The 72089-nt window shown below is 39.4% G+C and overlaps 1 long non-coding RNA gene across 5 annotated transcripts; it reads right to left on the reverse strand.

Moving 5' to 3' along the window:
* Positions 1 to 8495: 8495 nt before the first annotated feature.
* Positions 8496 to 43389, reverse strand: LOC116265132 (uncharacterized). 5 transcript variants are annotated; one of them, XR_004174993.2, is made up of 8 exons: positions 42950 to 43389; positions 13625 to 13720; positions 13425 to 13459; positions 13198 to 13262; positions 12973 to 13039; positions 12446 to 12882; positions 12222 to 12352; positions 8496 to 8983 (listed from the first exon to the last, which is right to left on the reverse strand). It is a non-coding gene; the product is annotated as an uncharacterized LOC116265132 (long non-coding RNA). The 5 variants fall into 5 exon arrangements; XR_007574829.1 differs by lacking the exon at positions 8496 to 8983 and having other exon boundaries at positions 12017 to 12352; positions 42950 to 43198; positions 43279 to 43389; XR_004174991.2 differs by lacking the exon at positions 8496 to 8983 and adding an exon at positions 24287 to 24495 and having other exon boundaries at positions 12017 to 12352.
* Between the last annotated feature and the right edge of the window lie 28700 nt (positions 43390 to 72089).

Below are 72089 nucleotides of genomic sequence, written 5' to 3' on the forward strand. Positions count from 1 at the left end.
GAGGTGATGTAGGGGCTGGTATAGGCATAGGTGGCACAGGAGAAGGCTCTTCGGTATTATGCATTTGGGCTAGACGTTGAGATTCAAGATGAGGCTGATTGGACGAATCTGAAAAAGAGACAAAGTCAGCATTAGAGGTTATGGGCCTAGAAGTTGGCATGGTGTTGTTGTACGGAAAATGGGTTTCCATCAAACACGGCATGATGGGATATATATACACGTCCAGTGGGAGGATATAGACATCTATACCCTTTATGATGGTTGCTATATCCAAGAAATAACATGGTAACGACTTGGGCTGAAACTTATGATTTGTATATCCTCTAAGGTAAGGATAGCATCTGATCCAAAAGTGCGAAGACAAGAATAATCAGGCTGTTTCTTGAAAAGCAACTGATACGGACTTAGCATGTGTAAAACTTGTGATGGAAGTCGGCTGATAAGCCAAACTGCAGTGGAAAAAGCCTCAACCCAATATTGAGCTGGAAGATGGCTATGAAATAACATAGTAAGACCTAATTCTGTAACCGATCTATGTTTTCTTTCCACCATAGCATTTTGTCTGGCGTCTTAGGACAGGATTTTTAATGTTTGATGCTGTTCTCCTTTAAATAATCTGTAAGAACCAAACTGTTAAACTCGCCCCCTTCATCACTCTGAAAAACTCTGAGCTTTGCATCAAATTGTCTTTGAATCACTTTGTGAAATTCAAGAAATTTGGCAGAAAAATAAGATTTCTATTTTAGAGGATAAATCCATGAATATTTAGAGAATTGATCCACAAACAAATCATAATATTTTAGATTCTGGCAAGATGCAATAGGAGCCAGTCCCCATAAGTCACAATGCACTTTAGTAAATAAAGAATCACAATCATCATCAATAGGAAGAAATGGAAGCCTGCATGTCTTTCCCATCTGACAACTGGCATATGTAAAAGATTTAGGAAAATTTTCTGTCATTGTAATAAACTTATTTGCACTCATAAACTCTAACACTTTATGATGTAGATGACCAAGTCATCCATGCCACACTTCAAAAGGAGCTGATTGCAACCGTGTTGAAAAGAACACATTCTTCGGTTTTTGCTTGAGAGCATACAGATCGACTTCTCTAGACCCCGTTTTAGTCACTTCGTTGGTCTCCTTGTCCTTAATAGCAAAGAAATTTGAAGAGAGTTCAAACACATAAGGCATAGTAGAAGTGAGTTGACTAACTGAAATAAGATTTTTCTTGATGTTGGGCACACCAAGAACGTTGTCGAGAGGAATTGTGCGATTTCCCACATGGATATCAGCAACTCCAATATGTGTAATATCAAGATGTTGGCCATTTCCTACCATGATTTTGTCTATTCCTTTATATGGAATGCAACTTTTGAGTTTACCTGGATCATTGGTCACATGAGAACTTACTCCGGTGTCAGGAAACCAGTCTTGATTAGTAGGATCAGTGATTTTCATAGCAGCAAATGCCCATGCAATATAACATGGTTGATAAGCATGATCAAACCTGTGATAACATTTGAAGGTATTATGATTATTTAGGCCACAAATCAGACATGGTACCTTGGATTTGTTCGTCTCTCCATTGGCCGATCCTTGCTGATTTCGAGTCTGAGTTGCTGGATTGAACCCACGTCCCTTGGAGTTGAACCGACTATTGTTGCTACTGGTATTGCGCCAACTATTGTTGTATCGTTTTCTATTGGTTTGATTGTTGGATTGTTGTGTGAAGAAGGCCATTTGGTTGTTCAACCTAGCCTCTCCCACATGTAAGTCCTTCATTGTTTCATGCCCTTGAAGTAGTGACACTGCATCAAGATATGAGGGAATCAGTGGCTTGAGGATAGAAGTCATGATCAACTCATATCCTGGTCCGAGACCGTCAACAAGCCAAAAGACTTTGTTGTCATCCTCAAGAGGCTTCCCAATCGTTACAAGTTCATCACAAATAGCCTTGAAACCAGTAACATATTCAGTCACAGGTTTATCTTGTTTGCAGTGGAGTTGTAGTTTTCTTGTCAGCATGATTTCTCTTCCTTTGATTCACGAGCGAATGCTCTTGTCAAGGTTTTCCATACTTGTTCAGAGGTTTCAAGTCCCACGACAAGTCCAAGGACTTCTTCTGTGAGAGACCCAGTAAGCCATCCTCTTAGAAGATAGTCTAATTTTTTCCAAGCAGAATAATCAGGGTTTGGTCGTCTCACGGTTTCACCATTTTCAAAGGATTCAATGGTAGAAGATGGCATGAGAATAGTACCATCAATAAACCCAAGCAAATCTTGGCTTTCTATGAGACCAAGAATTTGTGTTTTCCACAACAAGAAATTCTTGTGTGATAGTTTGATTAAAACAAAAATAGCCACATTTACAGTGGAAGGATAGGGGTACTTAGCTACCGAATTTGTTGCAGATGTCAACATGTTGAAGACCTGCGACACTTGAAAATTTTGTATCTCTTCACAAGATTGTCCAAAAAATCTGCAAATTTGTCCAAAAATACTACGCTTGCCCGAATCCAACTCCTCCAGTCAAAAATGCACCTCAAAGAAAGTCATGCCTGGAAACTCTCTGGTGAGTTTGCACGGGGTTACCTCCTTCGAAGTAGTTGCGCACTTGTAAATGCCGGCTTGTCGCAATTTCTGGTGAAAGCTTTTATAGTTCTAATACCATAAAAGAGAAAGAATGATGAAGATGATGAACAACAGAAATTAACGTGGTTCGGAAGAAAAATTCCTACTCCATGACTCAGTCATCAATTTCATGATGATCTGGTTCCCTTAGCACAGTATTTATACATTGCTATGTCTGATTCGAATTTGAATTAGTTTGTATGGGCGTACAATTAGTTTCCTTGAATTTCTCCTTTGGTTTTCAATAGGAGAAACTGACATTCTCTCAAAATCTTTCATCATTGTGAAGAGGCGTTTTTGTTGCTCGTCTGATTGGCTTTGCTTCCATATTTATTGCTCTTAATTTGCTGGAATTCTAATTTATTGCTGGAGCCTTATCAAGATGCATTTTAGTCTCTGGACTCTCGTGGCTGATTTGATTTCCTGCCATATCAGTTACACCTGATTTCCTGCGGTTATGATCCACGCCTGATGTCCTTGAGTTATGAACCGTTGAAGACACACCTGATTTTCTGGAGTGAGCTGGTGTGTTATCAGCCTGAAATGGCTAGAAATGAATTGCCAAGTGAGCTGTGCGAAATTTTGGAGAGAGAGAAACAGAAAGACGTAGATATTCACCATCAACCCTAGGAAGATTGTCAGACAAAATTGTCAAAGGAATAGATCACAAGAAATGACGTTATCAAGGATGAATGGTCTTTTATAGAACAAACATACTTGAGCAAGAGATTGATTGATCGATCGATCCAAAGAAGATGATACAAACAGTGCACAAAGTTATCAGGAAAACATACCCATCGCCCAAAACCAATGAATTCAAGAGCGATAATCTAAAGGGAAACTTGAAAATCCTATTGCATCAAATACAAACACACTAAACGATGTTTCCACAACTCTATCACCCAAACTAGCAATCCAATCAGAAATCCCAGAGTTCTACACCAAAACAGATGTTGGAAAGATTTTTCCATGTCCAAGAAAGGAGAACAAGAACGAATAGAGCACTCATGAATACATCTAATCCATGGGCATACTGAACCGCCTTCCATAAGTCCTGCCACTAGAAGCCCAACGGATCCAAAAATCCCAAACATTCTTAACCATAGTCTCTCTACAAAGATCAAACATTAAAGAATTCCAATAGGCTTATCATCTCAATCAATCGATCACGAATGAAGAAAGACACAGGAAAAGAAGAGCAAAACATAACTAAATTCAAATACATCAAATAACGCTTAAACGAGTTCGAGCTGCATCATTTGTTGAACAAGTCGAGCTCGAGTTCATGAGTCGACTCGTTCAAATAATTGAGCCAAGTTCGAGTTCACTGAACTTGAACTGTTAAAGTTCGACTCGGCTCGAAAATGTCACCGACTCGTTTTTTTAATTGAGAAAACAGTTTCCCAACTTGATTTTTTCTGACTCGCTTGTCTCAGGTGGGAAACTCTGCTTTCCACTTTTCAGTTTCCTTTGGTTCTCTCTCTCTCGTTTCAGAACTTTTTGCCTCCAAATGCAACCCTAACTCGTAAGTTTCTTGACTTCAACCTTCACCTTCAAGGTTCTTGTCACAGCCGGTAGCTCCGCTTCATCCTTCAAAGTTCCTGCGTACATGTATGTAGTTCTCTCTCTCTCTCTCTCTCTCTCTTGCTTTCTTTCTGTTTATTTCTTCTCAGTCAGTATGTGGTGGGAGGATGGAGGGGAGGAGAAACCAGTGTGTAGGTTGTGGGAGGGCGTCCAAGTTGGAGGTGGTGGGGGGTCATTGGAAATCCCAGCCAGCCAGCTGCTCGAGTCCTGACACCATCGACCAAGGGTAAGCTACAACTGGCAGGGTAAGAACATAGAAACCATTTCTCCATTTGGTGGGGAGGGGGTTAACTGTTCAGAGTTCTTGGCTGAAAATTTGTAGCCCTAGCTACAGTTTAGGTTTTCTTGTTTTTCGTTTCCCTTTTTTTAGCTTCTTTTTTTAAAGAATATGTTTCATTCTGTTTTTTTGGTGGGGTCTTCATGAAACTTTAGGTTTTTGTTTCTGGTATGTTTGGATGACGTAACAGGATCAGCTTGTACCGGTATTTCGATGTTTACAGAACTTTTTGAGTACTTAATTTTGGCAGTTTGGTGTTATTGTTTTAGATCACACCTTTTCTCCTCGGTGTTTTTATTTGGATTGTTTGGTATTTGTACTTGCCAGGTTCAAAGTTTTCTATTAAAAACATTGGTTGGTTCCATGTTTTTTAGTTGGAATTATTTTTTGTATGTGCTTTTGGAAGTTTTTTGTTTGTTGATTTGTGACTTGGAATCCCGGTCTTTATTGCATCAATTACCATGTCCACAAAGAATGATGCTCGGATAAAGACACATGTTGTTCATGTTTACAGTGTTACTAATCTTTTTTTTTTCCTTCTCTAATATTGATCTTCTTAGCATGATCATCCATTCTTTACAATTGTTTTTAAGCATTTTCTAAGTGAGTCTTTTGTTTTTCCCTTCTTGACTAGGTAAGCGATTTGGCGTTTGATGCCATTTGGAATTACTTTAAGTAAAGGTAGATAAAAATGTCCTTGTTTGTTATGAAGCTCGTTCTTCTATAATGGACTCTGCTCTTCATATGCCTGAATATGTCTCTCTGTATTTTCAGTCATGTATCACTGGCATCAAGGGCTTTGTTGTTCTTTTCTTCAAATAGAATGTGTTGGAAGGATTGCTGCCTTCAACTTTAATTCCTATGTTTTTGCAATGTTTTACATGTGGATGAATTCTTTGCACTGTTCTTGGTCCTTATTGTTTGCTATTACCATGTTTCATGGAATGGACTATGGAGTTCCCCATAATTGAACGTATTTTTTTTTCTGCACACTTGATACAAAATTTTTCTTTAATCTTTTTCTGCCTTTTTTGTTTTTTCTTTTTCTTTTTTTCTGTTGGGCCCACTGGTGTAAGGGTGTGATTGTATAAATCTATAAATCTTAAGTTACTTGATGCCAGTATTAGTATCATATATTTCAGAGTCCTTTTATTTGCAACAATTCTGATAAATGGCCCTGTCCCGTCAGAAGGTTCATGGCAATATGGATCTTGTGTTTTTAAATTAGAAAGAATGTGTTCTATCATACCATTAAGGGTTTTAAGTTAGAAGGTAATAGTTTTCTTTTTTGGCTCTTCTACAGATCAGTGCGGTAGAATTTTCTTGTCCTTCATAGTTTTCCTCTGAAGCAACTGCGCTAATAGAAAAAAATGGACCCAGATCCTGATACAGTGAGGCTTGGTAAACTGTTTTATTTGTTATTACCATGTTTTGATACAGTGGTACTTTAAATTCTTCTTCAAGTCCTTGAGAAAGGGACATACATTTGTTAAATTTTAGCCACAGAAGTTGACAAAATGTACTTCTTTCTGGTTTTATTAGTGCTCACCAATTTTTGATTCTTACATTCAGCCACTTTAATTGTGTACAGTTGAATCTACATCAGCACTTAATGTGTAGCAGGTGACATGAATTCTTGAAAGTATTGGCTCAAGTGCAGATCAGTTGCTCGAACTGGAGAAGCCTTGGCCCTAATAAACTTGTCTCTCAAATTCTTCTCTCCTCTAAAGGTCTGTTACATGGTGTAGTTATTTTAGCTTATCTTAAATCAGGAAAAAAAAATAGTTGTATTGTCTGTTTATTGGGCTTCCGGTTTTTGTTCGTGGTGAAACTATTATGTGCTTCTTCTTGACCATCATTTTTTCTTTCGGAGGAGGTGTACATAATTTTTTTTGTATTGGACCAAAATCTTTGAAATTTCCAGCTTCACTAAGTTTAGACTAGTTTTAATGCTTGTTCCTCTCTGCAAAAATCTTTGATAAGATTAAGTGTTGGTTGATAATGCAATTACAGCACCATCTCTAAAGTTGTCGTCAACCTTACTTTCACTCAAAAGTATCGTCACCATGAATCTCTCAAGTGTGCACACATGTTTGATATAATGAATATAATCAAATGATCGCAATTTGCATTTGAATATATTGGCCCATATTACAAACAAGTTGTGCTTGGCGGCCAAAAAACATTCGTTTTTGGAATTTTTGCAGCCAATAGCTGCCAATAGGTGACACAGGTAGGCAATGATTCTGGTTCCTCATTCATTAATCCGTTAACTACAAACTATTCCTAGTAGGTACGTCAATCCTGTAAAACAAGTCATTTTTCATTTAGTTTTCTTAATAGCATTAGTTCAATTTGTCGAGTTTGTCAAGCCTTAATCAAGTCGATATATTCAAACGAGTTTGTCGAGCCTTAATCAGTCGAGCTCCAACTCAACACGTAACTATCGGGTCAAGCTCGAGCTGCTGCCATCGAGCTACTCTCGAGCTCAAGCCGAGACAAGCTCGAGGCTTCATTTGTCGACCCGAGATCGAGCTAACTGAAGTCGGGCTCAACTCAGCTCGTGTTCACCTCTACCCATAAGTCCTCAAATATTTCATTCTTTTTTGTTACCATTGCATCCTAGTCAGTTTTGCACATAAGGCAGAACATGAATAGTGGATGCAGTCCACAATCCAGAGGTGAGTCTTCTCTTACTCATTGGGCCTCCTTTCCATTTTTTTTGAAAAAAAATCTCAGTCAGCTTCTTTTGCAGCTTGTTAATGCTGAGGTTTTGAACCAAATAGTTCTCTTTCATTGATGCTATTATCTATTGTTCTAATGGTGTCTCTTTTTGTTCTTCACTCACCATGTGTCCTCTTCAAGCAACTATAGATACTTGAAAAAAGTTATTTTTTTTAATTTTGTTGCAAAATAAGAACCAAGTTTTCAAGGTAACAAGTTTTATGCATAGTTTTGCTCAAATCATTTAATATTCACAACCATTTCTCATTGCAGATGTAATGACCATGTGTCTTCAAATCCTAGTTTTTGTATCTGATCATGTCAGGCATGATCACAACAGTTACTTTGCTCACAGTCTGTCCTCAAATCCTAGTTTTTGTATCTGAAAATGTGTTGGAAATCCTTGTTTCTTTATCTAACAATTCTCTTTTAGCTTTTCTATTGTTTGCTCATGAGAATTCAAGACAAATTGATCTAGACATTCTTTTCTTCATGATCATTGCCTACCCCATCATGATCAATTTTTGTGCTGTTAAGCTGCATCTTGCACAAAACATGCATGATACAGCAGCCATGGCCAGTACGCAAGCTAAAGCCAAGTTTTATGGCCTCCATGTCATTTCAGACTAGCTGCAAAATAAGGCTTGGAATGTTAGTAGATTGTCATCCTCTCTAACAAGCCAAAGCAGGTCAGGATCGGGTAGACAGAGAAGACCATTGGAAGACCACCATGGCCGACAGCTCACCAGGCTATCCTTCGACCACTCCATGAAGTTTGTGTTGCCTGGAGGTTAAAGAGGTCCACGGATGATGAGCATTAGGTGCATGTCTGTTAATTGGTTTTTATGTCAATTGTGTAACTCAATTTCCATTTTGTAGATAATATTATTGGGATAATACAAAATTTTGTTTGTATATATTAATGATGTTGTGTGTGTGTGTGTGTGTGTGTGTATGTATATATACAGTGTGTGTGTGTGTATATATATATATTATGAGGACACAGTGGCAGCATCGATATCCTGGGTGAGAAAACATGGATTTCATCAGTATAAGCTGGTGTCTAGTCATATGACTAGTACCAAGTTAAAAATACGAAGGCATTACTTGCATGAACTATTTTGCCTTGTCATACTGGGTCAACTGCGGTAGTAAAGACTTTGAAGCAGTTGGGAACTGTGGAGATAATCATCTACATTCCATTTTGATGAAAGAAAATGATTCCTCAAGAAGAAAGAAGAAATTCAAAAATTACTCTATTGTACTGCGCAAGCACCAAGCAAAAGAACCAATAGGAAAATAGAAGGGAAAGTTGCAACGAAACCATCTGTCTCTCTACTGTGAAACGTTTTTCTGTGTCATCTCCAAATACCATCAAGTCGTTCCTCTTTAGAGTATGGTGGCACTTTTCCTTAGTCACTTGCTCTGGCGACACCCAATTATCAATTTCCCCTTAATCTCTTGTTCTCCGCCTTCCGCCTCTTCACTGTCTTCAGATTTTTTGGATTCGTTAGAATCTGGTGTCCTCTGTTTCATCCACCTCTTCTTCCTCCTCTTCCAAGTCATTGCTGCATTCAGATTCATCGGAGTCGAGGGCCTTTTTCTGCTTCTTATTCCTCTTCGAAATGGTCGACACCATCAGATTCTCTAGAATCATCTATTCCCCTCTTGGGTCGCTTCTTCTAACTGCTTCTTCCTCCTTCTCACCCTTCTCACCCTCCTCATCCTGGTGGTGGAGGTTACGCACAATTCTTATGTAAGCTCTGCAATGGATGATTCACTGGTTCATATACATGTGTTAAAGCACATTTCTTACACATTTTGTGCCCAAGGAATCAGACCATGCCCAAAAATTGACAAAGCTACTTGAGAAAATTGAAAAAGAAAAATAGGAGACAGCTAAATTGAAGAAAAAATTAGGTAACTCAAGTTAACTTTTTGTTCCTTTGAGTATTGAACAAAGTGTTGGTATGTGGAAGAAAAGAAAAATGTGTTTGGAAGGTAACAAAACAATAGAAGAATCATTCAGAATTATGAGTGGAGATGAAATGGATAAAAAAATAGCTAGATTCTTTAATGCAAGTTCCCTTCCATTTAATTTAGCTAGAAGTCCTTATTAAAGATAAATATTTAAGATTTCTATTTTAAAATACAAAACGTTTAAGAGGCTGGTGTGGGCAGCTGGCCACACCAGCCACAATGTGGATACGCCACTGTTTTCGGGGATCGAGATTCGGCCAACTCATCCACATTCTCTATTTCCGCAAATCCACCCATGTTTGCCTTCATAGGTTTCAAAGAACTGTTTTCAGCGATTCCTAAAACCGTAAAAATCAGTTACCAAACAACTGAATAAGATAGATGATTCAATGGTTGATTTCCCCAATATAAAAAAGAATGTGGAGTGAACAAAAAAATAAATATGAGAGATTTCATCTCCTAACACAATTTCTCATGTTATTTTAGAAGGTGGCTGATGGTTTTTCAGTTAATTCTCTTTATATATGAACAGAAAAAGGAAATGTATTTAACCTATTCTTTCTTAGTCGATATGTGTCTTTTTAAATATGTCTAAAATATTTAAAGAAAATGCACTTTCTTATTTCATCACAAAATAAGTCATGAAGTTATCCAACGTGAGAAAGTCGACACATCGAATTCTGATTTTTTCTACTTTTACAGTTTTCAAGGTCCAAGCAAACACAAATTTAGCAGATATATATGCACCGTTTTGGCATCAATGCCAATGCATTTAAATAAAATTTGATAAAAAAGTGTCATATATATGTTTGTTTGATTATCACATAAGATCATCAAGTTTGACACATATTTTGTAAGCCAATAGACTTTGCTAAATAATGACACACATTACAGGCCATGGACAGATTCTTTTATATAATTCCAATTTCTCTATGTTACTGGCTTGTGCGCCCAGCTGCCAAATATTTTCATAAAAAAATTTGGATGGCAAAATTTTCTTGCATTTTGCTATTTTAGTTTAAGGATAAGGTGCTCGTTGGATGTGTACAGTTGAACAAATTAATGTGATTTACGTATCCAACCATAATCAAATGCATTTCTAAATTTTGAGAAATGGTAGACTAAACCTATGAGCTTAAAGAGTTGAAAGGAGGTGATGGCCATGATAAGAAAGGGAATGAGAAAAAGAAAAGAGGCAAAAATATTTGCAATCCACCCGTTTTGTTTATTTAGATCAACATAACGAAATTAATATAACAAATCCTTGACACACAATCGTCCTTGTGCAAGACTTTCCTACATGTTAAATAATTTATTTACAATAAACTCACATATATGTTAACAAAATATTGGGTATCTAATTAAAAGGTCTTAATCAGAGACAATTTTTTTTCTATTTGTCGCTACAAAGATTTTAACTATGAATATTCAACTACCAATGGGTTAGTCTACATCCCCAGGAGGCTGTTTTGGTTGGCCTTTTGACCAGATTCCATAGTGTTCACGCTCCAAACCATATTATGACAAGATGTCCAATGCCTTATGGTTTTGAAATGCAAATGTTTTAAAATATAATGAGAAAATCAAATCTTCTAAGATCACAAAAATCATCAGCATTAAGTAGGTTTATACCAGAAGTGTTTTCTTGTGGGATGTAAATTTCATTTATTGGACTTTAAGATGACAAATGTATTATAACTTGCGGCGGTGGTGGTGATGATAACTGTTACAGAACTATATCGGTGGTTCAGACACTTGCTATAGAGCTATACTGGGGATGATACAGAAAGATCTAAACCGGTGCGTTGTTTCGCCCCTAATGCTCGCATATAGCGGTAGACCTATAACGGTGCAGCTTGCATATAGAGGCAGGTAGGCATGCCATCGAAGGCCCTCTCCCTCCGGCAAGCTCGTCTCTCTCTCCCTCTTTGATTCCTTTGTATATTTTTCTTTTTTTATCACATATATTTTTGTTTCTATTTCTTCACATGGTTATACATATTTATTTCCTCAATTGACACCGATAGCAGCAATTGCTGCATCTTTGACTGAAATCAATGCCAAATTTGAAAATCAGGTGCCTAATGGAAACAAGCCTTTCATTTGAACATCCAACCATCCACTAATGAAAGCAAAGCTACCGTAACCTGAAATCGATGCCAAATTTGAAATTGGACATACAAACGACAAGCAGAGAGGTGGAGGCGGAACACAGCATCGAACTCGCACCTAATAATTCCCCAAAATATTCAGGTGAACCTGAATTTTTATGTGAGAAACAATAGAATCCAGCACCGCGCAACAACATTGCTTGGCAGTATCTTATCCTCCCCAATACTACCTCAAAATGAAGAAGATTGAAGCAGAAAACATGAAGCATACCAAACTTGAGTCCTAAATTATAAGAAACTAAATAAAGAACAATTTCATTCTGCATCTAGAAGACCTTCGAACTTCACCTACCATGAGTACATTGACTCCCGACAAAAAACAAAGAACAAAATAATCTAACATGAACCTTTAACACAATAGCGGCGCAAACCATAACTTCTGATTTGATTAAGCACTAGAATTGAGGAAAAAAAACTATTCAGAATTGTTGCTCAAAACAAAAAAAAATGGAAACCCAAAAGGCGAAGGAAAGTTAAAAATGAGTTAAAAAAAAGAAAAATAATAATAAATATACAAGTAGAAATGGATATTTGGAAAGCCAGAACGAACAAACGAAACACAATGAACCCAAAAAAGAAAGAAATTGAAAAATGAAACATACCTTCCAAGGATGCCTATATCCTTAATGCGCAAGCAATTCCAGACTCATGAAAATTTCACGAAAGTTTGCAGCAGAATCAAGATCAGGATAGTAACACTCTAGCGTCGTCCAATCGACGCAACTTAACAGGGAAAATTCTCCATGTGGACAAAGAAAATGTTGTCATGAACCTAAGCAATCGGTTCTTCAATCTAGAGAGAGATACCATGATCATAAATCACATGCAGAAGCTAACAGAAATGGGTTACCTTCTTGATACGTTCATGATGATCTGTATCGGAGACCACACCATTGGGATTGTCGAGATCTGCAAGAATCTCCTTCAACTCACCCTTCATTGTTCGTCAATGCCCTTTCAGTTCCCCTCTCGATTTCTCCCCTTCCGGTGATGACAATGGTCAAATGCCCATAATTGAAAATTTAAGAACTTCATGGAGGCCTGGTCAATCAAGATGATCAAGTAGGAGTTCACCTCATTAATTGAAAGGCAATAAGATCTACTGGCACTTGGGCACCCTTATACTTTCCTATACTTGGGACTTGAGGGTGAATGAGTCCACATCCGGTGTTTGCAAGCGCAGCAAAACTTTACTAGAACACAGCTCTCAACAAGGGTATTATCAAATCCTTCAAATCATATCCCATGCTCACTGAGCACAAATTCGTGCACCCAGAAGGCATTGGCCTCATTTGGTTAGGCTGCTGGCCACCAAGCAATGTGATGGCTTGAGCCTATGGCTCATGGCATGCCATCCATGGGGAAATGAACAAGCATCCCAGGCAAATCCATTCCCGACCTCTATAAAGAAAGTGCTCTTCATCGAGCTCGACAGTTTCTGAAGGAACAGGGTTGTAGATGTGAATGTTCGGGACAGGGTGAGGGCTGTGGTAGAGATGAGCCCGCTCTAACTGAAATGAACAGAAATGCAGAAATTAAGAAAAATTAAAACAAATTCACAGATTTCTTGCACTCATAATTTGAATTCTCTGCATACCAACCTACAGAGATTATCAATTGCTGCGCCAAGCCCAATAAATGCCCCTTGTAACAGTTCCAGCTCCAAACCTGCCCACAACCATTTAGATAAAAATAGCTAAATGAACAAAGAAAAGAAATTGAATCAACTTGAACCTCAAAAACACCTTAAAAGGTCAACCCTCTAAATTTTCAAGTATTGGAAAAGACTTTAGCAAGATACAACATGAATAGATGTAGATCCCTACCTTGAAGGTGGCTTGGCATAAGTTTGAGTGATCTAGAAATACATCGGCAATCATTTCTCTGCCACCTATGATTTAAAAAGCAAAAAGCAAGAAAATTACACAACCTTTCACTACAATAATTTTAAATTTTCAAAACCTTCATTAAATGTGTTTCTGGCTGCAAAATATAAAAGAGGGGGAAAACGTTGGTACCTAAAAAAGAAGCCATTTTAGCCATCTCATTTTACCTTACAAAAAATCCATTGCCGATGGGTCCACACATCTGCAACAGGTTTGATACTTAGTTATTTCAGCTAAACAACTTCTAGCTTGTATAATTCCTACAAAGGTTCTTGTCTACTAATGTCAAATAAAAAACAATGGTTGACAAAAATTCTACATTATGATGGACTAATTTTAAATTTCAATAGAATAACAGAATACTAACATTTTGGGAAGATGATACCAGGAGATCCGGATAAAGTTACTGCACATCAACCATCATATATGGAACACTTTGGCAGTCATCAACAGGCACTTTAACCTGAACATTGTGAGCCCAGCCCAAAATTTAATTGAAGGGAAGGATAGAAACTGATTGTGAATTCAATTTGACCAGATCAATCAATTTCTGCAGTGATGATAAATTGAAAAACTTAAGCAAACTTCTGCAGGTACAACAACAGTATCGCAACTGATCATTATGCATCCAATGCACTAACCTATTTATGATTGAATCATTCTGTTTGTGGTTGACTTTCTCAATTCTGGAACAGTTTGTTTGAAACTGATTTATCAATGCTTTCAGTCAATCTTTGACCTTGTAAAAATTGAGTCATTTTACCCATGCTCAAGCCAAATCAGATGTTATTCAAAGTTATTCCCCACAACTCATCTTGCTAATCTCATTAACTGAACTCGAAATATCCTGCAATTATCTGCTGATCTCTCTCTCTCTCTCTCTCTTACTATGTTACTTCCAGCATTTCAGGACCCACTCTTTGCTTTAAGAAATACTATAAAAAATGTTTTAACAAAATACTATAAAAAATTATGACTTGACCAAATAAGTGGTCAAGCCACCCTGGGAATCCAAGGTCAGACAATCCACATGTTTGCCAACTATGATATATAGACTAGGACCATGAAACTAACATGCTTAATTGGTGGTTATTATTTAAACAAGTTCAACATTGATGAATACAAAAACAAATAGTTCATGAGCATTACCCACTCTTTGTTTTAAGAAATACTATACAAAATTATGACTTGACCAAATAAGTGGTCAAGCCACCCTGGGAATCCAAGGCCAGACGATCCACATGTTTGCCAACTATGATATATAGACTAGGACCATGAAACTAACATGCTTAATTGGTGGTTATTATTTAAACAAGTTCAACATTGATGAATACAAAAACAAATAGTTCATTAGCATTACCTTATAAATAGATGTTGAAAGTCAGTTGCTCCTAGTGGTACTAAAAAAATGGGCTTAATGGTGGCACTAAACGAACAGACTTAAAGAATGTCTAATGGGAGGAGAACAGCTTTGCATCTGCATTTGTCTCCCCATGTTACTTATTGTCTTTCACTTTTGACAATGTAGATGCACTTTGCCATAGTGACATGTACTTTTGAGAGGACTAATGGTCCAAAAGCATAAAAGAATTGTGACTAGTGACTGGTTACACAAACATACATGCATACAAACACACAGACTCAAAATAGCAAATATCATTTTCCATGTCCTACACCCATGTTGAGCTGCATGATACATACACAGGTGTGGCACTTTTCCAGGCGAATCACTATGACATAGACCTATATAGTCCAAACTCATAGCCCAAGATTAACATCCCATTTACATCCCTACTCCTGAAGCAACATTCTTTCCCAACTAGAAACTGCCATGGACAACACTACCTAGACTTCCTAGATAGTTAAGTATTTACTTATGTCAATTTATTGATATTCCACTTCCAAGAGACTGGCGACTTCAAGTAGAGTATACAATGTATGGGGCTAACTGAATACTCCTTAAAATTGAGTTTCTTATAATTCTCTCTTTCTTGGTTTTTCTTTCCAACACAGGCTGATGCAAGAGCATGATAGTGAACACGAAAGAAATCATAAGATTGTCAAATACCTTATATGTAGTAGCCTAAAATAGCACATGTACATACATATTTGGGACTAGACTTGATCAGATTTTATTTATCAAAAGAATGGAGTAAAAACATTGAAAAATGAAAACCAAGCAAATAAGTCAACAAAGCTCCTAAACAACCCATGCTACAACAAAAGTGAGAACTAAAGATGACAAGCCTTGTCTAGAAAACTAGTAAAACATAAAATAAAAGAAAAAGATTGAACTATAAAATCAAACCAACAATTGCCCAACTCAACAAAACTAAAATCTAACCAACTCATAAGACAAGTACAACATGTAGATATTGGACTGGAGTAACCCTGAGAGTGTTGCGGTTCCAACGAACCCAAGCTCTACTGGAACCGTGGCCAAAGCCGCTAGACTCTCTAGATTTCTGGGCGCCTCCCCCCGCTGCGATTTCTTCTTCAGCGTGAGGAGCAGGCCGACCGACCACCGTCTCACACATTCAAAAAATCAGTGTTATCTCTTCAATCATCCATTCACCTCGGGATTGCACAGGAAGCATCGCCTGGGAGTCCTCTCTCCAACGCATCAGAGTTGGCCGGAATATGGCGACTCCCGCTCACCTGTTGGTGGCCACTACAGCTGCTCAATCTTGTGCATGAAACAACCCGACATTTACCACTTCCAACTTTGAAAAATCAGCATTGATTCCACAGACCCCTTTGTGGAAATCAGACGTGCAGCGTCGCCTGGGAGTCTGCTTCCAATGCACCGGTGCCCGACCAGAACTGATGCCAGAGCCAGTTGGAATTCAAGCTTTTTTGGTCCCCTATTTTTGAGACTGTAGACCCTGTTGCAGCAGAACGTGTATTTGTTCACAGGGCCATAAATTTGGATTCTCGTGTTGGAAGTCTGCAAGAGTGAGCTCATCGTCTTGCTTACTTCCTCACGGTTCCAACAAACCATAGCACGAGGAAATCCAAGCAGAAACCCAAAATTTGTAGAGGTGTGATGCTGCACCTGTTCCTATGCTACTGTCTCTGCGACTATAGAAACCACATCTTTGATCCATGGATCATATCTTTGGATTCCAGTGCAGATAGATGCAAGAGTGAGATCTTCATTTCACTGACAGCCACGCAATTCCAATGGGCCATAGAACAAGCCAATCGGAGCCGCAAGCGCGAACCTGTAGAATAGTGAAGTTGCCCCTATCCGTCGATAGAATTCTGCTACTATGACTACAGCTGCATTTTCTGCTACAGTCTCGCCTCGGCATCTCAGGTAAGGTCTCAGTCTGTGGCAACCTCACTGCCTCCACTGCTGTTGGTGAAGTTCGGACGATAGGGAGTCATGGCCGAAGTGTCGTGAGTAAGAGGTAGGACTGGGTCGAGAAACTCTGTAACCAATCGGGCGTTGTTGTAAGGCCAGGGTCATGTCTGGCCGGGCATTGCTCGTAACAAGGAGTTAACCTCTCTTAGTTCAGTTTTTGGTAGCCGTTTCCGAAGGTAATCCAAGGTGGTAGCATTTGCTTGGCAGCACCTCGGCCGGGTGGTCGTATCATTAGTGGTATCAGAGCATAGGCACACCCACGATGACTCCAAAACACACTAGAAGATTGGCCCCTGCAACGTGGGAGAGACCCTTGAAGATTCCTCATAATCTTTAATACAGGACTAAACATTCGAGGTGTTACAGATTCGACCTGTAGAAACATGATTTGCTTCAAATGTTTTGATTGTACAGGGTATAGTCAAGCAAAGAAATCCTCTCAGGCAGATGTTTTCAAGTGATGATTGGGCTGCATATCCACATGCCTATAAAAGAAAGGCCACGACAGTTGTGGATACCATATTCAATGCTGACTTTTGGGAAACATGTGTGAACTTATTAAGATTTGTGTACCTCTAGTGAAAGTCCTTAGATTAGTTGACAGTGAAGATAAACCTTCTATTGGATATTTATATGAGGCTATGGCCATAACAAAAGAGGCCATTAGGGATAATATGAAGGGATAAAAAAAGTTGTACGTGCCTATATGGAAGATTATAGATGAAAGGTGGTCTAGCCATCTTCATCACCCACTTCATGCAGCACCCTACTACCTAAATCCTGCTATTAGATATCTTCCCACTTTTAAGAAGAATAGAGAGGTCGAGTATGGCATGTTGGATTGTATTGAGATATTAGTAAGTGATTATAGAGAACAAGAAGCTATCCATGTGTCGATCAACAAATATGATACTGGTACTGGTACCATGGGGAGGGAGACAGCAATTCGATGCAGGTCATCTTTGTGTCCAGGTATTTCACAAAGGGACTTTATACTTTTTTTCCATCTGTTATTAGATTTGTGGTGGGATAGGTTTGGGCTTGATTTTCCAGAATTAACAAAGTTTGTAATGAGAATCCTCAACCAAACATGTAGTGCAACTGGATGTGAAGAAAATTGGAGTGTATTTCAGCACATCCACAGCAAGAAAAGGAATAGGCTGGAACATAAAAGGTTGAATGACCTTGTTTACGTTCGTTATAAAATGAAGTTGAGACAGTAAATTAAATACTTCTGTTATGCAAAAATAGCCAATTCTAATATATATTTTCATTTTTAACAATTTGTTAATTTTTTCTCTTGTTACACTTTAGGCAAATAGAAGAAACATCTACGAGGAAGCATCACACTCAATATGATCCTATCAGCCTTGATCATTTTGATGTATTAGATTCTTGGGTTAAGAAGAACCATCCTCAATCCTTGACGAGGACTATCTTGATTGTTGAACATTGAAGGAGCAACAGAGATTATTGAAGAAGAAGAGGATGGGGAGCAATTGAATGTTGGTGAGATTCCAACAGAGGGGGTAGAAGCAATTGATGAAGAAAATGAAGATGATGCTGCAGATGACGAGGATTATCGTTGAATCATGAAAGATGATAACAACATGTTTCGAACATATGAATTGTGATGTAATCTAATTCTCTTCGGCATGCTAAGAGGATAATCTGATTTCTTATTTTGGAATGTGTTGTTCATATACATGAATGTTCCTTTCAATACATTTTTCTTAATTTTTTCTGAATTTTTGCTTATTTTTTCTGATTTTTTATGTTCTTTTTCTCTTTTTATTTTTTCATATTTTTTAAAATTAGAAAATTAAATTTACGATACGTGTGATACGTTACGGTACAGCATATAGGTTGGCCCGATCGATACGTGATATGCTATGCCTTTTACAACATTGATTGGGACTGACTGCTTGATAGAGATTATTTCCACCTCCTTGACAGAACTAAGGAAATCCTTAAGGAGGGAGATGAAGACATGACCATCTATGCCTTACAGCCCTGCAGCCAAGCTGAGAATGTCGTGAGCTTAGTAATGGCCGATTCCGACCAAGGAGTAGCAGCCTCCAACAAAAAAAAAAATGGAGGAAAAGAACCGGTGTACAGGCTAAGGGAAGTGACCAGCCCACAGCTAAATGAGCAATGTCATCTCAGGCCGAGAGGAAGAAAATCCTCAACCAAGGAGGACAGCTTATGCCCGGGGACCCACAACTGCAGTCAACGAGGTTCGTTGGAGGACATCAAAGGTGGCATCACCAACCTCCAACACACATACCACTTATCGTAGCTTCTTCCAGAAATGTGTGCCTAGGAGGGGTGGCTGCACCGTTCCCAGTCACAACATATGGTGGTGGAACCTCAGGCGTAATCAGTCCTCTATCCTTGAGCAGGAAGACAAAGGTGCTGTCCCTCCATTGGCTTTAGGTTATGCGAGGACTCCACTGGTAGGGGCAGGTTTCAGATGACCAACATGGGGCACAAGTTAGAAGAAACTCAAGGCAGAAGCGTGCCATAGTGCAGTCTTCTTCCTACCGAAGAGCTATCATGGGAGAACTTCATTGGTAAGGACAATGCTCGCTTGGTTCAAACAGGGCTGGCGCAAACTAAACCGAAGAGCTTACATCCTCGGCAGCATAGGGTGAGGCAACATCATTACAGCTGGGGCAGTTCTATCAAAAACCACCCTACCATGGCTGAGAAGCAGAGACATTTTCTTTGGGACCCCGGCGAAAGGAAGCACCACTTAGGGAGTGCTTGCCGTCATGGTGACAGGCGAGACTCCAAGGAGCCTGAGAGCAGGGTCCATTTTAAGAGGGGTGGATCTAATTCGATCCTACCGTCGGCCAGCGACGAAAGTGCGGGCGGACGGAGGCATGGCTGCGAGACTCATCACTGCTGGGCCAGGCAAGGGCAGCCACTTGCTTCATTTCCCAAAGGGCCTCTCCGTTGCTAGGGACGTTGACAATGGGCCGGCATCAGACCGGGCGTCAGTTTAATGCAAGAATCCAGCTACAGGCCTTGAGCGACCTGCAACTTCAGCCAACGACAGCCAAAGTTGACCTAGCACTCAGCCAGGTGCAACCAAGGTGAACTCAACCTTATTCGGTTAATGGGTTGAGTGAAGCTCGTTCAGCATGAGTTCTGGGTGAGACACATTCCTCTTGTGATGCAGGACACAACCACATGAGGACACAGTTGCGTGACACAGCCAATACGTCTACAAGCGGGACACATACTTGTGCATGGGGGGACATAGCAGTGGGACACTGGGCAACACAAGCCTCATAGACATGGGTCTGGAACATGTACGTCGGGCCGAGTTTGGGTAGTCTATAAATCCAAAGCTCTGACCCGCACTCCTTTTTGAGTTGGATCGATGTAATGGGTCGGGGTTAGTCCCGGACCCAACTTATAATCTGTATCACCCGATTTTTGTATGCAACCCGGAATGAGATGCCGAGTCAAGTGATCAAACGGTGGACTGAACCGACTCAACCGTTCAGCTTCCAGTGCGAGGAGGAGGATGACGTATGGTAGCTTCCAACCTCCGGTGACCTGCTCCAAGCGACAGCACGGTTCCAGAGTGCAGCGGTGTGGGTTCCCGACGTGAGGGCATGGGCAACTGGCAGCTAGACAACATCATTCGGTCAGACGGTAGCTTTTCTTGGTCGGCAGAATGCAGGCAGTCCTCTCCTCTACAAAACCCTCTTCTCGTTGAGTTTTCAGGCAGCTTTTGACCATCTTGCATTCCTTCAGATTTCTGTAACAACAGAAGGGATCGTCAGCACTCAATGAGGTGTTAGTTTTTCTTCTTCCCCCAAATGCTCTAAAATTTCGACGTGTTTCCTGTTCGTTGTATTAATCGTTCGTGTAATCCGACAGCAATAGTTTCTGTGATTTCTAGCAGCGTGGATGTTCCGGTGACCCCAACAGCTCTGAACACCCACGCATCCCTTCGGGTAAGGTTAGCGGTGGCACGATGAGTTTGCTGGTGGTGATAAACACCACCTCGACCATAAGCCTCGACCTGCTGTTCTGGCAGGAGACAGTAATCTGCATAACAGTGGAAGAAAGGAGCTACATTTCCGGTGATTCTTCCCATCTCCGACCACTTCAGGCCCCTCCTGGCAGTTTTCTCTATGGAACTGAGAGCCTGCCAGCAGTGTTAATCAAGCCGATGAAACGAGGACTCCACCCTATCGACCCCTCACGGTGACATGCCTCTTCAACAGTAGGAAGCATTGTTTGGCGGCTCATCGGTGATAGCTCCAGGTGTCTTTTGTTCTCCCAGTGCTTTGGCCTAATCCTCTACATGCTACGGCTCCAACGAGCCCAAGCTCGACAGGAACCATCACTAGAGCTGGTCGGAATATCTAGATTCCCGGCCGCCTCCCCTAGCTGTGATTTCTTCTTCAGCGTAAGGAGCAGGCCGACCAACCACCGTCTCACACATTCAAAAATTCAGAGTTATCTCCTCGATCATTCCCTCACCTCGAGATTGCATAAGAAGCATCATCTTGGAGTCCTCTTTCCAATGCACCGATGCTCGACCTGATCCGACATCAGCGTTGGCCAGAATCCAGTGATTTCCGCTTGCCTGTTGGCAGCCTTGGATGCAGCTCAATCCTGCGCGTGAAACAGCCCGACAATTACTGCTTCCAACTTTGAAAGATCGGCATTGATTTCATAGACCCCCTTTCGTCGGGAAATCGAACGTGCAGCACTGCCTGAAAGTCCCACTTCCAACGCACCAGTGCTCGACCAGAACTAATGTCATAGCCAGCCGAAATTGAAGCTTGTCTGATCCCCTGTTTTTGAGACTGCAGACCCTATTGTGGCAGAACGTATCTCTTTTCATAGGGCCATAACTTTGGATTCGGTGCCGAAATCCAAAATCGTGGGTTCAACATCTTCCTTACTTCCTCACGGTTCCAACAAACCATAGCACGATGAAATCCGAGCAAAAATCCAAAATCTATAGAGGTGAAGCTAACCCTATCTTTTGGCAGAACACTGAAGCTCCTCGAGATAGGCAGGGCAACCAGACTTCCAACAGTTAATTTCAAAAATTCGGCATTGTCTCCACCAACGTCCTCTCATCATAAAATCAGACGTGTAGCATAGTTTGGGAGTTGCGCTTCGATCACACTGGAGCTCAACCGGAGAAGTGGCCGGAATCGGTCGGAACAACTGGTTTTACGACCACATGTTTCTAAGACTGTTGTTCCCGCAAAAGCAGAATACAGCCCTGCTCAACGGGCCAGGTGGGTCGCAGCAGTGGTGGTATCAGAGCCGAGGTAGCCCACCGTTTGCATTAGTTCTTGTAGTGCATTTTCAAGTAGTCCTCCTTGGAATGCTGGACTATGACCCCATATGCTTATTTTGCAGCCTTTGGCATTCATTTTCTTTCTATGTAGCCCACCATTTTCTTGACCTAAACATGCAACTTTTGCAGAACTTCACAAACTCGAACTCCAAACTGGCTCCTTCACTTTGAGACAAATTAAAGTAGCCACATTGAACTTCGATGTTGTTGACATGTGGAACTTTTCTTTATAAAATCTCTAGGGTAGTTAGTTTGTCATTAAAGTAGCCCACCGTTTGCATTAGTTCTTGTAGTGCATCTCATTGCAATGTAGCTTCTTTGCTAACTCTTCTTTCTTTTCCTCGCATATTGTGTAGTACCTGAACACTATAAGCTTGTTGCTGAGGCAAAGTTACCAGTAATTTTATATCTCAGTCCACGTTCAAATTCATTTGTTGATATGTACAGTATACTATAAAATATATACTACATACATGTATTGTATATATGTTAATATTTATCTATATATGTATATTAACATATCACATACTATATAAGTATACACATATCATATATATAATAGATATATGTATTATATTCCACATATATGTGTATACCGTTATATTATAGTATAATATAGTACATATGTACATACATATATAATTTCAAATGTTATACTTATGCATATACATACATATATATGTAATATGTTTATATATATATATATATATATATATATGTTTATATATGTATGTGTGTATATATATATATATGATGTAATACGTTAATATGATTACACTTATATATATATGCATAGCATGTAACTATGTTATATAGTATGCATCTATGTCACATGGGTGCGGGTGCGGCAAGAGCATATATATATATCTATATATATATATATATATATACACGTTATTTGTTATATATGTAATTTATTTGTGTATATTTTAAAATTTTTTATCAAGCTTATCTTAATCTGATGAAAATTGAAAGTTCTATTAACTAGACTAAAGGGGGGGAGGGGGAGAGAGAGAGAGGAAGGAAAAAAGGAGAGGAAAAGATAGGAGAGGGGCAAAAACAAAAAAAAACAAGAGAAAAGAATAACAGATGCCGTGAGCATCCCATTAGGTTTGATCGAGTCGAGTGACGTGCCAGGCTGCACCCGCATCGGTGCGGGTTCGCCACCATACTTCGTGCACCCATGTGACTTACTTTACAACATGTTATATTACATATGCAATACATAATTTATTATATATGTATATATATGTTATGTAACATATATAATACACACACACACACACACTCACACACAGATATGTATATATATATAGATATATATATATATATATATATATATGTATATGTATGTATATATATAAAATACATTTATGTATATATTACATATAAGTAGTACATGTAATATATTGTGTATATAAAGTGTACATATAGTTGTATGTATATAATATTATAGTATATGACGTAAATATGTATATGTATATATAACTATTATAGTTTTATATATGTATATTACGTAAATCTTATATGTAATGTATATATGACATCATAAATGTAGTATTTTACTATATAACGTATATGTAAATGTATAATATATATATATAATACATAAAATATATGACGTATATGATATATGTATATTTATGATATCCATATACATTAACATATAACATGTAGGTAACTATGTGATCTATACGTATTATGTATGACATATACTAAGTATTCATGCAGAACAAACATAAATGCTAAACATGAAAAGATTAGTAACTGAGCATTCTTGGTGTCCCTCAAGGCCAGCGCACTCACAGTGACAACACCTGAGTTTGGAAACTGGTCCCAAGCAGGAGTACCAGAATTACGAATGGAGCTTGGAAGCACATTGGAATGCAAAAAGTAAGGTGCTTTTGAAGTGTCTTCAGAGCACCATTTAAAGAAAGAAGCCAGCTTCCATTGTGACCAGAACTGTGCTTCCCATTCAGGCAACTGATGCAAACTTCTTTTTTCTCACTCATTTGAAAACTAAACAGGGTTCCGAGGAAAACAAAATGTGAGATATTTTTTTCATGTAGTTTACATTTTTTTTTCCATGTGGTCCTCACTAGCAAGCCGCGTGATTTTAAATAGCCATAAATATGAGCCAGCTGGAGCATCATTCTCTATCTACATACAAAGATGACTCTTTTGTCCCTCTCAATTAAAAATACATTAACAAAAGGGTTTTGAGAATTCCTTTTAAGAAATGACCGCAGGACGAAGGCTAGAATAGACCGCAGGAGCAACCACGAAGGAAACGTGAATTTGGCCTTTGACGGCCGGAGGCTCACCAATGTTTTCCGGTCTTCTGTTGTGTGTAGCATTTCCTTCCTGCTGCATGAACCACCAATTAGGGATATGTACCCAATCTGTGCAAGTTCTTGAAATTGTGTACATCCTGATCATCATCAATCATCAACCATCCCCATGAACGTCTCTCACATATGTATCGAAGAACGGAGTTCTCATCAGCTATCAGGCGGTTTCTTGCTTCTGGCCTCTGCGATGAAGTCAAACGGATAAGAAGAAGGCACGCGGCAGCCGTAAGAACTGCATCTTTTGTTTATAATGTGATTGACGCAAGAAGAGCAGTAAACACATTTGCTTCGACTATCCTCAAGAACTGAGGTTCCAAAGGCCTAAATCAATGCAATTTCTTCCTTTTCACTTTTAGCTTTCAGAAAGGGGAAGCTAGTAATCCCACTCTATGGGAGGAGTTGACTACAGTAGTTGCATAATCTCACTCTATTAAAAAACCTTGAACTGATTAATCTCACTCTATATAAATATTTGCCCAAGCTTGAAACTTAATTATGCAAAAAGTTTGGAGTTTGAAACTTGAATGTTTGATCTTTGTTTATAAGTTATATTTTTTGCTGGCTAGTTGTTTCTTAACTTGCTACTTAGCTCTCATTTGCTTCATGATCTACTTTTGGGTCACTTTTAGTTCATTCCTTGGTTCCTACTTCCAAAAATTTGTAGGGGTCTCTCTACTCGCTCCCGATTCCATACTAACCCTGGTCCCGAGAACAGAGGCAAATGTGAATAAGTGCTTGGTGTTTTAACTAACTGGAAATAATTATGCTTTAGATAACTTATTCCTTATCGTCTAGTTATGATGTTATCTGTTTTTGGGAAACAAGGAAGATTGATAGTGCTAGTCCATGACTAATTTTTGTCTTCCTTTGATAATTGCAGAATGTTGATGTGGATAACTTTGATGACTTTGGCACCAATTTGTTTACAGCGCCTGAGACTTCTTGCTTGGGCACAGGCTTTGATGAAAACGAGCTAAAATGCATAGATAATGAAGAGACAGACAATGCAGCTCAAAGGTTGATGATTTTAATTGTTAATATGTTCATCAATTAGTTTCTCATTTTGCATTCCTCTGGCACATGCTAATTTAGTGCTTCTATTAGAAATATATGCACATGAATAAGTGTTTTATGCTTAAGTCAGTCACAAAGAACTGTTTTTTCTTCTGGTGTTATGTTAATTTCTTTTTTTCCCAAACTAATTACTTTATTACTCTCTAGTCTCTGCTTTCAAATGAAATCATTCTGGGTGTATCTTGCAAGCAGGACATGTTCAGTGATTCATGTAAATTTGAAGTTCATTTCCTTCTTGTCAGCATTCTCCATTATGTTATTGTGTATTTCCCACATTAACTTACGACAGTCTTGTTCTTACTTGGTTTTTCTCTTTTCCAACTAGGCTGCCTATTAAGTACATGATGTGCATCCAGCATTCTAGCCGTATATTGGTGCTGTTTGTAATGTTAAATTAATCAGTGGTGATCACAATGCCTCTCTGACATAATAATACTGTGATTTGTTAGTGAGCTAAGAACAAGTTGGCTTTGTTTGAATTAAGTGGTTTTTTATTAATAGCTATCGCTACTATTATTGCTGTTATCACATTTATTCAGCAATTTGACATGATTTTGAGCCATTCAAGAATGACCCTGGCTGGAATTATACTTTATTTCATGGTACTGAAATCCATGGATCCAAATCAACCTCTTTGATCAATATAGATCCAATCCAGTAAGGGCACATGTCCTTTTTATTTTTAATTATTTTCAATATTCTAACTTTTTATTTTTTCTCTTTTACCTTTTATCATAAACAATACAATTTTTAACTTTCTCTGATTCGCAATGATTCCTGTTTGTTTCAGCTAATCATTTGAATCTTTTACTGACTGATTAGATTTAGAATAAATTTTAGCATCACTTCTTTTATTGACAACAGTTTTTGTTCCTCGTTGACTGTTTTTATTCTTCTGTCTTCTTTATGCTATTTTATTCAACTCTTTTCTTGTGTCCTGCTTCAAATCTTTTCGAAGCCTTTCTTAAGGTGCCAGGACCTTAAAGCAGGTGAGGTCATTGACTTTCTTCTGAATGAGTGTGACTTTATTGTTTAAATATCTCAGAGCATTTGACATACGTTTATTGTTGCTATTCCTTTTTCTCTTTTTATCATTAGACAAAATCATGTTCTGAAAGACTGTGCTATGGAAAGAAAAGTGTTGTGCAAGCAGATCTAGGTCTTGTGCCAAAAGATGCAAAGCTTGATAAGTATGCTATCAGCTGTATATTTATGTTTCTTCTTGTTTATCTAGTCACCTCTAGAAAGTCATTTTTCAGCTATCATCTCTGTTATCAAATTTGGGAATCAGATGCATCAGAGCAGCAGGTTTGTATTCCGAGTTCTACATGTGCCACTGGGGAGAACTGACACATGCTCAAAGCATGAAGGTGCCAGGACAAAGGAGGAGAACTAGACTCACAACTGGCAGGACATGGCCCTGACTTTCGAGCTGGAATGGGAAAGAGAACCTAGGTTGGTCTCTTCAAGCAAAAAATGCAGTTGATGTTGCCCACGCTAGCCAGGGCCAGCGACTACATACCAACCGAGGAGGGCATTCCGCCACCAGTGGACCCAAGGAATGCCCTCAACCAGTCATTACAACACTTGTCTCCTGAGGAAAGGTGAGTACGTTTCAAGCACGGCCAGTGCTTCACGTGCGGAGCCAAATGGGGGCGGCTACATGAGTGTAAGCAGCCGACGACCTGCTAGAAGAAGCCGAACCAGTGGCTCTTCCGGAGTTGCCAAAGAAAAAGGGCAGAGGTGTGATTGTTACATCTTCCATCGCACAACCAGCCTGTTAAAGGCAAACTGCGGGCAGCCCACACTCTCCATCTCCGCTTCCTGCCCGGCTGTGAGGACAACGCCTGCCAAGGAGACCCCAGCAATTGTAGTGAATGTAAAAGGATATGTCGGCACTGCTGGAGCAGTTTGGCTTCTTGAGAGTGGGTCTACTCAAGCCATCTTGAGTCAGCAGGGGGCTCACATGTGGGTCAACACAGGAGGGCCCTTTTGCGCTGCCTACAGACATTGGGAAAACAGGGTGCAGGGTCAACAGCTCCATGTAAGCCTGTTTATTCTCGTTGGATGGGGACCAGGCGTTGAACTTGACACTTAACAGCCCTCGGCTAAAGCAACTCAGCAAGGATTCTCCGACCTCCTTGAAAGAATCAGTAGGATCCTTGAGGAGGGTGGTGAAAGGGTGATCGTATATGACTTGGGAACCAACGGTCCCATCATGAATGCCTTGAGTTTTGAGAGAACCACCTCAGACCAAGGTAAGGGTCAAAGTGTGAGGCGAACAGATGGGCCAAGACTGCTGAGCTGGCGAAAGAGGATGACTACCCACAACTTAACAAACCATATCAATTTGGTTCAAGTAAGGGGAAGAGAAACAATTTCGATTTCAGCATATGCAGCCACCAAATTCTACCGGATCCATTGGAGTGCATCATGGGCTATGAAGCTGTTCAGGGTGGGATCAACCTCCTACACAAAGACCCTATAACGCTGCCCTCCCTTAGAAGCATGGAGCAGCAGCCTAAGGGGGGTTGCTGGTATGTTCCCACCCACAACCTAGGGTGGCCACACCTTTGGCAATACTGCCAAAAGAACATCTGCAGGGTGTCACCCGAGCCACAAGATTCTGTAAAGAAAATCACAACGCCAAACACTTTCCATCCGCGTGGCGATCTGCCACTAGAAGGCATCACAGTGAAGGGCATGCTCGAATAGGTTCAATTTCAATGGGCCAAACCTAGACTGATCTACTCTTGTCACAGTAGCGTAGAGAAGATCAACACCTCCATTCCCAAGGTGAAATAGCAAAGGGCCAGAACAGGCATGTGAGTCGCAAAGGGGACATCGGGAGCCTAACGACTGGGACCAGCAAGGACAACTGCGACCACGGGGGGACTACGTGAGCTGTGACAAAAATTTGGCTGAACTAGATTCCCTGCCCTCCACATGAGCAGCAAGGTACTCTTTCAGTTTCTCAGACCAGCACGCCGAGGAAAATAGCTGCACCATCCTTGGGTGTCATATCAGGTGGCCCAATCCCACCCAAGAAAATTGACTGAAGATGGCTAGCATGGGGCAAGAGCTGGAAAAAGACGGAGGCATGCCAATGTTTAGTCCTCCTACCAAAATTCTGTCAAAAGAGGACACAACCGGAGGGTGCAGGTTTCATGAAGAATGAATGAAGCTGCCCCAAACAGAATCCAACAATATTCATTTTTGGCATCATCCAGAGGAACAACGCAGCCGCAGCAAGGGCAAGATTGTAGGAAACCAAAACACAATGGCTGCGAAAGAGCTCCGTCTTCCTTGGGAAGTGCTCGCCATCACAATGACAGGTGAGACTCAAGGAGCCCAAGAGTAGGCTCCATTTTAAGAGGGGTGCATCTGATGTGACCCAACCCTTGGCCTGCCAGGATGGCGGGGCAGCGACGATAATGCTGGTGCACAGAGGCATGGCTGCGAGGCTCATCACTACCGGCCCAGGCAAGGGCAGCCTCTTGCTTCATTTGCAAAGGGCCTCTCGGTTGCTAAGGAGGTTAACATTGGGACGACATCAGGCCGGGCATCAGTTTGATGCAAGCATCCAACCACGGGCAAGCTACAGGCCTTGGGAATTCAAGAACTTCAACCAGGACGGCCGAAGTCGGCCCAGCACTCGGCTAGGTGCATCCAAGAAGAACTCAGCCTTGTTTGGTTGAGTGAAACTTGTTCAACACCAGTCCTGGTGGGACACCTTCCTATTGTGATGCGGGACACAGACAAACCATGTTGACATAGCCAAAATCTCTCCATGCGGGACACATCCTTGTGCATGGTAGGGCATGACAGTGGGACACTGCTTGACACAAGCTTCCTAGACACGGGTCTGAAACAAGTACCATGGGCGGGTTTTGGTAGTTTATAAATCCAAAGCCCGAACCAACACTTCCTTTTTGGGTTAGATCGTTGTAGTGGGTCGGGCCTACTCCTGCCGGTTTTTGGTAAGACTTGGGACGAGACGACCAAATCAGCTGCATTAATGTTCTACCGAACCGGTTCGACCAGAAGGGCGCTCGCAGGAAGGCATCAGCCTCCTGTCCCCCGACGCTTCAACTTCCGGTGGACTGCAGGAGTTTTCAGGCGATTGGACGGCAGCTGTGATGATTTCTACAGAAGAAGGTACGCCTCGGCACCCACGGTCTACCATCGCTGATCGGGTGAAATGTTCAACTGTACCAACAACACACAGCGGCTGGAAAACGGTGACTATAGGGCGTCGGACAAGCTGCGAAGGTCAGCAACAACCGGCGATCACGGAACAATGGCAATGTTCTCCGATGAATGGCAAAGAAGACCGGCAAGCTGCTGCCCTACCCTGCCCAACAGCATAAACCAACCGTCGCTGAACCGGCAGAGCTCTAATGCAGCAGAACCTACATTTGCCTCTCCTTAGGAGTCAATGCCATAATGACTGGCTGAGGGCATTCCTTGGGTCCACTGGTGGTGAAATGCCCTCCTCGGTTGGTATGCAGTCGCTGGCCGTGGCTAGTGTGGGCAACATCGACTGCATTTTCTGCTTGAAAAGACCAACATGGGTTCTCTATCCCTGCTCCAGCTCGAAACCTGGGCAGTGTCTTGCCGGGCATGAGTCTAGTTCTCCTCCTTTGTCCTGACAACTTCATGCTTTGAGCATGTCAGAGAATCCACTGCGTCACCACCCTCAAGTTATGCCCAAGGTTCAGTTCTCTCCAATCCTGGCCACATGGGAATTTTAGCCTCCTGGTCCGAGTACTCTCCCTAGGGGCATTGCATGGGCTTGACCCCCCACTGCACGTTGGCCACCATGGTCCGGTTCAACAAGGCCCGTAGTTGCTCCTCAAGGTGACTCATAGTGATATTACACTCCTTTGCCCAAGATATATATCTGGTTATCGAGGTCGAGTTGGAGCTGTCCCCTCGGCATGTGGCCAGAGTTTCCCTTTGGTCTCATTGTCCATCAACAGAGCACGTGTAGTGGAGCTCCCTGTTTCCGGCTGATCAGCCAAGAAAGGTCCGCAGACAAGGGATTGTCTAGATTGCCAAACCTCACCATGCTGCTCCCTGTCATGGCTTTCCACCGCAACAGAGCAACATCAAGTGGCAACAGAGCAAGATCAAATGGCACTAGCCAGGCTAGGTTAGTTCAGAATTGAGGCATGTTGTGGCCGTGATTTAGAGATCGCCCAGGCCTAACAGATCAAAACAGGAACTGGGTAAGTTTCTAAAGCATCAAGAGACTCAACATTCAGAACCCTGGATGATGCTTGGAGATTTACTGCTTTCCCGATAGTCAGGCTGAGGTCAGGCATATCCTTAGTATTTTGTACCTAGAGACACATCTAGAGTAATAAACTCTGACCCACTTTAATTTGAAGGTCTTAAGTATGATCCAGCCAGGTCCGCAAGGCTCCTGTTGAAGCAACATGTGCTATTTGACCCAAGTCCATAGCTGGCTGGACTACTAGGCTAGGTAAAAATGATCAGTCCGAGTTCCGACTGGTCCGAAAAAGACAAGTTTGACATGTTAAAGAGAAAAAATTGAATAAACATGTTTATTGACAATAGATGTTCCAACAAAGGCTGCATGAGATTAGATAAGAGGGGCAGTATCAGGCCAATTACAAGAAGGTTGGCAAATGGATAGATACACGAAGAAATATTGGATTCTTCCAATGTGCAGGCAATCGAAGTTGGATCTCACAAGAAAAGAGTAAAAAAAAAAGAGTAAAACAAAACCAAACAATGCCAATGAAGGCATGCAATAAAGATTTGTATCTGAAGGTGTAAGCTTTATAAATTACCAAATAATAAATGTAAAATAATATATATTTTCTCATAGCAGAGCTTGCTCTTGAGTATGATGCTTTACAAACTTAGTCTACCTTATTAATACTAAATGCAAACAACTATCTGCTTGCCCAAGATGAACGAAATTTTTCAAAAAACACACCAAAGAATGGCAGCATTTAGCAAAACATGTTGTTTTGACCATCTAAAATAAACACAACAAAGAACGTAATAAATTTGTTTTCAAATAAATTATCTTTTTTTGGCAAAAAAATTAGCATTGTTTTACTCTCAAAATGGGTTTCAGCCTGCCACCCTTTTCCATGGATTGAAGGTGAAGCTAGAAGTGCCGCAATATGGTAGTACTATGACCAAACCATGGATTGCTGCAGACAAATGGCTCATGTGAGGCCCATCCTTGAAGATATACAATACAACCTGATGCACGGGCTAACAGGTAGAAGAAAGTTAGTTGAGCTTCCCCTCCCTTAGTCAAGCAAGCTAATAATTGAGATCAAAATATGTCTCAAATCATTACACCCCATCCCTAATGCCATTAAGAGTTTCTTTTGTGAACCAGAATACAAGGGGTATGGGTACTTAAGAGAGAGAGAGAGTGTGTGTGTATATATATATATATATATAGACACAATATTTCTTGGCCTTCTCTCTCTCTCTCTCTCTCTCTCTCTCTCTTTGTACATAGTTGCAGCAGGTCTCCCCCTTTCTTTAATTTCTAGTTGCTGATTCTATAAGGATAGTTCCATCAATGGCAATAAGAAGTTTAACGTACCCACTGCTTAACTTGGACTGCAGTGAGCCCATTTTCTCTGGGGTGGCAAAATCCATTGCTTTGCAGACCGAGCTAGTATTTAAATCTGCAACCTCACCTCCAGAAACCATTACAGCACAGAAACAGTTCCTTCAGCATCACAGGTCTGTGCACCTTCAGCATCACTTCGCATCAACACACTCATTAATAAAGATGCAAAAGGATCGCATCAACTTTTAGAGATGTGACCTCTGATCAAGTGAACATCCAATTCTACATGTTTGCTGCCCCTCGTCATGACACTAAGGATTGTTTTGTCCTCAATAATATCATCCAAGATTTCATCAACAAAGATCTCAAAGTTGATGATGATAGCATTTCTGAGATATTGAGGAATCCATTCCTTGATTATGAAAAGGCAGCATTCGCCACAATTGCAGTGGCCAGTTTGCTCCCATATCAGCAGGAGTACATCCGACCTTGTGACGGAAACAAGTCACACCAAGTTATGGTGACTAATTGGGGTAAGCAACCTTTAGACTTCATTAGTATGATGAACAACAAGATAGAATGTTCATCCAAAACTTTACCGTAATTTCAAAAACTTTTTTCTTATGAGTTGGTGATAATGAGTTGTTAGATGACTCCCCAAACAAGGATCTATGTTATTCCGATGATGTCATCATTTTGGAAGAAAGTCTTATTGAGGGAGACTGGATTCAAGCCTCCAAAAACCAGTCAATCATTTATACAGAAAAGATCTTTTAAAATGAGGATAATACTATAAAGAGGCTCTCTATATTGCCATCCAAGTTAATGATATGACTGTGCCACATGGATTGATCATTGGAGGAAGTGACTTAAATATTTATCTTGTTTTCACAGCCAAGGCTTTCGGCTTCCGTGAAGACAAATATCACCCTGATCAAACCAAAATATATGGATATGATGGTTGAAGAATGAATAGCAAAGGAACCCTCATGATGGACGTGATCATCGAATGCACCAGTCACTCTATTTTATTTCATGTGGTGAATGTACCCCATCATACAAGTTGCTCCTGGGGCGGTGTTGTATCCATGAAGTATCAGATATCTGATACACTCTTCACCAATGACTTAAATAGAATTTTAGCCCATCTGTCATCACCGTATGTGTAGAGGACCTGATTGAGAGGTTGATACAGCCAATACTCCCTAGACCAATTAACTCATGGACATACTCAACATAAGGACAAGAAAGAAGCACCTTAGAAAAAAGGATGCGAAGCATGGAGGTAGGTAAATCATCCAAAGTAACTATATTGTCTCAAACAGTCATCTAAACATCAAGAACATCCCTTATATGCTCATTTTGAGAAGAACCCAAAGGGAATCCAGTTGCTTTGAAAGGTGGCTATCGTCCATTCACTGGCCTTTAGAAGATGACTTTGAGGGTCTTCTGGAAGAATCTCAGCTTCTCCTGGAGCACCTCGAGATCATCTTTGGCATTCAAGATGAGGTCCACCTTTTCTTTCAACAAGCTTGTTAAAGAAATAGGTGTTTGCACAAGGTGTCAATTACTGTTGTCATCTCTATTTTTTCTTGGTAAAAGAAAGATCTAGCAGAGGAAGAGAACTAGAAATCTGAAAATGGAAGGATAGGAGGACGAAGGAAGGCCAAACAAATTTAGGTCCACCACTGCAATTGGAATTAGTGGAGAGTAAATAACCTGCCCACTACTTAAATTGGGGAGTGGTTGCCCATTTGTGCTGTACAGGCTATCAAGGTCCATCATTGGTGCTAAATAAATCCGAAAAAAGTTTCGACACATGATTTTGCAAAGAAAAAAGGACCCAAAATTTTGTTTAGCTCATTCAAGTTTCGTGATCTGGCCATTGACTAGAAGTACAACTTGTTCGTACCTTGAGGGAAGGCCATCGACCTTGCCAAACTCAAGGCTAGTCATCCCAATTGTGAAGAGTGTTTCATATTTAGACTTAGGTTCAGGACGTCTGCGACTCATACTAAACCAGTTCAGCTGCTGTCTCTTTCAACAAACTCTGTTTGACAGAACTATGAGCTCAGAATGGGATGTGAAACGTCTCTATAACTAAAGCAACAGAGCAGAGCATGATCAAGTGGCACTAGCCACACAAGGTTGGCTCAGACCAATTATGAGCAAGAGCTATGTTTTGTTTATAGTCTTTTGGCCATTTCCTTAACTTAATATATGTTTCTCATTAAATTACTCTTCGGATCATATCTATGAGGTTATATTGTCCAAAAAATATTTTAATACTTAATTTTAATAGGTCTAGTTTTTGTCTCTTACTCAAGTGGTCTGCTTTTCACCAACTTTCCTTTCTTTTTATATATATATATATAGAAAGAGAGAGAGTGACAGCAGCAGTGCACTCAGATCTGTTCATAGAATGGATCAAGAATGCAGGTTCACACGGATCGGATTTTAAATGGATCCAAGATCCAATTAGCTAGGAAGCTCTATTCAAATGAACGGGTAGTTTATTTGGAGCGGCTGAAGATGATAATTAATTGGAAACCCTAAATTCATTTTTCTTTCATTTGTACATGTTTCTTCTTTTAAGTTCATTTTTTGTTGTTGTTCTTCACTAGATTTGTAGTTTTCCTCAAGGAATAGAGCTTATACTTTAATTACTGCTTGGAAGAGAGAGAGAGAGAGAGAGAGAAAGTGGCCTTTTGTTTTATCAACAAATCTTTCTGTTTGTTTACGGTTCCAAAGTTCAGTCGCTGAAGATTTGATATTTTATGCTTATTTTTGGTTCTGAAATGTCTAAGGTGGTGGCTTAGTGGTTCAGTTTTTTTCTTTTACTTGTTTTATATTCAATGGAAACCTGATGAACACTACCAAAAAAAAAACAATAGTTTTACCATGGGAGGAATGCATCAGTAAAAATTCCAAAGCCGTCAGTATATGTTGTAGCCACAATTTAATGAGCACCATAATTCAAAGGTTGAACTTTCCTTTGTTTTTAGGGCCTCTACACTTCAGTAAGTTAAAAAGGTACAGAAGGTTCATGTAACAAGATACAACAAACTATTATAACAATTGATATATACTTACACTTTACCTTTTATACTCTTCACCTTATAAAAGCAATTGACAATGCCTCATCATTGATGGTACCAAATACATCATTTTTGAAGTAGAAAATCAATTTCTCTATGTTCCAATAACCTTTCTTAACCTTTGAGAGGAGACAATCTGTTCTTGTACATTGCTGGAAATGCAAAAAAGAACATCGTGTCTGGTGTGTCTTTACTGAGCAGGAAAGTATTAACCAATATCAAATTGGAGGCAGACTCAGGAATGTTTTGTTGCAAGAGCCAAACTATAGTTTCAAAATTTCAATAAGTGCCAAAATAGAATTTTTTTAAATTTTCACTTACTTAAGCTAATTTTTTTGAAGGATACATATAAATTTTTGCATTTTTTGAACCAAGGAGTTGGGGGGGGGGGGTGTGGTGAGGGTCCTCCCCAGCACCAAGCCCATTTTCTTTTATTAAACACAGGAACACCCACACCCTAGAATCTTCATTCCATTCCATCACACACAGGGGTGGAGGGAAGGGGGAGCCGGCATGAACCTTGGCCACCCCCCCCTTCAGATTTTAAAAACTTTAAAAATTTGTATGTAAATCTAAAAAAATTAGTTAAATATATATAAAAAATTAAAAATTTCTATTTTGGCTCCTGTTAAAATTTTGGAACTATAGTTAACCTATGCAACAAAAAAATTCTGGCTCTGCCCCTGATCACACATGCCTCATAACTAGAATGGTGACAACGGTCCCCATTCCAGTGATTCCTTGACACAATTTTCTGGAAGCAAGTTACCAGTTAAAGTTTCCTATAAGATCAAACTATAATAGGTCAAATTATTCGATGGTACAGACTTTTAATCAACACCATCCTTTTATGTACCCACTGCGCGTGGTCTCCCCTTTGCACCTTTTCCTTCTCATCCTCTCTCTTCATGACTTTATCGACAGTATTTTTCCTCTCTCATTTGTCTTCTCCTGATTTCTTTGTTGCCATCATCGAAGTTACCAGTAAGAGGGAGTCGGGAATTTTTCATGAGGGTCGAATTATGGTTTCAAACTAACAACAACAAAAATATAATTTTTCAAACTTGTTACATAACATATATGAATTTGTGTAAAATTTTATATGTAAAATTTTACTTTTATTTATTTTTTTAGGTCTAGATACCATTGATTGGGGATCAGAAAATCAGGGAGGACGAGTTCAGCTTGGACTCATTAAAAAATTGGCAATGCTCTACCTTGAGTTTCAACCAAGTGAATGGAATGGAAGAATCCAAAGGAAATTTGAAGATATTCCTTGTGTCGAGTTCCAGACATGGATGCGAGTTCTAGATCTTTTCGTTTTTTTTTTTGGCTTCCCTCCTTTATTGCCTTCTCCAATAAGGGGCAGAGCCAGAATTTTTTCATGAGGTGGGTGGAATTAAGGTTTCTAAAGTTTAACAAGGGCCAAAATATTATATTTCAAATTTTTTATACAGAACAAGTGAAATTTTCTAAAATTTACATATAATTTTTTTTTTAATTTTTTAAAGTGGGGCCAGGGCCCATGTGGGCCTTACCTTGGCAACATCCCTATCTCCAATCATCTAAAGGCTCTTCATTTCTTTGCCATCTTGTTCATTGATTTGATTCTCATGTGGAATTTTTTGGAATAAGTTTTTGTGTTTCTTTCATAAATTTTTATTTCTGTATTTCTTTACTCCTATCAATGGCTTTTGTGATTGCACTTGGATTTGATGTTCCTTTTCCTGGTTGAAAAATTGATTTTTACTTCGACCTCTTGAGTTTATGTTGATTGATTATTACAATAGGAAGAAAACAGATCAGATGGAGAAAGAGCCAATGGATGGAAGCAACTATGTCCTTCCTCTGTTCTTCTCTATCTCAATGTATAAAAACAAAATTCAAAATTAGCATACAAATTCAAGAGATCGCAATGGATAAAAGCTTGATGTGTTAAAAGACCATGATTTTACTTCTTAGAAACGTGTTTAAAAATGTGACCTTCTTTAACAACAAAAATTGGGTTAAACATACCTATGAGTTATTGTTCACACCTCACTTTCACGGTGTGGAATGTGAAGTTTGTGCACGAATCAGCAAAAAATCAAGTTTTGCTTGAAAATAGATTTTAAGAGAAAGTGACCCATCCCTTCCACCATTAACAGCTGTAATTAATCGAAGGTCTGAGTTTTCTCAAGCTTGACAAGTTATTTTTTTTATACAATGTGTGAGGATTGGAATTCGGATTTTTAAAGTTTATTTAAACAAAGACTTGGATTTGATCGAAAATGTTTCCGTATTACAAAATTTTGAAGATTGGGAGTTCATCCTTGGAAAGGATTTTTTGAATTAATCATGGATTTTAGCAATTGGACCTTGAGTTGATCCCAAAAATTGTAATTTAGAATTGGAAATTGAGAATCAGAATATTGGATTTTGATACAAATTGGGGATTGGGTAATTGAAGCTTTGTTTTTGAAACAAGGATCTTGGAATTGAAAATTGAAAGTTTGGGCTAGACTTTAGAACTTGAAAGATAGTTTGGATTTTGGGATTTGAAATTTGACTTGAAAATTCTTGGAATCCTTGGAACTGAATTCAGTTTTGAAGCCAAAATTGAATTTGGAAAAATTGGATTGGAGAGTTGAATTCTAGTTGAAATTTTCGAGAATCGAATCTTTGAGATTGAAATTTTGGGTTTGGAATGGTTGGAACTCGATCAATTCAGAATTTTTGAAAGCATTTTTGGGTTTAAGATTTTGATATTTGAATCAAGTTTTGGTATTTTGAGAGATTTGATTTTATTTGGTTGGTTTTGATCATGAAATGAGATTAAAAAATTGGAAATTGGCAGTCCAAGTCCAGTTTTGGGAGAATTTTCTTTATTGAAAAATTTGGAATTTTTATTTTTATTTTTTTGGAATTTTAGTCAAGCTTATGAAAATTTGCTTGAGATTTTTGGATTTGAAAATTAGTTTGATTTTGAGAAAAATCCAATGGAATCGTTTTGAAATTGATTATGAAAGTCTAGGTTTTATAACCATGTTGAAAATTTGGTGCTTCTGTGTCAAAATAAGTGAGGTGCTCAAGTTTGTGTGGCAATATGACATAATCATGAAAGCTACTCCAACTTGATTCACTTAGATTTTGGTGAATTTGAGTAGGTGCATTCATGTTGTGAGTGCATGTATGCATGAAATGTGTATATTCATGCTTCGCTCTATTTCTCTCCATGCATAATTAAATTTAATCCCACATAGGCACAAGTCCATCTTGGAGGTGAAAAACATAAGACTGTTCCCCAAGCACATCCTTGATGTGGAGGAGGACATAAGCTTAGGTTTTTACTAGATGGTAGGCAAAAATTCATTTGATAGGCTGATTTCAACTCATTTTTTACTAGATGGTAGGCAAAAGGAATTAATTTGTTTGAAAATTTGGAGAATTTGGGCCTTGACAAATTTTCTCTTTGGGTAGCAATATCACTTTTGTGAATTCCCTTAGGAAGAAACGTTTTGAAAAGATGATTCTTGAATTTTGATTTTGGAAATAGCTTGATATATATTGATTTCTGAAAATAGCATTATTTTTGGAGATGATTGTATTTTTGGAAATAAGTATTCCCAAATGGGTTTTGTAAAACATTGAATTTCTTTTGTGGTTTTGATCTTGATCAAAGTCTGAGGATTTCCTTTTGAAACCCAAGAAGATTATATATTTTTATTAATTGCTGATTTTCAAATTCACGAGGATTTCTGAAAATTTCACAAACGAAAAGGTTAAAACGGGCACATTGCAATTGGTATACTCCAGTTACAATATAGACCGCACTCATAAACTGAGTGGATCAGATTCTTCGGGGAAACGATTTGATGAGATAATGAAGTCTGATTTGTTGCTCATCCAACCAGTAAGGAAACCATTCAGGCTTCATTCGTCTTTTTTTTCTTTGCATACATCATTAAAACATTCAATCACATAGAAGAAGGAACAACATTTTCTTCCAAGCCAGTGTTATTCTCATTCCGATGTTTGAATAGGCTATTTCCCAACTTTCAGGAATAGTAAGAATAACCAATTCAATGAATCTCTGGGTTTCCCGAAGCTCCTTTTGCCCGTTGAATATATTCGTTTAGTTATTGTTTGTTTTGGTTTGCCCTAGCTAGCTCCCTCTGGTTTAGGTGGGCAGCCTGGCAAATAAACATCGACGGGGATTAACTTATCGACTCCTCAACCAGGTCACCATGAGTGGGACTCCGACCATAGCATAATCGACAGATCCAAGATGCACTTCGGCAAGTGAAGGGAGTTCGAATATATATTGGTGATTTAGATCAGGAAAATCGTACGGATTTTATGAAACCATGTGCTATGGCTCGAATCCGTAGTCCAAAATTTAGTTTGGATTTGTTGTGAGAATCGTGATGCACATATGCTTTTAATATGTATATTTTTTTTCGTGGTGACCCAACGGACAGCTTTTAAATCAGGCTGCTTAGGGTCTGATTTGTAGTGTCAAGCGACTAGAAATTTGGCATGCAAGTGGCCGATCTAGCTGATTATTGCAAAATAGTAATTGAGTGTTTGACTTTGGCTTGATAGAGGATGATGATCGCCCCACCATGGCTGCTATGAGTCACTGGCCATGGTGAAAGTGGGTTGATCTTCCCCTGCAGGCAGCCCCTTAATGGCTGCTCGTTAAAACCCATTGTTTATTTTTTCGTTGAATACAATGAGCCGCCCAATTAAATCTATTGAAATCATATGCAAGGTAGGTTGAAATCTAACCATGTGTCGATGGGAGGATTGAGGCTAGCATGGACTGGCATTGTGCCTAGAACTGGGCAGAATAGGGGAGGCCAGGCTGGGCTTGACTTGAAGGTGGGGAGTAGGTGGACGCCAAGCAAATGATGCTTTGGGCAGGGGACATCTTGGGCAGGGGTCGCCTTGGGCAGGGGCCTGCCTTGAGCTGGGGATGCCTTGGGCAACAGCACAGCTAGCACTACAAAAAACCTAAGCATTACTGACAGCCACCGAATGTCAGTGAAAATAGAATGCATGTCAGCAATGGTTTTACCAACATTTCATTCTTTTGTTGATGAAGGGAGTGTCAGTAAACATCATCGTCGACACACTGGATAGAAGAGTCTAGTGTAAGGTATCACCAGCATGAACTAAACAAAGGTAAATACTGGTTATTACCAACATCCTGTCACGTCGGGAATAATCTATTATTTCCAAGATTCTAGTGGCCTTGGGTAAATTTCTATCGACAGCAAGACTGTCCATCGGTAAAATATAACTTTCCACTCATTTAAACAATTCGACGAAAACGCTTGGTGGGTGGCTAAAAAGGAAGGTGATGGAAAACATTCTAGGCAGGTGATGTAAAACATTCTAACATCCAAAAAAGCATTCAAATGACAACCTATGAAAATAATATTCTACGAATAATTATATGTGAATTTAAATTAGACGTGGTCTAAATTTGAGGCAAAAATCCGGCAACAATGCGCTGTAATCCAGCAATAACAAAAATTAGAGTAAAATTTAGGGTTTTGTAATTGTGTAGGCATTTTATACAATTAATTATCAAATTGAAGGTACTAAGGTCAACAAACATTCTTCCAAAATTTCACATTCGCTAACATCCTAGGCCAACTCAAGCGAAAGAAGCCTCACGGCCCTACAATTAAGCCATTCCAAGAGTGCACTACTATGTGTTTTCTGCAGCTGTACAAACAACTCAAATTGTGTTGCTTCCATTGGCTGCTTGCCAGATCCATGCCAAAGCAGTCCTTTCCAACAAGCATCTCTCAATCGCCCGCAACTTGGCTTAATTGTGCACTTAACCGGTACAGTGAAACCTCCCTGGCTTGCTGTTACAATCATGGAGAACCTCTCCATGATCCAGCATGGGCAAAATTTAAACAAGAACACTTGCAAAGTGATCTCGGGACATTCATCATCTTTTGGCTATGTGGGAACCCTTTATAGTCCAATGGCCCTTCTTCATTGCCTACAACAAGCTCAACAGTCTGCACTCATCTATGGACCTCATGGCCTTACATGTTGGCAGCTTCAACTACCACCAGCAAGGCATACGAGATTGAAGTGATGGTCAAAGCCCCGTTTGAGCATCCTTCATGTGTCTTTGCACCTCGCTCTAGCCAAGGAAATCACTAGTTGCTGACTAGCATGAAGATATTATTCGCAACCTCATGATATTGGCAGGCCTTCTTCTGTGGATTATGCAAGAAGACGTACACTGTTAGGTCCTGGACAGCACGATACTTGGGACTTGGATGGTGAGAGGCCCACTCATTGGGCCTTGAGAACAAGTACTATTTTAAAGGGAGTGGGTTGATGTCGTCCCCGCTTGACCTGCATCTGTCACTATGCCCTTTGTAATGACAAATCTTCAACTTCTCAAGGTCATCTGGAAGTTGCAAAGCCTCCAAAACACCACTTTGTTCCGAAGCACTAGTGACTTTGTCATCACCTTTGTGCCTGAAAGTGTAATTCCAAACTGATTAGACCAAGTTTCTCCTTAAGAAATTGTGCTTTTTCTGCATCGGTTGCTTTTAATGTTGCCCCCAAACCTTCTATTGACAACTTCCCTTTTAGTTTATTCAAGCCTCGTAGTTCTCTAATATTGCATCCCCTTGTGTTTGTGCTACATCACATACAAGAAACTCTTTTAAGGTCCATAAATTGCTAAGCTTGCCCAAGCCTTCAGCTATAAAACTCAGACACCAAGTACTTTCCAGCCTGAGATACATTAAGTTCCAGTGTTCAAACATTTCCTTGGGTCACTCAATAATATTACTATTATTCAAATTCAACATCTCCAAGTTACAAAGTTTGCCAATTGAACTAGGCAACCGTCTAACTCTAGAATAGCTTAAGTCCAGATACTTTAAAAGTGCAAGATCTCCAATGGAATTTGGAAGCTCATGGATCCCACAGCCCTTCAATGACTACACCCTCAGCCAATTTACATTGATAATGCATGCAATATTAACCAAATGCCAATCAGCCAATAATGTCCGCAACTTATTTGCTGCTCCTGAGGCACCATGCATGAGCAGTTCTGGATAGTCTATGCTGAGCAGAGATAGATGTCGAGTGTGCTCAGTAGCAGAAGCATGACTATATTCCTCTCGACCTATATGTAAGGCAAGATCATGCAAAATATCATGTAGTTTCAGTTGCTTTTTTTTTTCAGTTTCTTCAATAAACATTGCTTTATCAAATCATTAATACATTGATTTGCAGTCAGTTTGGCATCAATCCCTTCGTTTTCCTCAATTAATCCATGAGCCAACCATTGCATGACCAGTTCATCCCTTCCTATCACATAATCCTTTGGATAAATGCTGCAATATACAAAACAATTCCTCAAATAATGTGGCAAGTTATCGTAGCTCAATATGAGACCAGGAACAATGTCACCACATCCAAAGGATGATGATGAGGCAGACATGTTCCATTCCAAAATCCCACTATCTGCAATGACCTCCCAATCCTCTTTTTCCATACTTCTTGACTATCTTCTTTTCAATAACTTTTTGCAGGAGTTGTCTTGCCAATCCCGCCTTGACCTGTCATGGAGATAATAGGAATACCTACATGTCTATCCAGCGCACTACTCAGCGTAGCTCCGTCAAACAAGAGCTTTTCGATTATGGCATTCTTATCACCCTCCCTGCCTATGGGTGGTTGTACACCACTAACAGGACCTTCACCACTCACTTTTGGTGTTGTTTTGATCGTACCTAAATCCACCATTTCCCTATCATTATTTATTTCATCAAGCCTTTGGTTGATTTTCTTGATTTCATTACCAAGCTGGTAGGGAAAAGAAACATGTTCTTTAAAGCACATGTATAGAGTATTCCAAGGCTTTCGTACCTTTCTATTTAATGCCGAATCCTTCTCCCTTTTGCTAAGCCCAATGTCCAGGGCATCGTAAAAGGCATCCTTGAGCTCACTCTCGATCTTTGTCGCGGTCATTGCTGAAAAGGGGCTTGCTGTCTACCTCCTCGATTGCCTTCTGAAAGCGTTCCAGCTTCCTGAGATCATCTTTTGCATTCAAAATGACCTTCACCTTCTCTTCCAACAAAATGGTTACAGCCCCCAACAAATGAGAAGTAGCTGTTTCTGCAAGTGCATTGATTACTTTTGCCATCTCATCCGTTTCTTAGCAGATGGAAGAGCAGAGAAAGAGAAGCAATTCTTACCCAATGGGAGGGAAGGACGCCAAATAAAGATCAAACTGAAAATGAGGAACCATTCAATTTCTGATCTCTGAAATAGGCCGAGGAAAATGGAGATGCTGACAACTCGAGCAACCCTCCCTGTGCTGACCCTTGCTTCAGAATTCGGGCTGGCTAATATTATTTGAGAATTAACGTAGAAAGCATGACTTATAAAAATTATATAAACATATATAGTTACTGAATTTATAACTAGGTGTGGTTGTGCACCTTTGAATCCAATGGAAAGTCCATATGGTCTAATCACAACAAACATAATTTAAAAAAAAACGTGTTAAAAGCGTGAAAAATATATCAGTGTCTTATGGCTGGGCCGAGTACTCGACGGAACTCCGTACTGAATCTGATTGACTTCCAATTTGGTCCCAAAAAACCAGTTTATCTGATAACCTAACAGGTCGGTCTGAGTCGATTTGATGGGGTTCGGCTCTCGGTTTGGTATGTTATTTAATATAATTTTATTTGAATAATAATAAATAATTTATTATTAAAAATATATTTTATATTAAAAAAATTATTTTACATTTAAAAAATATTTTTTTTATTTTAATCGAACGAATACAAATTTGAGTTCTGGATATGAATTTGGGTTTTGGTCTCGATCAGCCTAACATAAAATGGCAAAAAGATTGTTTCTTTGAGAAAACATGAAGCATGAAAAAGCAAATGGCGTTTTGCATGTTTTTAAGTGTTTTTTGACTTTTTCTAATAACAAACTGATCGTTTCCATTCTTTATTTTTATTTCTAGTTGTTTTTATTATTTTTATGTTGCCTTATTAGTTTCTTACTTATTCGGCTTTTTCATAAATTCTAAAGATTTTAATTTTTTTGAAATGTTACGATATTTTCAAGCTCCCTGTAAAAAACCATAGTTTAAAATGCAGAAACAGTATGTGACTATTGTCTAAATATTATAACATACATACATATGATTTAACTAGTGATTTGGCACTTTTTTTTTTGGTAGTCAGATCAGAATCTGGATTCAATTAAAGTAAACGAACTTGAAGTTAGAAATCCAACTCGTTTGAATCCCTAGAGTCCTTATATATGAGTTCATATATCATGATCAGGGTATTGCTATACCTCAAATATCTTGTGAAATTTAGATTGTAAAATCAAACCGAACCTAAACAAACTACCACCTGACAGTGCAAGAGGGAGCCCTTTAAATCCATAGAACTACCAAAGAAATTAAGGGTGTGAAGTTCTTAGCTAGAATGTTTCTTCGTCTTCTTTTAGCAATGCCTGATTAATTAAATTTCTATTTGTGTTCGCTTGGCTAAGTTGGTACTTGCATTAGAATGTGCTAATACATTGCTTTTCTTCCGGGCATGTCACCCATGCCACTCGAACCAGCAACCAACCATTGGCCCATTTCCTCTGGCACACTTGAAGCAGCAACCAGCCATTAGCCCAAAAAGAGTGTGAAACCCGATTAACCAAATCTGAATCTCATTGCCAATCCGCAATCATCTGGCAGCTGTAGAAAATTAAAGCAAGAAGACTAGTTGCTGATACATTGCTTTTCTTCAACAATTTATGATTTATGGTGAACCTCTTAGTAGCATTTCAAACCAGATGAAGTTCCAATGTACCTTTTAGATGAAATCCTGGGAACAAAATTTCTCAAAAGCGGTTAATAAGAATGTACAAAAAGCAAGCCGAGCTCGAGCTGGGCCCGCTCGAACTCGACTCAACTCATATATAGTTTGACTTCAGCTCGACTCACTTAACTGAGTCCAAGCTCGAGCTTTGCATGTTTAAGCTCATGTTTCGTAATATATATTTTGTGCTTAAACTTTCTATATTTTTATTTAAGCCATTTTATGTTTTTGAAATTATAAAAATAAGTATTAGTGTTGAATGATTTTAACTGAGTTGGGTTCTTCCAACTCGAACTCGACTCATTGACAAATTTGAGTTATCATTTAGGCTCCAACTCGACTCATTTAACTTACAAGCCGAGTTCAAGTCAAGCTTAACTGGGCAACTTCGAGTCGTGCCCGAGTTGGCTCGACTAGAGGAACATTCCTAGCCGTGAATTCACATTAATTGAGGATATATTGACATATTTACTTACCAGGAGGATCTATATAGATATATACAGTAGTCTGATTATTGGCCTGTTTGTGTTAAAAAAAGAAAAAAAAAAGGAAATGAGAAAAAGTGAAATTATTGTCAAGATATTTTGGAAAGATCAAAATCATTGAATTTTTTTCCTTTTTTTGCAATACTTTATAAAAAATATAATCATATTTTAGTTTTTCTTGGTTTATTTTATCTTTTTAATAACTTTTTTGAATTTTTATTAATGTTGGTAAGACATTAAAAAGTGAAAAATGAAAACGAATTCACATAGTTTACCTAATACCCTTAATTATATCCATTTTTTTGGATATTCACATATTCATATTCAAATTCGAATTTGAATATGAATAAAGAAAAAACAGATCTGAATTTGAATTCAAAATCTGATTTCACATTCCCAATCTGATTCTTATATTGAGATCCAAATCTGAATTTTGAACCGAATTTTTCCAATTTTCAAAATGTAAAAGAATTAGATATAGGAAATTTGTATAAAAAAAATCTGACCCGAATCCAATCAGGTATTTATGCATATCCGAATCTGAATCTGGTTGGATGTCATTTTTTAAATATGATTTGATTTCTTAATCAGATATTAAAAATTTTTTCACATCCAATTTTTTGGATCGGTTTGATTAGATATTCAATTCAAATCTAGTATATTGACATCGCTAAGTACAAGTAAGTTCATTTGTTCAAGTAATTTGTTTGATCTAGGTTATCATTTTATTTTTGTATTTTTTTAAATTAAAACGCAAAAAAGTGGTAAAGTCAAATGGGCAATTGGTAAAGGAACTAAAACGAGTCTAGCTCAAATTGGGACTCAGTCTACTCGGGTTGATCTCAAGCTAACCTGGTACAGCTCAACTTGAGCATGGACTGAATAAGATATGAGTGGAGTCGAGTGACCTCAACTCGGCTCGTGTACATCCCTACTAGTGAAAGGGTACGAGGTAAATACTATCTCTGCTCTTTCCTTATTCCAAATCACTTTCTTCAGCCAACAGTTGACGAATTAAAAGACTCACGAAAGACCCTAGCTGGGGCCCTCGCAGTTTTGTTTTCTCTCTCCCTCAATGCATTAAGGTTTCTCATCATAACTACCATAGAATCCAAACCTCCCATTATGTCCTGCAGCTCCAACCTGCAACCCATCCCTTCCTCTACGTGGGCAACTAATTCTGGCCGCTCCCTTTGAGTACTCAGAGCTTATAGCCCAATTGCTTCTACCACACCTTCGTGCACTCAGACTTAGGATCCCACATGCGTGGATGCATGTGGTTTAAGAAGGGTGGATTGTAACAATTCAAAAGTTTAGTCTCATATGGAAGATTGTGAGAAACCTTAAAATGCTCCTAAAGGGAGTTGTTAAATGATTTGTTGTCCTGGTTCGTAGCTTTTTTCAAGCTGAAATCGAAATTGCTAGGAGGTGGGTTGTGATCTACATGACTATAAACCCAAGCATAGGAGTGGGTTGGGTCGTTATGGTGGTATCAGAGCACGGTTCAACATTCAGACTTAGGGTTCCACATAGACAGATGCATGTGCCTTAAGGGGGTGTATTATAGTAAAGTTTAGTCTCGATTGTGAGATAATTTCAAGGGCTTATAAAGGGAGATGTTAAACGGTTGGTTGTCTTAGTTTCTAACTTTTTTCAGCCTGAAACCAAAATTGTTAAGGAGTAGGTTTGCATTCGCTGGACTAGGAGTCCGAGCCCGATAGTGGGTCGAGTCCTTACAATGACAAAAATGTGAAAGTACCATGCAGTGGTACATTTTTTAGAAAGCCTTTTGCTGAGTGAGAGGAATATGTCAGTGGCCTAGCGAGAGCTGAATCTACCAACAAGATCGAAGTTGGTGTCAAGCATAGTTGGCAACCCGTGCGTTCGGATGCCAACTGGGTTACCGAATTGCCTCAGTGACTTGTCCAAGTCGGGTCTCAAAAGCTAAAGTTATAATAAAATGCTTTTACTGTTGTTTTTGTGGTGTTCAAAGATTGAAATTTGAAAAATTATGTTCTTTTGGTGGTCGCTAAAATGAAACAAATAAAAAACGAAAAAAATGTTTCTAAAAAATAGTAATACGAAAAACATCATTGGAAACCATTATTATGGATTCTATTTTCATTGGAGGATATAGAGTTTCTCATGCATCTCTCATCCTTCTCACCCTCTTTTTTCCTCTTATTCGGGTTTGGTCTCATTTTCGTTTTTAGTTACTGTCCTTCTCACCATCCTCTCTCCCTCTCTCTCTCTCTCTTTCTCTCTCTCTGCTTGATGGCTTCTCGAGAGGCCAGGATGCCTGCCTCAGTGTAATAAAATATTAATTACTAATTTTTAAAATAAGTTTTGCTTTTATATATGTAATATAGATATTTTAACTTTTGTTCACTAAAATTGAACTGTGCAGGGCTTAGGCTTAAGCCCAGGCATTGATCAAATGCCAACCAGAGCCTGGCCGTGGATGGCTGGATGTCAGAGTCTTCGACAAGACAGCCTCTTGGCTGAGGCCTGAGCCTACCAGCAAGGGACGGGTGGTAGTGTGGCAAGTTGCTGGCTGCAGGTGGCTGCGAGTAGATGTCCTTAGCCATGACTGATGGTTGTTAGGCCTGGTGGCAGCTAAAGCAGGGTCCTAAAGGGAGGGTCTAGGGAGAGAGAGAGAGAGAGAGGGAGGAGGGGGGAGAAGTAGTGGCTGGTAAGCATAGGGCCAATGTTGGTGTTGTGTCAGACTACCAAGTTGTCATGATATGGGTTCTAGCAGAAGGTCTTCCTCTGAAGGTCTTCCTTTGAAGACCAGGCTACTGGTACTGGCTTTGTGCACTGGTGAGCAAGCATGGCTTGGGTGCAAACCGATGTACACTGTGGAGCAGCTTGCAATGGTCGGCCTTGAGGAAATAGACAAACTTTGACTGGCAGTTTACAGAGAATGGTGGTAGAGTCCAACTTTGGTTCTGAAATATATGGTAGATCTTGGTGAAAGGATTCTGGGATAGAGAGAGAGAGAGATTGGCCAATGGACAGCGGTAAAGGCAGAACTTCCAAAGGATGTTTGTAGAGCCAATGTTGGCTTATTCTTTCTTTTTTTTTTGTTTTAATTTTTCTTTTTTATTCCAAGTGGTTAGCTAAGGGATTCTTTTACAATTTTGTAAAAGTTGTTACTGAGGGTAGTTTGGTCATTTTTATGTACACAATCTATAAAATTAATGTAGCGGATCATAAAGTTGATGTATTTGGAAGGAGGAAAGGCTGGGGGTAAGCCTCGGGCTGGGCTGCCGCCTGGTACCCGGTACCTGGCCCGACTCGGTCCCGGGCCCTGAAGATTTGAGTTTCGGGCTTTTTTTTTTTGGGCTCAGCCCGGCCCGGTAATTAACTGGTCAGGGGCCTGAAAAACCCGACAATAAATTTATTTTTTTTTTTTCAAAAATAAACAGGCTTGGGGAGTTTTCTTCTCTTCTTTTCGCTGTTTTGCCGAGGACCGAAGTGAGTCTTCGAGGTTGCCAACTTGCAGGAAGGGCGGGCGGAGAGCGGCCGCACCGGTGAGGAAGAGGCTCGCAGACTCGCAGTCCTGGAGGAGGAGGCTTTGGGCAAAGGCGGCAGAGGTTGGTAGCGGGAAGTGGATGGCGGCGGCTGGCTTCCATTGCCCAGTTCCATATCTGACTTTCTTCTGATCGGATTGGGGTTAGGGTTGGGAAGGGTTAGGGTTAGGGTTTTCGAAACTTGCGGTTTAGTGGATTAAACCACAATCCCTCCTACTGTTTCCTCTGGTGGTGTGGTGGGTCCTTCGATGATGAAGAGTGCTCACTGCTTCTTCATCTGACTTTCTCCTCCTTTTATTTCTCATAATTCTAGCAACCAAGAAAAGGGAGAAAGAACAAAGAAAAGGAAAGCAACACAGAGGGGAAGGGAGAGACCCTTCATGGCAGCAGCAAAATGGGGCTTAGCGACCCTTTACTGAAGCAGGGAAAAGCTTGAAAGTCAGAGGGGGAGTGACAGACCTTCAAGGCAGCAGTAAAAGGGGGCTGGGACTCAGCGAGACCCTTCATGGCAGCAGAAATCGAGCCACGCTGTGCCTTGGGCATAATCTCAAGCCCAAAGCCCGATACTTTATCGGCCCGGGTTTCGAGCTGGCCCGATAGCCTTAACGGGCTTAGCTTTTGCATTTTTTTCTGGCCAGGCTGGGCCGACCCAGGTCGGTAGATTTTGTGTTTCACCGATAGTGCATGAGTTGTGTTTTCCCCATTGTTGCACACGATAAACTTGCAGATGGTCACCTAATTTGGAGTTCTCATTAATGGCACTGCTAGGATGCCTGTATACATTTTTAAAATTCACATTACATGGTTTTTTATTTTACTCTATGGTGAATGAAAGAAGATTTTATATGGTTGTTCTGGGCATGTGTTTCAGGTGAGCATCAAGACTAATCCTGAAGAATGAGCAGAGAGTGGTGATCTTTGGTGTTTGCCATTTTGTTTTTTGAAGGGCTAAACAAATGATCATTCATCTTCTATTAAGTGCATTGTACATGTATTACATATGTACCTGCTTTCAGAATCCAGGTTCCTGGATTGCACTTTGCACCCTGCTTGGCTTCTCAAGCAACTCTTTCTCGTGAATGATCATTGTAGCACGAAGGGACTCTTGTCACTTGTTCTCTTTCTCTCTCTCTCTCTCTCTTTCTATCAACATATATTATATATATATATATATATATATATATATATATATATATATATATATATATATATATGTGTGTGTGTGTGTGTGTGTGTGTGTGTGTGTGTGTAATATAATATATTATTTTTTCCCAGTGATTAATTCCATATATATATATATATATATATATATATATATATATGTGTGTGTGTGTGTGTGTGTGTGTGTGAGTGTGTAATATAATATATTATTTTTTCCCAGTGATCAGGAATTAATGCTGAATATATATATATATATATATATATATATATATGTATTGTTCTTATTATCAAACAATAGACAAAACAAACAAACATTACAAAAGGACCAGAATGTACAAGATGCAACTATTGGACAAAACATACAAAATAGATAGAACATAAATGAAATGTCCGGCAAAACAAATAGGACAAACAGAACAAACAACAGAAAAAAAAACAGTGAACAAAAGGAACTCTAAGTTTTGTTCCTAAAACCTTCAAATAGTGGGCATATAACACCAATAACATGACAGAGGTGTGGTACGAAGGACATCCAGTCCATTTGGTCCAATGAAACAGTGGTCAAAACGATCTATTAGAATGCACACTTAGGCGCATTTACTAGCTAAGTGTGCATGAAAGAAGCCAATTTGTAGCTATTGGCCCTGCTTACACAGGGAATTGAATCCCCACCTCCCCCATTTAGTTGAAGCATCTTCAATATATGATGCCATGAAAACATATTGGAAAGCCTTAGAGACCAACCTTAAAAGAATGTTGATTCTGCATGAATCAGCTGATTTATGACTGATTCAACGGATTTGATAAAAAAAAATTGTTGCATTTTGGAGGCTCTTGAATCAGCTATTGCATTTTATTCAAATCAGCTGATTCAGGCCTATTTAAATCGACAGTACCAATGAACTTATATAAATCATGATGGAAAATGACAATGGATGATGTGATGGTTAAAGGTCTGAAACTAGTTATGTGCATACCCCTGTTGGCAAAAAATTGTGCAGAGGGGTGTACAATGACCAAAATACTTTTGATTAAGTGAAAAGGAGCAAAACTAGTTTTATGCACACTTTTATGTATGCATGCATGGGAGTGTGTAATGACCAAATTGCTGCCAATAAAGTGAAAAAATGAAGATTTTAAAAGGATAAAAAGGAGAATGTAAAAAAGTAAAAAGGACTAAAAAGTAATTTCATTATCTAAAATTTCTAAAACTCCCCCATCCTCTCTATTTTTTTGGGATTGCATACTTGTTGTATGTACAAAGTAGTGAGAAAAAAAGAAATTTTTTATACTGAAATGTACTTTTTAGTATTTTACAACAATAAAAAAATATGAAAAGTTTAAAAGTGTAAAAAGTAGATTTCTTTATTAACAACATTCCTAAAATACCTCAACCCTACATTTTCTTGGTGAGGCAGGATGGAAGGGAGAGGGCAGGGATGCACTACGATGTTGGTTGGTGAATTTGAGGCAGCATTTACTCATTTTTTATACATTCTGTCAACTTTGGGAGCCGGAAAACATGACATGAAAGATTTACAACACCAAATCAAATGAGAGAGAGAAGTCGATGAAATGCAAAATATTCATACTTAAACAAAAAAATAATTGCTGTCACCGATTTAAAAAACCCCACACATTTCAGATAATAAAACACCAAAATGTGCTAATTGTAAACTTTGCCCCGAGATGGTCGAGTGTAGGACATCTGAAAATTCCCAACAAGCTTTGAGAGGCAGGCGATCTGTTCCTTTGCATCCATGGGACATGTTATTCCTGTTAGACTTGGACACCTTGCTCAAGTTCCTCTCAAGCCCAACTTCAGTTCTTCTTCAACAAATCAGTGAGAGAGGCAGCTATCAAAGAATACTCTTCAATGAATCGCCGATAGTAGTTCACCAAGCCGAGAAATGAACGCAATTCCTATACATTGGTTGGCAGTTTCCAATCCTGAATAGCCCTCACCTTTTCTATGTCCATCTGCAGCTGACCTTTTCCCACTATGTGGCCGAGAAAACTGATTTCTTATTGGCCAAATAAGCACTTCTCACGTTTCACATAGAATTCGTCTTCCCATAGCACTTTGAACACTGTTCGTAGCTGTCCCACATGGTCTTTCATAGAGCTGTTGTACACCACAATATCGTCAAGACAGATCACCATGAACTTATCTAGGTACAGATAGAATATCTTGTTCATTAGAGTTGAAAAGGTTGCAAGAGCATTTGTCAATCCAAACGGCATTACTAAGAATTCAAAGGCACCGTAGGGAGTGACACATGTTGTCTTCGGTTCGTCACCGTCAACAATCTGAACTTGCCAATATCCCGATCGAAGATCTAACTTGGAAAATACTTGAGTTCCACAAAACTATAAAAAAGTTCGGCAATCAAAGGTAAAGGGTACTTGTTCTTCACTGTTACCTTGTTCAATGTCTTGTAGTCTACACATATCCTTTTGGAGTCATCATGCTTTGCATGAAATAACACTGGTGCACCAAAAGAAGCTTTGGAGGGTCTGATTATGCCTCCAGTTAACATTTTGTCCAACTGTCGCCGAAGTTCCTTCAATTCTACAGGGACCATTTTGTAGGGTGCCATTGGTGGTGGTTTGGCACCAGGAATCAGTTCTATGGCATGATCCATTCACGTCGAGGTGGCAGCCATCTAGGGAGCTCCGCAGGCATTGTCCCTGTGAATTCCCCTACAGTAGGTGCAAGCACCTCTGGGACCAAACGAGGAGAGTCTATAGGCACTTTCCTGATTGCCACCAAGTACGTGTCTTCACGTGCTTCAGACCTTTCTTCAATTGAAGAGCAGATATCGTTGCAGCCTTGCCCTTATCTTTCTTTACTGTTATTGTTGGCACCATGCAAGGAGACGTCTCATCCATAATGTTGATATTGGGCAAATGCGGCATCGGGACCATCTTCGCTGCACTAAAGAGCCCCATGCCTAAAATCATCTAGAAATCATCCATCGGGACCACCGAGAAGTTGGATTTCTTTGACCAACTCTCAATCTTCACAACCGCATCCTGGACCACTCCGTTGATGGGTTTTGCCTCTGAGTTGACCGCCTTCATGCGTTACTCTTCCTTCTTAGGGGTGAGGCCCAATTTCCTTGCCTCCTCATCTGAGACAAAGTTGTTAGTGACACCCGTATCTACCATAGCCATGGTAGGCTTTCCATTTACCAGAACTTTTAGGTACATGAGTCCATTGAAAGGTGTCGCTGTCACCTTAGCTTTTTCTTTCCTTTTTAACGTGTTCAAAAGTTGAAGTTCACCCATCTTTGGTCATTCTCCTTCTTCACCTTGCACCGCATTATCAGATTTCCTTGAGGTACTTGCTTGATTTTCATTTGACAAACACTTTGGACATTGCCTCGCCATGTGCCTCCCTTCACAGAACCAACAAGTTACTACTTTATGTTGGTAATTGTTGTTTTGGCGAAAGAAAGGTTTCTTTTCGCCTTGGTGCTGAGTTCATGATTCAACTTTGGGGTCCCGTCGTTCCTCATTCTTTCCTCCATGGTCAAGCTTCTTCGATAGCTTGAAGGTGTTAGTGTAACTCTTGCGCTGAGTATCTGCCAAGCGCTTTGCAATCACATGATCATCCTCCAAGGTCTCTGGTACCTGATATGTCGGAACAAGACAAATTGGACTAGTCTATTTTGGGACTTCAACCTGTCGAAGAAGCTTGGCGTCTTGCATTTGGGCGCATGAAGTAGTTCTTCAACTCTCGCTGAAAATCATCAAAAGTATCTATTCTGTAGATCCCCTTTTGAATGTCAAGGCATTTTCATCTCCACCAGGCAATAGCATCGCCCTCAAATAGCATGGCTGTAGTCTTGACGTGAAGGTCATCTCCCACAATCCCTTGAAGATCCAAGTAATATTCCACCTGGAACAAGAAGTTGTCGATGACTCAACTATCTCAATTTTCATTATATTTCACTGGCCTCTAGACGTCAACCCTTGGTAGTCGATCTTCACCTCCACTAGCGTGTGGTTTTTTGCTTGAAGTTCCTTAACTTTAGCCTGCAGTGCGGCCACTATATCATTAAGTGACTTGTTCATTGCTATAAAGTCGGTCATCTGTTCCCTTATGGTCTTCATTTCATCCCTCATTTCCTTGAAGGACTCTATTGCATTGCCCAACACATCCTCTTGAGTAGCTACGTCGACAACCAGCTTGTTCGCCACTTCAGTCAGGTCTTCCTGACCGTGGGACGCACTCATGTCGACGGACTAGGCTATTCCCTTGCCCTTAGTGCTACGCAGATTGTATTGAGCTGCCACGACGTCTTTTTCGACCAATGCTCGCCGGCGTGTTCCTCTACACCGACTATCCAACCGCTTCCTCAGATTGAGCCGAACGTGGCTCTGATACCAGTTGTCACAGGCTCACTTCTTCAGTCTGTGTGGCACGACAAGAACCTAATTGTCGTCAGCCTTCAAACCATTAGAAGGGGCGCAAAGAGCATTTCGAAGACAAATGTATGAAGAAAACAGTTTGAATAAAGAACTCTGGCAATGTATTTCACTTGGAAAACTTAGTACATCACGAGGAAGGTAAGATAGGAGAAAGATCTCAACTTACTTACAGGATGGCCAAAGCAATTTACAAGGATTCCTTTGCCGACCATCCAAAACATAGAATCCCCAAACAAACTTGACACTTAGACTGGTGGGAGGGTACTCGCTTACACTTGAACATGCTTACGCAAAAGACTCAACGCAAGCAAAAGAAGTACATTGCAAAAAAAAAAAAAAGACTGTACAGACTCTAGACATAGGGGAATAGGGAATTCCTTGTGGAATTTGATTTTGCCTTAGAGTATAAGGCAGGAAAGACTAACATCGTAGTAGAGGCGTTAAGTCGGAAGGCAGAGCTGGCAGCTACTTAGACGACATCATCTGAAGCACAGCTGGAGAGTACTCTTCTGGAGCGGATTCGAGAAGGCATGACGCAGTACCCTGTGGCCAAGCACTTGGTTGAGGCAGTTGAGGTGGGAAAGACACGACGATTCTGATTACTTGATGGACTTTTGATTTCGAAGGGCGGACATGTGTTTGTACTTAGATGGGGAAACTTCGGCAAGAGCTGCAGAAGGAGTGTCATGACTCATTGTTGGCAGACCATCCTGACCATGAGCAGACGTGGCGCTCCTTGAATATGGCTATTATTGGCCACAAATGCGAGACGACGTCTAGGCTTATGTGAAGACTTGCTTGATCTGCTAGCAAGACAAGGGGACGAATCAGAAGACTGCCAGTTTCTCGAAGCCTCTTCCTATTCGAGAGCGTCCATGGGAGTGCCTCTCTATGAACTTTATCTTCAACTTACCCTTCAGCTCCATGCTTTTGGTTGTGGATAGATTTTCAAAGTATGTGACCTTCATCCCAGCCTCTAAGGAATGTCCCGCAGAGAAGATGGTAGAGATGTTTGTGAAACATATAGTAAAGCACTGGGCATGTCGAAAAACATTGTGAGTGATCTGACGCCTGCTTCACAGGGAAGTTTTGGTGCAAGGTGTTTAGTTTGTTGGGTTCAGATTTATTATTCTCAACGAGTTTCCACCCATAGACTGACAACCAAACTGAATGGATCAACAGATGACTAGAAACATACCTTCGCCACTATGTCAGTGCAAATCAGAAGAATTGAGAGAAATTACTTGATGTAGCCCAATTTTGTTACAATTTGTAAAGAGTGAGTCTTCTGGACACAGTCCGTTCAAGATAGACACTGGACAGTAGCCGTTGATGCCTCATACCCTTGCAGCTCAAAAGAAAGAACTACCTTGGCATGAACAGATGGAGTTGGCTATGGCGTTCTTACACAAGGCCACCAAGAAGATGAAGAAATTTGTAGATCGGAGTCGAAGGCTGATGGAATTCAGAGTGGGCGATCAAGTCCTCATGAAACTTTATCCAGACCGGACGGGCATCTTCTGTGGCCGACATAAGTCCTTGATTCGGAAGTATGAAGTACCCTTTACAATGCTGAAGAGGATCGAGAAGCTAGCCTACAAGCTAGACTTGCCGTCAGACTTTAAGATGCATTCAGTGTTCCATGTCTGTAACCTGAAGCCCTTCTACTTTGATGAGGAAGACCCAAATAGAAGCATCCCAGAACAAGACCTGATCATGCAGCAAGCCCGGTACACACTATAAAATGCAGTTTCCACATATTTTTTTCAAACATCTCATATAATTTTGAAGAAATGTGTATAGTGCTAGCTAATGCATCTTCTTAAGATTTAAGAATGTAGGCACATTTTTCAGATTGTGGGTATGTGTTTTAAATTTGTGAAGATGATTAAATGCATATTAATGGTCTAAATATGAAAAAACAAAACTTTGAAGGTCTCTCAAATACTGACCAATCCCAATTTTTAGTATCTGTACCGATTCAAGCCAAAAAACATTGCCTTCTGTTTGAGCCAAATAGCACCGCATTTATCATTTATACATCGTACTTGCTGGTATTCACATAATTGATATTTGTTTTCAATTACAAAAAAGAATCAAATGAGAGAGATGGTCGACATTTTGAGTAAGTTAAAACAGCTAGACAAGACTCTGTTGATGCATAAAAGGTACGCCAGTTCGGTTGAACACCACTTTAATTTACCAGACCCAAATCAAACAAGAGGGAGAGGGAGAGAGAGAAAGAGAGGAAAAAGACGCAATGAAATGGAAACACATTTAACCGAAATAATTAATTACAATTTTTCATCGATTTTCAGTAACATTATCTATATATGTGTAATCTTTCCCCCAAGATGGTTGCTCAACTTCTGTGGCAGATGGAGTGTTGGACATGAGTCAATCCACAACGATTGAAGGTTCAGTAAAATTAGTAACAATTTATCCAAAAAAATACAATTTCATGCAATTTAAAATGAACAGAAAAGGTTCAGTAACATGATATAGCAATACTAATCATCACCTATCGTTTAACCTTCCCCCAAGAAGTAGCTAAATGTTCAAGCTTCGAGAAGGCAGGCAATCTGTTGCTTTGCATCAGTAGGACATGTTTCATTTTGTTAGGGAGTAATATTATTCACGTCCTCACACCCACTGAGGCACTCTTCCTCATTTGACCTCCTCTTCCACATTGTTGTCTCCCAAATACAGATATTTAAGGGAGAGTAGAAATGTCGAGACCTGTGATGACAGTAGCACTGCTGATTCTGGATCCAAATGCAACTCAATGAGGTTCGGCAGTTGCTCAAGCAATTTCCATCCCAATCTTGCACATTTGCACTTTAACACTGACAGCCTTTGGGGCTGAGTCGCTTGACCCTCATGCCCCACCCACTCCGATATCGCATAAATCAAGACTTCTGTCTGCATCTTTGGACAATTGTTAAAAAACGCCCTTCCTAAGCATGGCATAGAACTAAATGTTGATTCCCAGTTGGGCAAATGCTTCACGTGCAGTTCAAGTGAAGGAAGGCGAGTAGGGAGCTGCTTCAAAATGTTCAGGTCAGACAACCACAACCCCTTTAAAGCTGGCATGTGATCATCAGCTACTTGCTCTACCCTACCACATCCCTTCACCTCCAACGACTCCAACACAGGCATGTTAGCGAGAGTCTTCAGCCTTTCACATTCATCCACTGTCAACCACTTAAGGGCAGACCAATCACGAATAGTGTTGAGCCCTCACACTTCCTAATATTCAAGGACTCCAATGAAGGCATGTTAGCGAGAGTCTTCAGCTTTTTACATCTGTTCACATCCAACGACTCCAATGCTGGCAAGTCACCAATCGTGTGAAGCCCATCACACTCCCAAATCTTCAAGGACTTCAGCAAAGGCATGCTCGGCAATTCATACAATGTTTGGCAGTACTTGACCTTCAATTCTTCCAATGATTTAATTCATATCACTGTTGCCCATGATGGGCAACATTCTAGGCGTAGCATCGGCAGCTCCACATAGTTGGTGTCCAAATACCACGCAGGCCCATCTCCTTTATAACCACAAATTCCCAACTCTCTATGCAATGTGGAGGTTCCAAAGCCTCCAGCAAACCCCTCTCTTCAGAAGCACTATCCACTGTGTCATTGTCTCCCACCTTGAAGTCCAATTCCACACCAATTAGCTCATGCCTCTCCTTAAGATGTACATTCTTTGCATCGATCACTTTCACCCTTTCTCCCCACAAACCTTCAATCGACAATTCCCCCTTCAGTTTGTTCAACTATTTCAGTTCATTAATATTGCAACCACTTGTCTTACCTTTGTCATCGCATACCATAAACCTATGCAAGGTCCGTAAATTAGTAAGCTTCCCTAGTCCTTCGGCTACAAATTCCAATTTCGCTGTATCTTTCAGGCCAAGATGCCTCAAGTTGCACAGTTTGCCCATTTCCTTGTGCAACTCTTCGATTTGACTGTAACATAAATCCAACGTTAGCAAGTTACAGAGTCTGCCGATTGAACTGGGCAACCATCTCACATTAGACCAGCTTAGATTGAGATATTTTAGAAGTGAAAAGTCTTCAATGGACTTTGGCAGCTCATCCATTAAACATGGCAACGACAACACCCTCAACCATTTGAAATTGCTGTTAATATGGATCAATGGCAATTCTGCATGGTCCAACAATGTGCGCAACTTATTTGCTGCTTCCGAGGCATTACGCTTGTGCACTTCTGCATCGTTGACACCATATAATGACAGATGGCGGGTGTTCTCAGAGGCATGGCTATATTCCTTGCCACCAATATATAAGGCAAGGTAATGCAAAATGTCATGCAACTTCAGACAAGTGCCCTCAAAAAATCCACTATGGTTTTCTTCAATCAAGCATCGGTTATCAGATCTTTAATATATTGGTTTGCTGTCACTTCCACATCTATGCCGTCCTTTTCCTCAATCAATCCATGCGCCACCCACTGCCTTATCAATGTCTCCCTTTCAATTTCATAATCCTTTGGATAAATGCAGCAATAAACAAAACAACTCTTCAAATAATGCGGCAAGTCATCATAGCTCAGCATGAGACCTGGAAGAATTTTGCCCCCAATTTCAGCTGCAGGCATCTTCCATTCCCATATCTTACTACCCTCGATGAATTTCCAATCTTCAGTATGCATTTTCTTGGTATCATCATCGACCCTACCGTCTTATCACAAGCGGCAACCCACCACACTTCCTTACTATTCTCTTTCCAACATCTCTGATTTGTGCATCACCAAATCTTCTTCTGTTTCGCCTTCTCTTAATGTCTCCTTTAGAAACAACTCCCAGCTTTGGTCAAAACTAAATTCTAGTAATTCATGCATATAAGAAGCACGCATCCCATAGGATACATTTTTGTTTCTACTGGTCATCAAAATATTGCTCCCCATTACACCCATCATCAATGTTCCCTCTACCTCTTCCTCCCACCATTTCAGTTCCAACACATCATCTAGAACCAACAAAAATTTTCCCTTTGAGAGCTCGTTCCATAATTGTGTGCACAACTCACTCAAGGAACAATCAGGGTTTTCTCCAGATCCCTTGCATACTTCCCTTAGTATCTGCCGCACCAAATCTTTACGGTTTGGCATTTCTGAAACACAAACCCACCATCTATGTTTCCCAAAATGTTCTTCAAATTCTTTAAAGACCATTTTTGCAAGAGTTGTTTTGCCGATTCCACCTTTTCCTACAATAGAAATAATAGAAACACCACGCTTTTGTGTCTTACTTCTCTCTATGGAGTCATTCAGCAAAAGCTTTTCTACTATCACCTTTTTATCATCCTCCCTGCCTGTGGGTGGTTGTACACCCATGTGACGGGTTATCTCTGGGGGGTTGTCATGTTCACCATGAACAAGACCCTCACCACCAATATCTCTTCCAAACACATCTACCATCATCTTATTATTTCCTTTTATTTCATCAAGCTTTTGGTTGATATTTTTAATATCATCTGCAAGTTTGTTGGAAGCAGATACATGTTCCTTAAACCAAGAACACAGAGTGGTCCAGGGCTTCCTTACCTTGTTCCATGAAGTTATAGAATGCTTTTCCCTTTTGCAAAGTGCGATTGTGGTTTGGTATCCTTCGATGATGTCCTGGGCATCATAGGAAACATCCTTCAGCTCTCCCTCCAGATCTCTACTGCGCTCATTGCTGAAAAAGGGCTTCTGATCTACGACTTTTAGGGCCTTCTCAAAGCATCTCAACTTCTCTTTGAGAACCTCGAGATCATCTTTGGCATTCAAGATGTGGTCCACCTTTTCTTTCAACATGCTGGTTACATCCTCCAACAGAATAGAAATAGGTGTTTGTACAAGGGTGTCGATTACTGTTGTCATCTCCTTCTCTGTTTTTATCTTGGTAGAAGAAAGAGCTAGCAGAGGAAGAGAACTGGAAATCTGAAAATGGATGGAGAGGAAGACCAAGGAAGGCCAAACAAATTTAGGTCCACCACTTCTTAAATCTTGAAAGGAGAAGGAAAACGAAGGAAGTGCTCTACAGGCTGGAAAGGTCCATGATTGGTGCTAAATAAATCCGGACCCGAACCACAAACTTCTACATCACCTACAGTTCCTGTTTCTCACGTTTGTCGGACTTCTCTTTGGATGCATGATTTTTTTTTTCAACATCCAAAATTTTATTTAGCCCATCCAAGTTTTGTGACCTGACCATTGAGTAGAAGTACAATTTGTTCATGCCGCAGGGAATGCCATCAACCTTGCAGAAGTGGCGGTGCTGTCGCATGTCACCCGCTCTGGGTGGGGGGACTTTGACTGCCAACTTTTGCTTTGGTGAAGAAAAGCAAGTGGGTGACGCTCAACCAAACATACGGCGCGTGCTCTACTAGTCAATGGCTTCAATTTTGGCATCTTTAGGTTTTGATGGGCAAGAAAATTTTTCAAATCTTTAAATTTTATTTACATGGCTACAAGAAATATTTCCTGCCCATCAAACCGGCCCTGATGGAAACCAGGTCATAGAATCCTGCTTTCCACTTAGGCCTCGAAGCAGCGCTTACGGCCAAAGGAAAATAGTGTGAGAGTTTTGAACTTTTATCTAATTGGCAAGTTATGGAATTGCTTAATCACAAACAGGAAGTCAGAATTTTCGAAATGGCTGGTGTCGGAGTTCCTCAATTTTGGAGGTTCAAAACCTACCATGCTCCAACCTGTCCTGTAAAATAACAAACCATTTTCTGTCAATTAACTAAGCCAAAAAAAAAGCCTAGCTCGAATTGGGCATCAATGAGGTAGGCAGTCCTTGAGTGGTGGACACTTAGAATATTTAAGTGGTAGAGTTAGTACAATGGGGCCTTCTAGTTTCATAGCCAAAATGATTTGGATTCAATGATGTTGATGGGTGCACTCAAAAACTTCCACTCACTCTATAAATGACAATCTGTTCATCATGGAGGGAAACCAACCCATTTGAAACTACCTGTCCATTAAAGAAAGGAGAAAAGAAAACGAAGAAAAGGACACCATGCACATGGTTGCCTTTCTGCCTCTTTTTTTTTAAAGGAAACTAGAGAGCACCCATGTGATGATCATGAGTTCATGGCTCTTTGGGATCCAACTCTTCACGGGACGAATCCACAGGCTCAATCTAAGAGGTGACAAGAGCATCATTTTAATTAGGATAGACCAAGGGCACTAAAGCAAAAAAGAGGTAGTTCTGATATGAATTTAATCCATAATATCCACCTGTAAAATAGACAAAGTGATGAGAACATCATTTTCTTTACGAGAGACAAACGGTATTTGTACAAACTAAAGCAAAAAAAAGGACAGCTATGAAATGAATTTAATCTAAAGCGTCCAGCAGTCAAAAAGACAGTGGTAAGAGAATGACGTTATTTTTATAGAACCAAAACAATGGCTGCAAGGTGCTTGAACTGGCTTTAAGCACTAAAAGATTGCATTGCTCATTCATTGAGGAAGACGCCTGTTTAACCCTTCCTTCTCAGCATCATTTTCATTACGATAGACCAAGGATATTCGTATAAGCTAAAGCAAAAAAGGCAGTTATATGAATTTAATCCATAATATCCACCAGAAAAAGAGACAAAGTGACAAGAACAACATTTTCTTTACGATAGACAAAGGGTATTCATACAAACTAAAGCAAAAAAAAAGACAGTTACAAAATGAATTTAATCAAAAGCATTGAGCAGTAAAAAAGACAGTGATAAGAGAATAATTTTTTTATGCTAGAGCCAAAAGAACGGCTGCAAGGTGCTTTAACTGGGTTTAAGCACTAAAAGATTGCATTGCTCATTCATTGAGGCATGAAGCAGAACCCTGTGGCCAAGCACTTGGTCATGGCTACTGAGGTGGGAAAGATGCGACAATTCTGGTTGCAGGATGAACTTCTAATTTCAAAGGGCGGAGGTGTGTTTGTGCCTAGATGGGGAAACCTTTGGCAAGAGTTGTTGAAGGAATGTCATGACTCGTTATGGGCAGGCCGGCCAGGAGCAGACATTGGTGCTTCTTGAACGTGGCTACTACTGGCTACAAATGAGAGAAGACGTTGAGGCATACGTAAAGACTTGCTTGATTTGCCAACAGGATAAGGGAACAAATTAGAATACTGCCGGCCTCTTGGAGTCTCTGCCTATTCCAGAACATCCATGGGAATGCCTTTCTATGAACTTCATCGTCAGCTTGCCCAAAGTTGACGGCTTCAGCTCCATCCTTATGGTTGTGGATGGATTCTCACAATATGTGACCTTCATCCCAGCCTCTAAGGAATGTCCCACGGAGAAGACAACAAAGTTATTTGTGAAGCACATAGTGAAACATTGGGAGGTGCCGAAAAGCATCGTAAGTGATCGTGACCCACTTCACAGGAAAGTTTTGGCTGATGTATTTCGTTTGTTGGGTCCAGATTTATTATTCTCAACAAGTTTCCATCTGCAAACTGACAGCCAAACTGAATGGATGAATGACTTATTGGAAACATACCTTCAACACTATGTCAATGCAAATCAAAAGAATTGGGTGAAGTTATTTGATGTAGCCCAATTTTGTTACAATTTCGAGATAGCCACTAGACAACAACCATTGATGTGCCATACCCTTTCAACTCAAGAGAAGGGACGACCTACTTTCACCTACCAGTTTGTCTGCGACTAGCAAGAGCAGACGGAGTTGGCTAAGGCGTTCTTACATAAGGCCACCAAAATATGAAGAAATTAGCAGGTCGACTCGAAGGCCAATGGAATTCTGAGTTAGATGAGCCCCAGAATCCGAATGTTAAACTTTCCATTGCTTTAGGTCTCTGCACTTCAATAGGTTAAAAAGATACAGAAGGTTGCATGACAAGATACAATAAACTATTATAACAACTGTTATATACTTACACTTGAGATGGCCCCGCACCTTGTGCCATGACCTTTCTTTGGCTCCTTCTTGCTTGCCACATCAATACCTTAGGCCATCTCTATTGCCTTGTGATCTACCTTGCTAACTAGTGTCCTCTTTGCCTCTTTGCTGCGGAATCGAGATACTAATTTTTTGTTGACTCTCATTTCTTTTATTGCTTGCTTGTTACCGCTTGGCCTTCTCTCCCCCACACACTCCCCTCTCCCCACAGCAGCTTTTTCTCCTTTCTCCTTCACCTTCAGTCAATAGTGGTTGGCATATTACTTGGCAGGATTAAGAAGAGCACAATAATAGTATGTTCAAGAACACATCAGTGAGTGTTGCTTCAATTGGATGCATCGTGAAGGTAGAAGTTCACCTTGCTCTTTGCATTGGCCATGGAATGACTTCTGCCAAGAAGGGGTTGAGGGTCTGCCCTATCACCAAGCCCATTTTCTTTCATCAAACATGAGAACACTCATCCTAGAAACTTCATTCCATAACATCACACGCAAGGGTGGAGGGAAGGTGTCAGCAGGGAGCCTTGCCCCCACCCTCCCCTCAGATTTTAAAAACCTTAAAAAATTTTATGTAAATCTAAAAAATTTTAGTTTAATATATATATAAATTTTGAAAATTTCTATTTTTGTATTTCTGCCCCTGTTAAAATTTTGAAACTATAGTTTGCCCCCTGGTATGGCCCCTGATCATACATGCTCATAACTAGAATGGGGACAACGGTTCCCATTCTAGTGATTCCTCGAAACAATATTCTAGAAACAAGTTACCAGTTAGAGGTTTCTATAGGATCAAACTATACATAAAAGACAAATCTATACAGGTAAAATTATTCAATGGTATAGACTGGTAATCAACACAATCCTTCTAAGTATCAACTGTGCGGTTCTCGCCCTTTCACTTTCCCTTCTCATGCTCTATGTTTGTAACTTTATCGACCGTGTTTTTTCCTCTCTCATTTGTCTTCGTTGGGTTCCTATGTTGCCATCTAAGAAACAAGCAGGGGCAGAGTCAGAATTTTTAATGAGGGACCGAATTATAGTTTTAAAACAACAGCGAAAACATAATTTTTTAAAATTTTTACATCACGTGAATTTTGTAACATTTTGTTTACATGTGAAATTTCATTTTTATTTTTATTTCTTTTAAGGTCTAGATACCCCTATTGGAGATACAAAAATTGGGGAGGATAAGTTCACCTTGGACTCATTGGAAATTCAGCTATCCTTTGCTTCGAGTTTCGAACAAGTGAAGTTGGGGGAAGAATCCAATGGAAATTCGAAGATATTCTTTGCATCGACTTCCACTGGATTTTTTTTTTTTTGGCTGCCCTCCTTTATTTCCTTCTTCAATCATCTTGAGACTCGTCATTTCTTTGCTGTCTTGTTCATTGATTCAATTCTCATGCAGAATTTCTTGGAATAATGTTTTGCATTTCTTTCATAAATTTCTATTTCTTTATTTCTTCACTCCTATCAATAGCTTTTGTGATTGCAATCGGATTTGGTGTTCTTTTCCCTGGTTGCAATTGATTTTTACTGCGACCTCCTGAGTTTAAATTGATTGATTATTACAATAGGAAGAAAACAGAGCTGATCGAGACAAAGGCGATGCATGAAAGCAACTATGTTCTTCCTCCGTTCTTCCCGGTCCCAATGTTGAAAAGCAAAATTCAAAATTAGTACATAAATTCTAGAGATCACAATGCATAAAAGATTGATGAGTTAAAAAACCATTATTTTACTTCTGAAAATATGTTTAAAAAATGTGACTTTTTTAACAACAAAAATTGGGTTGAACATACCTATTAGCTTATTGTTCGCACCCCACTTCACTTGGTGTGGGCTGGGAAGTTTGCATGCGAAGCAGGAAAAATCAAGTTTTGATTGAAAATTGATTTTAAGAGAAAGGGACCCATCCCTGCCACCATTAACAAGGGTAATTGATCCAAGGTCTGAGTTTTCTCAAGCTTGACAAGTTTTTTTTTTTTTCCTACACGCAAGTGTGGGGATTTGATTTCAGACTTTTAAAGTTCATTTTAAACAAAGAGTTGGATTTGATTCAGAATAATTCTGTATTTCAAAAATTTTCAAGATTGGGAGATCATTCTTGGAATAGAATTTTTGAATTAATCATGGATTTTAGCAATTGAAATTTGATTTGGTCCCAAAAATTAGAATTTGGAATTGGAAATTGAGAATTGAAATATTGGATTTTGAATTGAATTGGGGATTGGACAGTTAAGGATTTGTTTTTGAAACTAGGATCCTGGAATTGAAAATTGAAAGTTTGAGCTAAACTTTAGAATTTCAAAGATATTTTGGAGTTGGGGATTTGAATTTGCCTTAAAAACTCTTGGAAGCCTTGGAACTGGAATTCAGTTTTGAAGCCAAAATTGAATGTTGAAAAAATGGATTGGATAGTTGAAGGCTAGTTGAATTTTCAAGAATCGAATCTTTGAGATTGAAATTTTGGGTTTGGAATGGGTGGAACCTGATCGATTTCCTTGAAAGCATCTTTACGTTTAAGATTTTGATATTTGAATCTAGTTTTGGCATTTTGAGAGATTTGACATTATTTGGTTGGTTTTGATACTGAAATGAGATTAGAAATTTGGAAATTGGGTGTCCAAGTCTAGTTTTATGATAATTTTCCTGATTGGAAAAATTTGAATTTTGATTTTGTTTTTTGGAATTTTCTCAAGGTTATGAAATTTTGCTTTAGTAATTTTTGGATTTGAAAATCGGTTTGATTTTGAAAAAAATATGGAATCATTTTGAAATTGATATTGAATGTTTGGGTTTTATAATCATGTTGAAAATTTTGTGCTTCTGCATCAAACAAAGCGAGGTGCTCAAGTTTTTGTCACAATACGACTTAATCATGGAAGCAACTTTGACTTGATTCACTTAGATTTTAGTGAATATGAGTGGGTGCATTCATGAAGTGAGTGCATGTATGCATGAAATAAACTGCATGTATATTTATGCTTCGCTCTATTTCTCTCCATGCATAATTAAATTTGATCTCACATAGACATAGGTCCATCTTGGAGGTAGAAAATATAAGACATTCCCCAAGCCCCAACTTGATGTGGAGGACATAAGCTTAGGTTTTAACATTTTAGTTTTGAAATAGGATTTCAAAAATTCATTTCATAAGCTGATTTCAACTCATTTTTTACTAGATCGTAGGCAAAAGGAACTAATTTGTTTGAAAATTTGGAGGATTTGAACTTTGACAAATTTTCTCTTTGGGTAGCAATATCACTTTTGCGAAGTCCTTTAGGAAGAAACGTTTTGAAGGAATGATTCTTGAATTTTGATTTTGGAAATAGCTTGATATATATAGTTTTGGAAAATAGCATGATTTTGGAGATGATGGATTTTTGGAAATAAGTATTCCCAAATGGATTTTGTAAAAAATTGAATTTCTTTTGTGGTTTCGAACTTGATCAAAGTCTAAGGATCCTTTTTGAAACCCAACAAGATTAGAAATTTTCATTAATTGCTGATTTTCAAAATCACGAGGATTTCTGAAAATTTCACAAACAAATGGGTTAAAACGGGCTCATTGCAATTGATATATTCCATTTACAATATAAACCACACTCATAAATTGAGTGGATCAGATTCTTGGTGGAATCGATCTGATGAGATAATGAAGTCTGATTCGTTGCTCGTCCAAGGAGTAAGGAAACCATTCAGGCTTCACTCGTCTTTTTTTTTTCTTTGCATACATCATTAAAATATTCAATCACATAGACAATGAACAACATTTTCTTCCACGCCATAGTGGTCTTCTCTTTCCAATTTTGCACAGGTAGGAGGACTCTTTGAAAATTAGATTTTTTTTTATGGAATAAACTCAGCTTGAATACTCTATTTTCCAATTTTTAAAAATAGAAAATTTAGTTTGGATTAGTTGTGAGAATCATGATGCACATATGCTTTTAATATGAATATTATCGTGGTGACCCATCGGACTGCTTTTAAATCGTGCAGGGTGAACAGGTGAGAACAGGGGAGGCCAGGCTGGGCTTGACTTGAAGGTAGGGAGTAGTTGGATGCCAAGCAAATGATGCCTTGGGCATGGGTTGTTTTGAGCGGGGGTTTCCTTGGGCAGGGGACTGCCTTGAGCTGAGGACTCCTTGGGCAAGAGTTCAACTATCACTACAAAAAACCTAAGCATTACTGGCGGCCACAAAATGTCAGTGAAAATAGAGTGCATGTCAGTAATGGTTTAACCGACATTTCATTCTTTTGTTGGTAAAGGGAATGTCGGTAAAAGTCATCATCGATACATTGGACAAAGCATCAGTGTATGGTATCACCAGCGCGACCTAAACATAGGTAAACATTGACTACTAACGACGTCCTCTCGCATCGATAATAATATATTATTTTCAACATGTTAGTGACCTTCGGTAAAAACACTACCAGCAGCGAGACAGTCCATTTGTAAAATATAACTTTTCACTCATTTAAACAATTTGGTAAAAACACTGATGGGTGGCTAAAAAGGCTAAGGACGGGAAACATTCAAACATCCAAAAAAACATTCATTTGACAACTAATCAAAATAATATTCTATGAATAAATATATGTGTACCTGAATTTGACATAGTCTAAATTTGATGCCAAAATTCAGCCACAATGCTCTGAATCCGGTGATGACAAAAATTAGGATAAATTGAGGGTTTTGTAGACATTTTGTGTAATTAATATATCAAATTGAAGGTACTAAGATCAACAAACATTTTTCTAAAATTTCACGTTGGCTTACATCCTAAGCCGACTCAAGCAAAGGAAGCCTACACAGCCTGACGATTAAGCCATTCCAAGAGCACTACTATGTGTTACGGCAGCTGTACAAAAAACTCAAATTGTGTTGCTTCCATTGGCTGGTTGCCACATCCATGCCAAAGCAGTCCTTTGCAACAAGCATCTCTCAGCAGCCCGCACCATGGCTTAACAGTGACCTTAACCGGTACATTTATAGACATGCCACCAGTGAAACCTCAGCGTGGCTTGCAGTGACAATCATGGAGAGCCATTCCATGATCCACCATGGCCAAAGTATAAACAAGAACACTTGCAAAGTTATCTATGGACACAGTCATCATCTCTTGGCTATGAGGGAACCTTTTATAGGCGAATGACAAGCTCAGCAGTCTGCTCTCAGCTAGAAGGGGCAGAGGGGCCCTAGACCGCACTCAAAAAAAAAAAAATTACTTGTAAATTTTAGAAAATTTCACTTGTCCTATATAAAAATTTAAAAAAATGATATTTCGGTCTCTCTCAAAATTTTAGAAACTTTAATTCAGCTCTCCTCATGAACATTACTTTTACAACATAAAGATTCCTCATACAATCATGTCAAGAGCTGAGGAATGCGGGCCCTGGAGTTCAAAAGCCAACATTTTTGCTGCCACATAAACTTGTTTAAATTTTTTTAAAAAATTGAAAAATCTGAACAGTTTTAATCGAATATGAAGATATCGCCAAAAGTTGCTGGTAGAAGTGAATTTGGCTTTCTTGAGAATCTTCATTGTTTCTAGTTTGTTGACACAAAGTAACTAGCTCATATATATAATAAAATCATTGGCTGGCGGGTTTGAAGGTATCTTTGTATGTATGTTATCTCTATTGCGACGGTATCTGGCGAGTATGGGAAGAGAGATACTGACAAGGATTAGCTGAGAATGGTAAGCCTCAGGCCGAACCTCCCGTAGTGCTGTTTCTAAAATTGAAAGCCGTGAAGTTTTGGAATGAAGTGGACAAGTTTTTGTCAGCTTCCTATGGAATAACCAAAGCTAAAGGTATATATATATATATATATATAAAAAACATATATATATATATATAATTAATGACTCCACCATCTAACCAAGGTCATTCTTTGAAAATAGATAAAAATTGAGAGAAAAGCAAAAAGAAAAATGTGTTAACTAAAAAATGCTCATCTTTTTTTTTCTTTGTTTTTCTTTTAATTGTCTGTGATGTGAAAGCCAGAGTCACCATGACCTTACATGTTGGCAGCTTCAACCACCACTAGCAAGCATACGAGATTGAAGCAATTGTCAAAGCCCCGTCTGAGCATCCTTCATGTGTCTTCACACCTCCCTCTAGTCAAGGCAATCACTACTTGCCGACTGGCATGATATTCGGCAACCTCATGATATTGGCAGGCCTTCTACAATGGATTATGCAAGAAGACGTGCACCAGTAGGTTGCCCACTCGTTGGGCTTGAGAAGAAGGCCCATTTTAAGGGGAATGGGTTGATGTCATCCCGGTTTCACCTGCATCTATTATCTACCCTTGAACCCGCTGCAACCTGCCACACTTGACAAGAGCCATCATGGGCGTTTTCAAGGAGGCTGTCTCATGGTCCAGACCTCAGTATGGGCCTACGCCCTTCTCAACCTTGCCTGCATCCACTTATTCTAGCATGTCCGTCTGCCTCAGTCTGCCTCACGAAGAAGTTAACCCAGCAGCTCTAGCAGCCAAGAATGAACCGGCCATGCCAGCCCAATGCCCAACTCTAGCAACAAGGCTTGGAGAGTAAAGCAGGGATGGACATTTTGGTAATTTATTAAAAAGAAATGTCTTCTATAGTCTTTTAAATTTTTTCTATTTTCAATTTTGTCTTTACAAAAAGTTTTCTTTTTCTATGTGAATTAAGGGTATTTTAGTCCTTAATCATACTGACGCACGAAAATTCATGCACCAGTATGGTGCATATAACCAGATTCGCAAGGCATGCAATAGGTAGCATCGAAGGCTCGGTTGAAATGTTTTTGTTGTTTCCTAGATTTAATGACTAGATCATTTGCCTATGACCGCTAAATATAAGGATAGAAGGGAATGTCCAAACAAAGCATAAGATAGCTGGACGAATATAGTGGTTAAGATCTTGCCACCCAGTGGGTTCTTCGGCCTTCTCTTTTAAGCCATGTTTAGATGGAGGGAAACTTAAGGAAATGTTTAGTGGATGGAAGGAACAAGGAAAGGAATTGAAAGAAAATTGGTATGGAAAGGAAAGAAAATGAGAAGAAAAAAAGATTATTATAAAAGCTTGTTTGCATATAAAAGAAAGGAAAAGAGATATATTTTATATTAATATGCATGCCATTTCCTGTAACATATTTTACTTCTTCTATGCAGGTTTACCGACACCTCCTGATTTCTGCCATTGATACGTATAGAGGAAATTTGAAGTCTAGAGTATTGGACTTGGTCTCACGTTTTGAATATCATGTATAAATACCATTGGAATATCTAAGATTGACTTTGTGTATCAAAACCTTGTTAGACTTATTCATACCTATATACTTGTTATTAAAGATAATATCATTCATTTGTATGTTGATCAATAATATGTTCTGTATAATACATTGATTGCATCTTTGTTCTGTTATTGATATCGGGCAAGGCTTTTTTGTATTATTTAGGTATATATAGTATAATATGAAACATATTATAAATTTTTACTGACAGGTATCTCACATCAGTAAAAATGCAATTTAGCGTCCATAAAATAGCTATTACTGACGGAAGTGATCATCAATATTAAATATAAATTCTTCTGACGGGTATTTCCTTTAGTAAAAAGTGCATTGACGGTAGCCAGTTGTTAGTATATCTGGTGGACTTCAATAATGGCTGTGGGTGTGTCAGTAAATCCTCAGCAATACATGATGTTCACGATTGTCAGAATAAGTGTACAACTTACTGACAGATGTAAGCAAGTGTCATTAAACCCAATGCAGTAGACTAACAGCAACAGCCGTTAGTATTCAACCACACAATCTACACTGATGGATGTGCATCCATCAATAAAAATATTCATGGTGGTTTTGACAATTTTAATTGACGTTTTTTGTCATCTCAATAATGCTTTTGTTTTTTTTTGTGATCTAAGCCTTTGGATATCCGGTTTATTTTTGATTATTTTTAAGTTTTTTATATCCGGTTTATTGGATATGGTCCACGTACTTGAATTCGAATTCAAATGTGGAAACATTTCAATCTAACTTTTATATTCATAATCTGAATTTTATATGAATTTGACTTTTTAATTAGTATCTATATTCAAATCCGACTTCTAAACAAACAACTAATCATTTGAACCACAGTAATTGACATTTTAAGAATCGACTTCCAGAATAAATGGATATCGGATAGACATTTATTAAAATTCAATCTAAATTTAAATCAAATAGAATATTTCTCTAAAACTGAATCTGAATCTCAATACAATCAGATCAAGTCATTTGTTCAATCCGAAGCCAATGAGATTTTTATTCAGATGACTTTTTTCTTCTAGATCCAACTTTTTGAAGTAGTTGGGTCGCATTCTAGTCGAAATCCAATCCATTGACATCCCTAGATCTCTATATGCTCTTCATTTAAGTCGAAGCACTAAATTAATGGCAATTTAGGTCCCGATCTATGGGTTTAGGTGAAGGATCAGACTCGTATGATTCAATGGGGATCGTCCATTATAGGTAGCGCTTGAACTTGTAGACACGTTAAATCAACTGTGGAGATTCAGTAGCCAAGAAGTGTTCTTAGAGACGGCCAAGAGTGGCTGAGATAGAAAGTAGTGACGGCA

Source organism: Nymphaea colorata, chromosome 12 (genome assembly GCF_008831285.2).
Source record: "Nymphaea colorata isolate Beijing-Zhang1983 chromosome 12, ASM883128v2, whole genome shotgun sequence".
Taxonomy (NCBI): domain Eukaryota; kingdom Viridiplantae; phylum Streptophyta; class Magnoliopsida; order Nymphaeales; family Nymphaeaceae; genus Nymphaea; species Nymphaea colorata.